Source organism: Scomber japonicus, chromosome 17, assembly GCF_027409825.1.
Source record: "Scomber japonicus isolate fScoJap1 chromosome 17, fScoJap1.pri, whole genome shotgun sequence".
Taxonomy (NCBI): domain Eukaryota; kingdom Metazoa; phylum Chordata; class Actinopteri; order Scombriformes; family Scombridae; genus Scomber; species Scomber japonicus.
Window position 1 is genome coordinate 5,005,341 of NC_070594.1, and position 72,089 is coordinate 5,077,429.

A 72,089-nucleotide genomic window follows, 5' to 3' on the forward strand; every position below is an offset into this window, starting at 1 on the left:
GAAGAAGCACTAATACTGAGAGGAGCTTTCTGTGCAGACTGCTGCGTCCCACAGTTCAGCACTGTGCAGCGCGGAGCCCTCACCATCCACAGATGATGTGTGTTTCATTAAGTTTCTTATATTCAGTTAGATATGCTGAAAATCTGAATAAATGTACTCTATCAGACTGAGTAGGCTGTTGAAATCACCGGTGCCCGTCTTCAACACTTTCCCTGGCCACGCCCTCTAAGTCATTCATTCATTCACAGAGAGAGAGACAGAGATAAAGACAGAGATAGAGATAGAGACAGAGACAGAGATAGTGCCACCGTATGGATCAAATTATATGACTCTTATATAACTTATATGTACCTGCCTGAACTACTGTAAGTCTCTACTCAGTTTATACTAATGTTCAATTAAGAGAGTGACCCCAAACATGTAGGCATGAGCTCAAAGAGCAACTGTTTCTCTTATGTGTTCATAAAGTGTTTGTTTCCAGGAGCTTTATGATGCAAACTTGATCATCATTAGAGGATAAAACCTCCACAGTTCAACTGATGTTGTAACCACATGTAGGTGTAAACACTTCTGTCTTAGTTCTTTAGAAAAGCATATTTAGCTGGAATAAGGAACCACTAAAATATTACTACATCATTTTGTTCTCAGTAACTTTATGTTGCCCCACATCAGATTCTGGTAGGAGGAGTTTAACTCACTTCTGTGTTCATGTGTGGCGTCAAACAGGATTTAACCAGCTGTAATTTAGTGTCTTCAAAAGAATAACATAAATATAGCTTCTGATTATAGGAAGTACCTTGACACTTAAACACCACAGCGGAGAGGAGGAGTGTTGTGGTTTTGGTTTGTAGGTTAGCAGAGACATTCACTGTCAACTGCATCAACCCTCTTGTATTTAACATTGAGTTTATTTACATTTACATTTATGAATGTCTCATATTTGCAAAAACACAACATAAACTAGTTTATGCTCATCAGATGTTGCAGTCATGTCTTGTGCACAATGTTTTCACATTTTAAAAGTATTACATGAAATACTTTGATATGCAGCAGTGGAAAGGAAGTATGTTGTGGTCTTGGTGGTGAGTCTCTGGAAACATTGACCCTGAACTCCTCTGATATCTAATCCTGTATGTTTATAGATATTATATTGATATATAAGATTATACAAGATATCACAGATGCTTGCTTGTAAAATGCATAAACTGTGAATATAAATAAAAGGGAAGCTAATATGCTCCACCTACAAAAAGTTACAAGTTTGATAACTTAAGAAAGATGGGAGGAGACACTTTGCTCATTACAGGAAGTAGATAGTGTGTTTCTGCATTTTGGGAGCTGAGAGCGTGAGAAGAAGACAGAGAGAAAGACAGAGAAGCACGATGGTTGAACTCAGATGGATTAAAATGTTTTCATTTCTGATTCTGGGGCTTCAGTTTAGAGGTAAGATACAAAAATCTTATTTAATAATCTTTATTTTACTGAGACAGTGAAATAAGCTGTTTGTTTTTTATCACATTTGTAAAAAGTGGAGAGGTTGTGATATGTAGCTCAACAAGCTAACAACGTCCTGTCAACACAACTGCATTTCTGCACATGCTCAGTGGCCTCACACACAACTACTGTCCAAAGACTAGAGACAAGGTCTAAGTAACCACTAAGTAGGTTATTAGTGATGACTGATTCATGTACACACTTCTGGGACAAACACAGAGCAGCAAGCACACCAGTTATCATCAGAAACATACTGCTGGGGTCTCACTGGTGATTTTCAGAGATGAAAGTATTCTCTTTGTCTGGTGCCTTGATAAAGTTTGGCCTGTCTGTGACTGTGAGCTTCGTGTGGTTGTAGTGTTCATGTCGTCATATCAGAGCTCTGCTGCTGTTGTACCCACATTCTCACCAAAACACTTCCCCTCAGTTCTCAGAATAACTGACCTCAAAGGTATAAAGAGAAACTAACAGGTCTCAGACCACTAATACACCATCTGATCTGTGTTCTTTCCAGCTGCTGCAGTATCACCATGCTGCAACACTAGAGTCCAATTCTGTCTTTACGCTATTTTGTCTGTTTTCTCGATGATGTCTTAAAAAAAGACTAGTTCTCTCTTCATAATCAATAATCTTCACACATTTAACGCCCTCAGTCCTTCTCTGTGACTGTGAGCCTCGTGTGGTTTTGGTGTTGAGGCTAAAACTAGCAGACCTCTGCTGCTGTTGTTTCCACATTCTCATCGAAACACTTCCACCTCAGTTCTTAGAAACTGACTTCAAAGATACAATGAGGAACTAACAGGTCAAACCCCTAGTCACCATCTTTCTTTCCAGCTGCTGCAGTATCACCACTTTGCACCGCGAGACTCCAATTCTGTCTGTTTTCTACTCAATGATGTCTTTAAAAAAAAAAAGACTAGTTCCTTTTTTGTAATCAACAATCTTCACACATTCATTGTCCTCAGTCCTTTTCTGTGACTGTGAGCCTCGTGTGGTTTTGGTGTTTATTGGGCCATCTTAGAGGCTAAAACCAGCAGACCTCTGCTGCTGTTGTTCCCACGATCTCATCGAAACACTTCCACTTCAGTTCTTAGAAACTGACTTCAAAGATACAATGAGGAACTAACAGGTCTCAGCCCTCTGATAAACCATCTTATCTGATTGACTCTTCGTCTGTCTGTTCATGTGTGTCAAACATCATCATGAATCCTGTCACTACTGAATCCTAATTCTGTTTCAACACATATTTTATACTTTTTAATAATCAGACATTACAGTGGGAAACACAGAAAAAGTCATTTTTAATGGGGAATCATTTGTCTTACTGGTCATACTGGTCCTGTGCACAGAGAAGTGTCACATGATGAGGTCATGGTTATAAACATGAAGCACTTTGAAATGCAGCAGTAGAAAGGAAGTGTGTTGTGGTCTTGGTGGTGAGTGGGTGGAGACATTCAACATTAACTACTACAATATCTAATCCTTTATGTACTTACTCTTAGCTGATTATAATATAAGATCTTATATAAATATGTGAGATTATATAAAGATACTGCAGATGTGAGCTAGCTTTCTCATAAAATACAAAAATGTATACTAAGTGAATTATATTATAATAATAATAATAATAATTTTAACATTCACACTACAGTCATATTCTTATTTTTAGTTCATTTATCACATTTCTGTCTCAAATTCTCAACAGCAATAACTGGACAAACTTCCCTCTACATCACTGTCAGAGATGGAGATGAAGCCACTTTGTCCTGTGAAAATGTGATGACTGATCAGGATAAATGTGACAGCACTGACTGGTTCTTCAGTGATTCAAGGAACACACCAGTAGTAGAGCTGATTAGACTTGGGCAGATTGGTGAAAATGCCAAAGCTAAATCAGACAGACTGAGTGTTACAGCGGACTGTTCTCTGGTTATAAAGAAGGTCACAGTTAAGGATGCTGGTCATTACACCTGCAGACAGTTCGACAGATCAGGACAACAATATGAAGACTCTCACGTTGATCTGTCTGTTGTTAGCAGTGAGTATTTACATCATAATGTTTTTCAGATCAAACTGTCTTGTTAGAACAATATACTGAAACATTACAATAATTATGATTACAGTGATGAAGTTAATTTTACTCTTGTTGTCTTTCTCTCACAATATCTCCATCTTCACCAGTGACTGAACATAAGGACAATGATAACGTGACGTTAAGCTGCTCTGTGTCGATATATGATACGTGCAGACACACAGTGAGGTGGCTGTTTAACGGAGTAGACTGGAATATAAATACCAGAAACACACAGACATCACGCTCTACCTGCTCAGTCACTGCAGTCTTGCCAACTTCTAATTTTATTTACACATCAAATTATCAGTATTTGCAGTGTAAAGTCACAGATCTCAACAGTAATGAAGTGCAGCTGTATAACTTCAGTTCTCAGTTATCAGGAAAGAAACCAGGTGAGAAGATGACCAGCTGTTTAAAATCACTTTATTCTAATAAGAAATATAACAAACTACATTTGTTTATTTGATGTACTTTAAATGTAGAACGATGTGTTTTTATTTCATTATTTTAAAGTTTGTTGGTTTTAATTTAATGTGTCAGGTGTGGTTGCAACAACATCAAAACCTGAAACAACACGATCAACAGAAACATCAGAAGGTAAGCAGTAAAGTCATTTATATGTATTCAACATTTGATTTAATGTATTTAACCACTGCTGGCCTCAAAACATGTGTAAACAGCTGTGTTTCTATCCCTCCACTGCTGACCAGCTGCTGCTCACATCACATTCAGATTCCTGACACTTACTTACAGAAACTCAAACAGCTTGATGGACTGAAACAAAACAAACTTCCTCTAAACTCTCTATTCATTGTGTTCATGTCTGTTGGTACCAACGTCCTACTGGACTCAAACTTAGCTTCATGGCACTTACTAGTTGTTCTCTCTTGACTAGATCTCTGCTTGTGTTGTATCAGATCTCAGATGTACGTCACTTTAGATAAAAGTGTCTGCTAAATTAAATTGATGAATTGTGATGAACTGAAAACCGAAGATGAGACCCATTTAAAAAGTTCTGATGTATCTTAAATGATCCTCACACTGACTATTAACACAACCATCATATTTCTATTTAATTCAGTTCTATTTATTCAACATTCCTCCTTTAAGGTTAGAGATGGAGATAAAGTCACTTTGCTTTGTGAAAATGTGTGAACGGATCAGGATTAATGTAACAGCCATGTTTTTGAATAATATGAGACAAAAATGATATATAAAAGGATTCTTTTTCATTTAGACTCTAACTCAATTCTTTACAAGCACCAGCATGGTTTCTGGAAACATCACTCCACGTATATGTTTCTGCTTCACCTGACAGACAAAGTGACCTCTGCACTTGATGATAATTAATTTATTTGTAGCATTTTTATAGATATTTTGGAAGCATTTGATACAGTCAGCCATCATATTTTACTGGAAAAGCTGCATAAATATGGTTTTTGTTCAGATTTAGGGGAACCAAGTTATGGAATAGCACCTGAAAAAAAACTGTTCATCTTTGAAAAGTTATTGATTTTTCTTCATGCACTTTGTCTGATTTGTTTGTTCCATTCAGTTTTTATGTATCGATGCACAGATGCTGAGGCCAACGTCCCCCTCACACACACACACACACACACAAACACACACACACACACACACACACACACACACACACACACACACACACACACACACACACACATACATTTACTCTCATTTTCCTGTTTTTATTTCTTATTGTTGTAACTAAACAGTACTCCCTGACTCTTCAGTGCTTCAGGAAACATAGCAGCACTGTTTGGAAATGAGCAGATTTATAAATATGTAGAAACTAAATCAGACGAACTGAGACAGTGTTTTGTCAGGTGGAAAGAAAAATATTTTTTGGAAGGTTTTTCTCATATGTGAAAATATGTGAAGTAAAATTTTGGCCAAAAAAAACACAGACCTGCTCCTTAAAATATTTTAAATTTGCCAAAAGCTGTTGAATGTTTATTGGAAAAGAGAAAAAAAGTTTCAGCTCATTTCTTCTAAAACTCTTCTATACTCCACAGTTCATACAGATTGTTCTGCTCTGATCTACACAATGTTGGTGATGCGTGTGGTTGAATTCGTCCTCATCACTGTTGTTGCTGTTCTCATCACTGTTGTTGCTATTCGTCACTTCAGAGCTGGAGGTGAGAAAATGTTCACCAACCTTTGTTCAGTCTGATTAACACAAACTGTAAGTTTAGAGCTGAAATGTTCCTCTGATTTGTTTAGCAGGGAACCAGAGACCACCTGATGACCACACTGTGAGTTGATGTATAAAATCAACTAATTACGTCCATGTTACTGTAATGCAGGACTGTGAATGTCTCACTGTTTGTGTTTGTGCAGGTTTCTTACTCGGTAAGAAGCAGAACAGCGAGGCGTTCAGGTCCAGCAGCCAGTCAGGTAAATATCTGATGGTGCTTTCAGGGTCTGCTGACTCCACTGTGACCTGTGTTCAGTTTTAAAACTTCAACAGTCAGCTGGGAGGAAAATCCGGGAGTTTGAGGCTCTTTCAAATTCATTTATTTGTATATGTGAGATGATTTCTGATGGTGTTGAATGTAGAAACCTAAAGGTGAAAGAAGTGGGGTTGTGATTTGTTAGTTTTCAGTGTGAGTGTGTCAGACTTTGTGTTTCTTTGTGTTGTTTTTCACAGGAGATGAATGATGAAGATGATGGTGCGGTGAACTATGAAAACTGATCAACCACTTCCACATCAACATCAGCTCACCAGAGAAACGGCTCCCTGACTGTTATATCATTAATATCCTCTCAGTTTTAACATGAGTAGTTGAATTCTTTACATAAAGAAAGAATCATAACATCACTTTGAGATTTTGACTGTTTTTATGATGATTTTCAGGATTTATTGTTGTAATATCTTTATTTGTCCAGCAGGGGGTGTAGTGAGTTAACTAGTAGCACCGTGTTCAAAGGAGGCTGTCTGGAGTGTAAATAAGAAATGTTCATATGTTTTGTGTCCTGAGACACTTTTTTAGTTTGACAAGAATATTAACATCTGGATTTTATCTCTAGTTAAGAAGCACAGTGTGAGTTTTATTAAATGTGTTTTGCGGCATTATGTCTTGAACTTTTCTCATGTTTTCACTCATTTAACTCCCTTAAATCTGCTTCAAGTGGAAGAACTTAGACTTTAATGTAGACTTTTAAGACTTTCTTAGCTATTTGCAGTAGCTGCAGCTCAGTTGCATGTTTAATTATACAGAACAAATCATTTTAACTTTCATTTATCTTTGTTGTTAACATGTTTATCAGGAGTCCATCATGTGTTTGGTTTGAATGTCAGTAACAGTCTTCTCTTTGTTACATCCGTTAATAACATAGTATGCGAATAAAGAAATATTTACCATTTAATTTAATGTGTTTTGTGATTATTTCATGTACAAACAGTGTCATGCTGCTGTTGTTTCCACATTCTCACCAAAACACTTCACACATCTCTCATTTCTCAGAACATTTAACTGCAAAGATAAAATGAGGAACTAAAAGGTGTCAGATCAACAAAACATCATCTCATCTGTTCTTTCCAGCAGCTACAGCATCACCATGTTGCATCAAAGTTTGACTCTTCATCAGTCTGTTCATGTGTGTCAAACATCACCATGAATCCTAACTGTTTTCTAATAAACACTATATACAGAAAAGAAGAGTTGCATCATTACAAACATTTATCTTAAATAACAATCTTCACATGTTCAACTTCCTCAGTTCTCATCTCCTTCCTTTCAGGAGGTCAAACATTGACAGAAATGCATCATGGGACTGGAGTGTGCACAGTATGAGTCTTAATATTCAGTTGTTTGCTTGTTACAGCATTAGATTGACTCAGTTTGTGTTTTAAAGGCAGAAACATATTGCTGACACATAATCAGGTCTCCATCCTACATGTTCAGTGTGTTCAGTCTTTGTCAGGCTGCTGTGACCTCTGACCTCTGACTGTCTGTAGCTTCTGTTATTGCTGATCAAAAAGGTTTTGACAGTTTGGATGAAAATGGGATGAACTCTGTCAACTTACAGTGAATTCACCACCTGACAGAAAACAGAATAAAACAGACTAAATGTCTCTACAACACAAACTACTGTAAAGGCTCTGCCAGTTGAGAGCATCGATCTTCACACGCTCAACTTCCTCTTCTTATTTTTAGGACATCAAACACGTCATTGTGACAAACTTACCCTGGTACCAAACACAGTGTGTACTTGTTGAATCTTAATATGGGTTAATATGGCTGCTCTGAATGCAGACACATATTTCTTTACCTTGTGATCCATGATTACATCCCAGCTTCACAGGATCTATAAACCTATATACATATATTGGGTTGCAACAGTAAATATCCTCTTACTTAGAAGGAAATCATGAAATATAAATAGTGTCCTGTGCACAGGATGTGAGAAAAGATGAAGTACTTTGAAATGCAGCAGTAGAAAGGATGTGTGTTGTGGTTTCAGTGGTGAGTAGGTGGACACATTCACCTTTAACTTCAACAATGTCTAATCCTTTATGCATTCACTCTAGGCTGATTATAATATAAGATCTTATATAGATATAAGATACTGCAGATGTGAGAGCTAGCTTTCTCGTAAAACACGAAAATGTGCACATTTAGAGTCAATATGCTGCATCTAAACAAGTTAACTTACAAGTGAGGGAAATAGTCTGAAGCCACAAAGAGGAGGAGACACTTTGTTCATTACAGGAAGTAGATAGTGTATTTCTGCATTTTGAGAGCTGAGAGCGCGAGAAGAAGACAGAGAGAAAGACAGAGAAGCACGATGGTTGAACTCAGATGGATTAAAATGTTTTTATTTCTGATTCTGGGGCTTCAGTTTACAGGTAAGATACAAAAATATTATTAAATAAGCTTTATTTTACTGAGACAGTCAAAGAAACTCTTTGTTTTTTATCACATTTGTAAAAAGTGGAGAGTTTGTGATATGTAGCCCAACAAGCTAACAACGTCCTGTCAACACAACTGCATTTCTGCACATGCTCAGTGGCCTCACACACAACTACTGTCCAAAGACTAGAGACAAGGTCTAAGTAACCACTAAGTAGGTTATTAGTGATGACTGATTCATGTACACACTTCTGGGACAAACACAGAGCAGCAAGCACACCAGTTATCATCAGAAACATACTGCTGGGGTCTCACTGGTGATTTTCAGAGATGAAAGTATTCTCTTTGTCTGGTGCCTTGATAAAGTTTGGCCTGTCTGTGACTGTGAGCCTCGTGTGGTTGTAGTGTTCATGTCGTCATATCAGAGCTCTGCTGCTGTTGTACCCACATTCTCAGCAAAACACTTCCCCATTCAGTTCTTAGAAACTGACTTCAAAGATACAATGAGGAACTAACAGGTCAAACCCCAAGTCACCATCTTTCTTTCCAGCTGCTGCAGTATCACCACTTTGCACCATGAGACTCCAATTATGTCCGTTTTCTACTCCATGCTATCTTAAAAAGAAGACTAGTTGCTTTTTCATGATCAATAATCTTCACACATTCAGCCTCCTCAGTCCTTTTCTGTGACTGTGAGCCTCGTGTGGTTTTGGTGTTTATTAGGCCATCGTTAGAGGTTAAAACCAGCAGACGTCTGCTGCTGTTGTTTCCACATTCTCATCGAAACACTTCCACCTCAGTTCTTAGGAACTGACTTCAAAGATACAATGAGGAACTAACAGGTCTCAGACCTCTGATACGCCATCTTATCTGATTGACTCTTCATCTGTCTGTTCATGTGTGTCAAACATCACCATGAATCCTGTCACTACTGAATCCTAATTCTGTTTCAACACATATTTTACACTTTTTACTTATCAGACATTACAGTTATGTGTCTTAACCAATATCGGGGCTCCACAAAAAAAGTAATTTTTAAAGGGGAATCATTTGTCTTACTGGTCATACTGGTCCTGTGCACAGAGAAGTGTCACATGATGAGGTCATGGTTATAAACATGAAGTACTTTGAAATACAGCAGTGGAAAGGAAGTGTGTTGTGGTCTTGGTGGTGAGTGGGTGGACACATTCACCCTTAACTACTACAATATCTAATCCTTTATGTATTTACTCTTAGCTGATTATAAGATCTTATATGAATATGTGAGATTATATAAAGGTACTGCAGGTGTGAGTGCTAGCTTTCTCATAAAATACAAAAATGTTCAAATTTAAAGTGAATATGCTCCATGTACAAGAAAGTTGAAAAAAGAAATAGAAAAACTAAAGAAGTTAGAAAGATGGGAGGAGACACTTTGCTCATTACAGGAAGTAGATAATGTATTTCTGCATTTTGAGAGCTGAGAGTGTGAGAAGAAGACAGAGAGAAAGACAGAGAAGCACGATGGTTGAACTCAGATGGATTAAAATGTTTTTATTTCTAATTCTGGGGCTTCAGTTTACAGGTAAGATACAAAAATATTATTGATATTATATTATAATCATTCATTTTACTGAGAGTGAAAAAAGCTGTTTCTTTCTAACATCCACACTACAGTCATATTCTTATTTCAGTTCATTTATCACATTTCTGTCTCAAATTCTCAACAGCAGTAACTGGACAAACGTTCCTCTTCATCACTGTCAGAGATGGAGATGAAGCCACTTTGTCCTGTAAAAATGTGATGACTGATCAGGATAAATGTGACAGTACTAACTGGCTCTTTCAACGTTCAACAAACACAGCAGCAGTAGATCTGATTAGGCTTGGACAGGCTGGTGAAAAAGCCAAAGCTAAATCAGACAGACTGAGTGTTACAGCGAACTGTTCTCTGGTTATAAAGAAGGTCACAGTTCAGGATGCTGGTCAGTACACCTGCCAACAGTTCAGATCAGGACGACAACAAGGTCCAGACTCCGTGGTTGTTCTGTCTGTTGTTAACAGTGAGTATTTACATCATAATGTTTTCAGCTCAAACTGTCTCGTTAGAACAATATACTGAAACATTACAATAATTATGATTACAGTGATGAAGTTGATTTTACTCTTGTTGTCTTTCTCTCACAATATCTCCATCTTCACCAGTGACTGAAGATAAGGACGCTGATAAGGTGAAGTTAAGCTGCTCTGCGTCGATATATGATGTGTGCAGATACACAGTGAAGTGGCTGTATAACGGTGGAGACTGGAACATAAATACCAGAGACATAAGAACATCACAGTCTACCTGCTCAGCCACTGCCGTCTTGCCTACTTCTAACTTTATTTACGAATCCAATTATAAGGCTTTGCAGTGTGAATTCACAAGTCGTAACAATGGAAAAGTGCAGCTGTATAACTTCAGTCCTCAGTTATCAGGTAAGAAACCAGGTGAGAAGTTGACCAGCTGTTTAAAATCACTTTATTCTAATAAGAAATATAACAAACTACATTTGTTTATTTGATGTATTTTAGATCTTGTCTTGTTTCATGATTTAGTCACAGCAGTTAGTAAACTGTATTTCTTCTCATCTTCAAGTTTGTTGATTTTAATTTCATCTGTCAGGTGAAGCTGCAACAACAGGACCTGAAACAACAAAATCAACAGCAGCAGAAGAAGGTGAGCAGCAAGCGAGCTGTTTAAAATCACTTTATTCTAATATGAAAAAATGACAAACTGCATTTGTCTATTTGAGGCACTTGAACTTTAAATATTTCAGTATTCATTCTTTGGTTGCTGCAGATGTTAACATGATGCATGCTTTTACTAAAACAGTTGTGTTGTTTAGGTCCAGATGGGAAAGGAAAAGCACCAACAACTACGTCACCAACAAAGATAACAAATGATAAAAAGATTGAAGGTAGGACAAATACAGATACGGACACACCGAGGCTTGATACACATGATGATTCAGTTGGTATAAAAATGTTAAATAGATGCCACAAATGTTTTCCACAAAGCTCTACCAAAGTGTTTTTTAATGTTTTCACTCTTTTCTCAGACATGTGGTGGTTGTTCATCCTCATCCCCATGGCTTTAGTGGCACTGTTGATCATTTTTGTGGTACTCATCAGATGGAAGAGAGCTAAAGGTGTGAGTTTAGATTGACTTCTGATTTTCACCAGAAGTTAAAGCTGACTCTCTCTTTTCTCTTTTTCAGGGAAAAAAGCACAGATGGATGATAACATTGTGAGTTTAAAATATGATTCACTTTAATTGTGTTTTATAGCTGAAAGAGAATAAGATGAGAATAAGAATACACATCCAGCAACAAGTGAACATTATAAGCTTCATAAATTCGATTTATCCACTCGAAAGGTTCATCTATCACCCTACCTGTACCTGAAACCTGCACAAGATGTATTTTATATAGACTGCACAGGTGTTGCTTGTATTGTGTCCTGACAACATCTGTATTAACTGAACTGTGAGATGTTTTTTTTCACCACTATATTAAACCTTATTTGTGCAGGGACTGGACTCAAACCCTGCAGTGACTCAGCCTGCTCCAGAGACCAGTCAGGACTCGGTGAGATCACACATGACACTTCTAGTATCTAGAGGCGTTTTTTTCACAGTCTTGAGAGTGTGCAATAAAAATAGAAAAGAGAAGTTAGATGATGCAACTGGACTACACCAGAAAGGAAGATGAGTGCTAAGCAGTAGGCTGTTAAACCAGAATGCTTTGCGACATCACATGACCTCTTCTGCAGAAGTAACAGAAGCGTTTACTGTAATGAAATAGAAGTGAGACCACATTAATCTACATGTTACTCATCAGTATGTTGTCTTCACTGTGTAGGTTGATCATGAAGATGGGGTTTCCTACGCCTCCATCAGCTACACCAAGAAGACCAACAGTAAAGCCCGGGTAAGCTGTCTGACTGGTTAGGATACCCATGTCAACAATGTGTCCACTTCATTGCATGTTTTAATACACTGAAATGCATTCTACACACTTACTTCTCATGCTGTTGCAGTGCGTTGTAGTGTTGTTGTGTTTCCCACGGCAGGGTGCCATGATGCTTCCTGTAATCTTTCAACATGTGCCAATGTGTGTGTACTGGGTGTTACACACACAGCCATATCCCGTTGTGAAATTTATGTTGTGCTGTTTCTCAGGTTCCGAGGAAAGATGAAGGTGATGCAGTGACCTACAGCACTGTGAAAGCTTCCTACTCTTCTGCTGGAGCCTCCACTGATCCCAACAACCTCTACGCTACTGTCAACTACCCCAAAAAATAAGAGACCACAGTATAGTTACAGCTCCTCTCATAGGATTCATTATTGTTGTAAGCGCTTCATTTGTCCAGCAGGGGGAGTAGTAAGTTAACTAGTAGCACTGTGTGTAAAGGATGCTGCCTGGAGTGTAAATGAGCAAAATACATTATATGATACATGTTGGTTGATAAACTTGCTGTCAGGCACTTTAATGTGTTAGAGTTGTAGTTAAAGATGTTTTAGTTTTAACTTTTTGCTTGTTTTTGTATCATTTGTTAAAGTATTACATGTTATTGTTTTATATGAAGTATTTTTTACATCTATATCTGTATATCTATTAAAGCAAACTTAGAAGTGGAACAATCATTATTCTTGTGAGTTAAGTTAAACCTCTGAATGAGAAGAAACTGTGGAAACTCAACAGCTGTTAAAATATGATCCTTTTAACTCCAGATATATCAGGTCAGAGTGAACTTCATGTCAGCCATAAACAACATAGGAACATAAAAGATGCCATCATCTGAATACAGAAAAGCAACAAATGACATAAGACATAAAGAAGGTATAAAAGTCACCATGAGGAAGTGACACCTTACTAATTACAGCAAGTAGATACCACATATCTCTTTAATTATTTATATCTTTAATATAACTGCAGCAGAATGAAGATAGTATATTCCTCTCTGGTTTATTTATGTCTGTGTTGCTGCGTGTCTTTAATGATTTGTCCATCATTTCAAACATTATAAAAGCAGAAAGGCGTTTCAGGGCTCTCCCTTGTTCCTGCTCACCTGACTTCCATGAATGTAGTAGTTTAATTTATTCTGATTGATGCTCCTTTAAATCCTCCATTCTCTGCTCCACCTCCACTCTCTCAGATGCTCTCCTCTTGCAGATTATTACAGTATGTTTATTCTTTCCCTTGAACGTAATTGTGCTACACTGCACTGGTAAATGCTGGTAGTAGCCTCATGAGGCCCACAAAGGCTCTCTCTCTCCCCCTGGTGGCAAAAGACGTCACTCCAGTTTAACTCTGAGTTGCTGAACTTGTGTTGCTGTATTTTGGTTTGTTTTCCTGATGCCTGCAGCCAATGTTGCCCCCCTAACGTGATGGGAGTTAGGAGGAGTAGCTGGAAACCCGGCTGCCGCTGAAGCTATGGCGGTCGCTGTATATATTAACACAGAGGCAGACAACATTAGCTTCCTTTCCACTCGGCTGCAGGATTTATTCTGCTTCACAAAAGTATAGTGAACAAGTATACAACTTTACAGTGCATAACTACTTATTTCTTAACTATTCATTACACAAATGTATACTCTTTAGGGGAATATTAACCCACCTGTATATATTAACACAGAGGCAGACAACATTAGCTTCCTTTCCACTCGGCTGCAGGATTTATTCTGCAGCACTGCCTCTATGTGGGTTTTAGGTTCTTCCTGACCGCTATGCGCCCTCTGCTGACATCTTTTAGTATTACACAAACCCAGCCGGGGTTGAGTTAAGTATTTTAAACCTGTTTGTTTGTGTCTCGTGTATTAATGTATATTTAGTTTGCTATTTGTGTGTCTTGTGTGTTCTCTCGTTTAGAGGAAATAGAGGGAGGGGGGGTCAATCTGGTAGACCAGTCGCCCGGGAGTGAGGTATGCTCTACTGCCCATAATTTGTAGTGTTAACCCTGGTGTGGAGCCTGTGTGGGCCTTAGTGTGAGTGTATTCGCATCTAACTGGTGTGTACCCTTTTATGTGTGTGTATTTTTTATATTGCCGTGCATATAGACCGTGTGTCCTGAAGGTTGGGAGCAGTCCCCTCCGCGTCGAAGAGATAACCCTGTTGATAACCTCCTCCAATTTTAGATTGTGTAAATGAATTAATAAAGTGCCATTCTTTGTAACTGTCTGGTTATGCGTGTGTGTTAACTGGCCTCCGACAAGGCCCGCTTGGGCAGGTTTATTACAGTATGATGATTATCAGGATTTATTGTTGTTGCTTTATTTGTCCAGCAGGGGGTGTAGTGAGTTAACTAGTAGCACCGTGTTCACAGGAGGCTGTCTGGAGTGTAAATAAGAAATGTTCATATGTTTTGTGTCCTGAGACACTTTTTAGTTTGACAACAATATTAACATCTGGATTTTATCTCTAGTTAAGAAGCACTGTGTGAGTTTTATTAAAATGTGTTTTGCTGCATTATGTCTCTAACGTTTCTCATGTTTTCACTCATTTAACTCCCTTAAATCTGATACAAGTGGAAGAATTTAGACTTTAATTTAGACTTTTAAGACTTTCGCGGCTTCTTGCAGTAGCTGCTGCTCAGTTTCATGTTTAATTATACAGAATAAATCATTTTAACTTTCATTTATCATTGTTGTTAACATGTTTATCAGGAGTCCATCATGTGTTTGGTTTGAATGAGTCTTCCTGCAGTCAGTAACAATCTTCTCTTTGTTACATCTGTTAATAATATAATATGCAAATAAAGAAATGTTTAGCATTTAATTTAATGTGTTTTGTGATTATCTCATACAAACAGTGTCATGCTGCTGCTGTTTCCACATTCTCACCAAAACACTTCACACATCTCTCATTTCTCAGAACATTTACCTGCAAAGATAAAATGAGGAACTAAAAGGTGTTAGATCAACAAAACATCATCTCATCTGTTCTTTCCAGCAGCTTCAGCATCACCATGTTGCATCAAAGTTTGACTCTTCATCAGTCTGTTCATGTGTGCTGTCAAACATCTTTCAGGAGGTCAAACATTGACAGAAATGCATCATGGGACTGGAGTGTGCACAGTATGAGTCTTTGTATTCAGTTGTTTGCTTCTTACAGCATTAGATTGACTCAGTTTGTGTTTTAAAGGCAGAAATATATTGCTGACACATAATCAGGTCTCCATCCTACATGTTCAGTGTGTTCAGTCTTTGTCAGGCTGCTGTGACCTCTGACCTCTGACTGTCTGTAGCTTCTGTTATTGCTGATCAAAAAGCTTTTGACAGTTTGGATGAAAATGGGATGATCTCTGTCAATTTACAGTGAATTCAAAGCCTGACAGAAAACAGAATAAAACAGACTAAATGTCTCTACAACACAAACTACTGTACAGACTCTGCCAGTTGAGAGCATCGATCTTCACACGTTCAACTTCCTCTTCTTATTTTTAGGACATCAAACACGTCAATGTGACAAACACACCCTGGTACCAAACACAGTGTGCACTTGTTGAATCTTAATATGGTTTAATATGGCTGCTCTGAATGCAGAAACATATTTCTTTACCTTGTGATCCATGATTACATCCCAGTTTCACAGGATCTGTATATCTATACACATATATTGGGTTGCAACACTAAATATCCTCTTACTTAGAAGGAAATCATGAAATATAAATAATGTCCTGTGCACAGGATGTGAGAAATGCTGACATACTTTGAAATGCAGCAGTAGAAAGGATGTGTGTTGTGGTTTCAGTGGCGAGTAGGTGGACACATTCACCTTTAACTTCAACAATGTCTAATCCTTTATGTATTTACTCTTGGCTGATTATAATATAAGATCTTATCTAGATATGAGATACTGCAGATGTGAGAGCTAGCTTTCTCACAAAATACAAAAATGTTCAAATTTAGAGTCAATATGCATCATCTAAAAAAGTTAACTTACAAGTGAGGAAAATAGACTGAAGCCACAAAGAGGAGGAGACACTTTGTTCATTACAGGAAGTAGATAGTGTATTTCTGCATTTTGAGAGCTGAGAGTGTGAGAAGAAGACAGAGAGAAAGACAGAGAAGCACGATGGTTGAACTAAGATGGATTAAAATGTTTTTATTTCTGATTCTGGGGCTTCAGTTTACAGGTAAGATACAAAAATATTATTTAATAACCTTCATTTTACTGAGACAGTCAAATAAGCTGTTTGTTTTTTGTCACATTTGTAAAAAGTGGAGAGGTTGTGATATGTAGCTCAACAAGCTAACAACGTCCTGTCAACACAATTGCATTTCTGCACATGCTCAGTGGCCTCACACACAACTACTGTCCAAAGACTAGAGACAAGGTCTAAGTAACCACTAAGTAGGTTATTAGTGATGACTGATTCATGTACACACTTCTGGGACAAACACAGAGCAGCAAGCACACCAGTTATCATCAGAAACATACTGCTGGGGTCTCACTGGTGATTTTCAGAGATGAAAGTATTCTCTTTGTCTGGTGTCTTGATAAAGTTTGGCCTGTCTGTGACTGTGAGCCTCGTGTGGTTTTAGTGTTCATGTCGTCATATCAGAGCTCTGCTGCTGTTGTACCCACATTCTCACCAAAACACTTCCCCTCAGCTCTCAGAATAACTGACCTCAAAAGTATAATGAGAAACTAACAGGTCTCAGACCACTAATACACCATCTGATCTGTGTTCTTTCCAGCTGCTGCAGTATCACCATGCTGCACCACTAGAGTCCAATTATGTCTTTACGCTATTCTGTCTGTTTTCTACTCCATGCTGTCTTTAAAAAAAAGACTAGTTCCTTTTTCGTAATCAACAATCTCCACACATTCAACGTCCTCAGTCCTTCTCTGTAACTGTGAGCCTCGTGTGGTTTTGGTGTTTATTAGGTCATCATGAGAGGTTAAAACCAGCAGACCTCTGCTGCTGTTGTTCTCACGTTCTCTTCAAAACACTTCCACCTCAGTTCTTAGAAACGGACTTCAAAGATACAATGAGGAACTAACAGGTCTCAGACCTCTGATACACCATCTTATCTGATTGACTCTTCATCTGTCTGTTCATGTGTGTCCAACATCACCACGAATCCTGTCACTACTGAATCCTAATTCTGTTTCAACACATATTTTACACATTTTACTTATCAGACATTACAGTGGGAAACACAGAAAAAGTCATTTTAAAGGGAATCATTTGTCTTACTGGTCATACTGGTCCTGTGCACAGAGAAGTGTCACATGATGAGGTCATGGTTATAAACATGAAGTACTTTGAAATGCAGCAGTGGAAAGGAAGTGTGTTGTGGTCTTGGTGGTGAGTGGGTGGGCACATTCAACATTAACTACTACAATATCTAATCCTTTATGTATTTACTCTTAGCTGATTATAAGATCTTACATAAATATGTGCAGATAAAGGTACTGCAGTTGTGAGTGCTAACTTTCTCATGAAATACAAAAATGTTCAAATCTACAAGAAAGTTGAGAAAAAATAAAAACTAAAAGAGTTAGAAAGATGGGAAGAGACACTTTGCTCATTACAGGACGTATATAGTGTATATCTGCATTTTGAGAGCTGAGAGTGTGAGAAGAAGACAGAGAGAAAGACAGAGAAGCACGATGGTTGAACTCAGATGGATTAAAATGTTTTTATTTCTGATTCTGGGGCTTCAGTTTACAGGTTAAATATAAAAATCGTATTAAATGGACTCATTTTATTAAGACAGTGAAATAAGCAGTTTCTTTCTGACATTAACACTACAGTCATATTCTTATTCACATTTCTGTCTCAAATTCTCAACAGCAGTAACTGGACAAACTTCCCTCTACATCACTGTCAGAGATGGAGATGAAGCCACATTGTCCTGTAAAAATGTGATGACTGATCAGGATAAATGTAACAGTACTTCCTGGATCTTCAGTCGTTCAACAAACACAGCAGCAGTAGCGCTGATTGAACTTGGACAGATTGGTGAAAATGCCAAAGCTAAATCAGACAGACTGAGTGTTACAGCGGACTGTTCTCTGGTTATAAAGAAGGTCACAGTTGAGGATGCTGGTCGTTACGGCTGCCAACAGTTCGACAGATCAGGACAACAAGGTCGAGGCTCTGAGGTTTATCTGTCTGTTGTTATCAGTGAGTATTTACATCATAATGTTTTCAGATCAAACTGTCTTGTTAGAACAATATACTGAAACATTACAATAATTATGATTACAGTGATGAAGTTAATTTTACTCTTGTTGTCTTTCTCTCACAATATCTCCATCTTCACCAGTGACTGAACTTAAGGACGCTGATAAGGTGACGTTAAGCTGCTCTGTGTCGACAGATGAACAGTGCAGACACACAGTGAAGTGGCTGTATGAAGGACGAGACTTGGACATAAATAACAGAAACACACAGACATCACACTCTACCTGCTCAGTCACTGCATTGTTGTTGACTCCTCATTATATTTACGAATCAAATTATAAGTATTTGCAGTGTGAAGTCACAGATCTCAACAGTGATGAAGAGCAGCTGTATGACTTCAGTTCTCAGTTATCAGGTAAGAAACCAGGTGAGAAGATGACGAGCTGTTTGATATCACTTTATTCTTTTATGACAAATAAACTGTATTTGATGTATTGTAAGGATTAATTTATTAAAATTATTTTCTTCTTTGTTCATTCCTCCAGGAAATGATGCAACACCAACACCAACGACACAAATGACTGAAGTGATGAAACCATCAACTTTAAACACAACAGAACAAACAGGTAAGAAGCAAGTTCAAAAACTTTACAGATTGTCCGTAACAGAAATAAAACAGAAAAAGAAATGTTTTATTTGTTAGTATGTGTAAATGTTTAAAGTGGCTTTATTTATTTATATTTATTAACACTGGTTCATTAACTCATCAACAGGAGTTGTGAATGTAAATTATACACCTGTATAAGTAGATTTGTTCAAAAATAATTATTCAAGTGACAGCTGCTGTGTTTGTTAGTGTCATCTGTTAAATCTTTTATTTCATGGGCTCTGTTTCCACAGCTCACTTGAACCTGCTTCTTAAATATGACAACCTGCCAAAATATTTCATATGTAGAAAAATCTTTTTTCTCCACAGCTTGTGCAGATTGTTCTGCTCTGATCTACACAATGTTGGTGATGCGTGTGGCTGAACTCGTCCTCATCACTGTTGTTACTGTTCTCATCACTGTTGTTGCTGTTCGTCTCTTCAGAGCTGGAGGTGAGAAAATGTTCACCAACCTTTGTTCAGTCTGATTAACACAAACTGTAAGTTTAGAGCTGAAATGTTCCTCTGATTTGTTTAGCAGGGAACCAGAGACCACCTGATGACCACACTGTGAGTTGATGTATAAAATCAACTAATAACGTCCATGTTACTGTAATGTAGGACTGTGAATGTCTCACTGTTTGTGTTTGTGCAGGTTTCTTACTCAGTAAGAAGCAGAACAGCGAGGCGTTCAGGTGCAGCAGCCAGTCAGGTAAATATCTTATGGTGCGTTCAGGGTCTGCTGACTCCACTGTGACCTGTGTTCAGTTTTAAAACTTCAACAGTCAGCTGGGAGGAAAATCTGGTAGTTTGAGACTCTTTCAAATTCATTTATTTGTATATGTGAGATGATTTCTGATTGTGTTGAATGTAGAAACCTAAAGGTGAAAGAAGTGGGGTTGTGATTTGTTAGTTTTCAGTGTGAGTGTGTCAGACTTTGTGTTTCTTTGTGTTGTTTTTCACAGGAGATGAATGATGAAGATGATGGTGCGGTGAACTATGAAAACTGATCAACCACTTCCACACCAACATCAGCTCACCAGAGAAACGACTCCCTGACTGTTATATCATTAATATCCTCTCAGTTTTAACATGAGTAGTTGAATTATTTACATAAAGAAAGAATCATAACATCACTTTGAGATTTTGACTGTTTTTATGATGATTTTCAGGATTTATGGTTGTAATAGCTTTATTTGTCCAGCAGGGGGTGTAGTGACTTAACTAGTAGCACCGTGTTCACAGGAGGCTGTCTGGAGTGTAAATAAGAAATGTTCATATGTTTTGTGTCCTGAGACACTTTTTAGTTTGACAAGAATATTAATATCTGGATTTTATCTCTAGTCATTAAGATTTTCACCACTTAATTTTACTGTTTTGTAATTAATGCATTAATGCATGTACACTTTTCTGACTGATAATGAAAGAGGGATATTTTTTGCTATTTGATCACACTTCTAAATCATCTTTCAATCTTTAAAATGTGTCTAAATACAAATAGAAATACAGTCAAAGTTACCTGACAGTTCACAGAAATGAAATAACTCAATATACATTCAGCAGTGTTAAAGCATGTGACGATGCATCGTGATCACAGGGTGCATATAAAGGTGGATGTATCGAGGTGTGACGTCACCCATCAGTTTGTACTGGAGCCAGTTTGAAGCATCAGACTGTGGTAGTTGCAGTTTGATTGTAATGAGTGTAAATACATTTCATGCAGCTTCAATGACCAAAGTCACCTCTGTAATGTGCATACAGCATGAAAAACCTCCAAATCAACCTGGACTGAAGCTCAGCTAAATTAATTTAACCTCAGTATGTATGATCGTGCAGGAAACCAGATATTAAAGTAGATTTCAGCAGAATTTGATGAACACATCTTTGCGTTGGCGTCTGTTCCTGTGAACTTCTTGTGTTTCTGATTCTTATCTGGTCATCATTAGACTTGCAGAGCTCTGCTGCTGTTGTTTCCACGTTCTCACCAAAACACTTCACCCATCTTTCATTTATCAAATAAATAAATGGGATAAAATCAGCAACTAAAAGACTCAGACCAATAAAAAAAGGTTATTTTATTTTATTTTTTCCCCAGCAGCTATGCTAACACCATAAGTGCAGAGAGTTGCATAATTACAAACATTTATCTTAGATAACAATCTTCATACATTCAACTTCCTCAGTTCTCGTCTTCTTCCTTTCAGAAGGTCAAACATTGACAGTAGTGCATCATGAGACTGTAGTGTGCACAGTATGAGTCTTAATATGACAAAACATATGAGCCTGAAAACTGTTCTGCCATTCTGAAAAAAAGAACAACACTTCACTAATGAGTAATTATAGGCCCATATCAAACATTTAATTTTAAAGTTATATCATGAAAAAAGCAGTTTTTGAACAGCTGAACAACTTCTTGGCACTAAACAACTTCCTTATGAACCTTCAAATATAAATATAAGGAATGCTAATATACTCCACCTAAAAAAGTTACAAGTTTGATAACTTTCAAGAGAGAAAGATGGGAGGAGACACTTTGCTCATTACAGGAAGTAGATAGTGTGTTTCTGCATTTTGAGAGCTGAGAGCGTGAGAAGAAGACAGAGAGAAAGACAGAAGCACGATGGTTGAATTCAGAAGGATTAAAAAGTTTTTATTTCTGATTCTGGGGCTTCAGTTTACAGGTAAGATACAAAAATCTTGCTGAATAACCTTCATTTTACTGATACAGTCTAATAAGCTGTTTGTATTTTAACAGATGTCATATTATTATTTCAGCTCATTTATCACATTTCTCACTTAAATTCTCAACAGCAGTAACTGGACAAATTTCCCCATACATCACTGTCAGAGATGGAGATGAAGTTACTTTGACATGTGAAAATGTGATGACTGATCAGGATAAATGTAACAGTACTACCTGGGTCTTCAGTCGTACAAAAAACCATGGACAAGAGCTGATTCAATCAGGACAGACAAAAGGTGCAAAAATTGCATCCGGCAGACTGAGTGTTACAGCGGACTGTTCTCTGGTTATAAAGAAGGTCTCAGTTGAGGATGTTGGTCTTTACCGCTGCCAACAGTTCGACAGATCAAGACGACATCAAGGTCAAGACTCTCTGGTTCATCTGTCTGTTGTTAGCAGTGAGTATTTACACCATAATGTTTTCAGATCAAACTGTTTTGTTAGAACAATATACTGAAACATTACAATAATTATGATTACAGTGATGAAGTTAATTTTACTCTTGTTGTCTTTCTCTCACAATATCTCCATCTTCACCAGTGACTGAACATAAGGACGCTGATAAGGTGACGTTAAGCTGCTCTGTGTCGACAGATGGGCGGTGCTCACACACAGTGAAGTGGGTGTATGAAGGAAGAGACTGGGACATAAATAGCAGAGGAGCATGGACATTGGCTCCTACCTGCTCAGCCAATGCGCTGCTGTTGACTTCTAATTTTATTTACACATCAATTTATAAGTCTTTGCAGTGTAAAGTCAGAGATCTCAACTGGAGAGAAGATAAGCTGTATAACTTCAGCTCTCAGTTATCAGGTAAGAAACCAGGTGAGAAGATGACGAGCTGTTTAAAATCACTTTATTATTGTATAAAAATTCAACTATATTTGAAGTATTTTGAGGTTTAAATTTTTAAAAAATCATCCTTGTTTAGCCAATATGAGGTTTCTTTATTAATTTCTTCTTTGTTCATTCCTCCAGGAAATGATACAACCCCAACACCAACGACGCAAACGACTGAAGTGATGAAAACATCAACTTTAAACACAACAGAACAAACAGGTAAGAAACAAGTTCAAATACTTTACAGATTGTCCCGAACAGAAATATAACAGTAAAAAAATAGTTTTATTTGTTAGTATGTGTAAATGTTTAAAGTGGCTTTATTTATTTATATTTATTAACACTGTGAATGTAAATTATACACCTGTATAAGTAGATTTGTTCAAAAAAAGTGACAGCTGCTGTGTTTGTTAGTGTCATTTGTTAAATCTTTTAATTCCATGGCCTCTGTTTCCACAGCTCACATGAACCTGCTTCTTAAATATGACAACCTGCCAAAATATTTCATATGTAGAAACATTAATTTACTTTCATCTTTTTTCTCAACAGTTTGTGCAGATTGTTCTGCTCTGAGCTACATAATGTTGGTGATGCGTGTGGCTGAACTCGTCCTCATCACTGTTGTTACTGTTCTTCTCTTCAGAGCTCGAGGTGAGAAAATGTTCACCAACCTTTGTTCAGTCTGATTAACACAAACTGTAAGTTTAGAGCTGAAATGTTCCTCTGATTTGTTTAGCAGGGAACCAGAGACCACCTGATGACCACACTGTGAGTTGATGTATAAAATCAACTAATAACGTCCATGTTACTGTAATGCAGGACTGTGAATGTCTCACTGTTTGTGTTTGTGCAGGTTTCTCAGTAAGAAGCAGAACAGCGAGGCGTTCAGGTGCAGCAGCCAGTCAGGTAAATATCTGATGATGTGTTCAGAGTCTGCTGAGTCCACTGTGACCTGTATTCAGTTTTAAAACTTCAACAGTCAGCTGGGAGGAAAATATGGGAGTTTGAGACTCTTTCAAATTCATTTATTTGTATATGTGAGATTATTTCTGATTGTGTTGAATGTAGAAACCTAAAGGTGAAAGAAGTGGGGTTGTGATTTGTTAGTTTTCAGTGTGAGTGTGTCAGACTTTGTGTTTCTTTGTGTTGTTTTTCACAGGAGATGAATGATGAAGATGATGGTGTGGTGAACTATGAAAACTGATCAACCACTTCCACACCAACATCAGCTCACCAGAGAAACGACTCCCTGACTGTTATATCATTAATATCCTCTCAGTTTTAACATGAGTAGCTGAATTATTTACATAAAGAAAGAATCATAACATCACTTTGAGATTTTGACTGTTTTTATGATGATTTTCAGGATTTATTATTGTAAAAGCTTTATTTGTCCAGCAGGGGGTGTAGTGAGTTAACTAGTAGCACCGTGTTCAAAGGAGGCTGTCTGGAGTGTAAATAAGAAATGTTCATATGTTTTGTGTCCTGAGATACTTTTTAGTTTGACAAGAATATTAACATGTGGATTTTATCTCTAGTTAAGAAGCACAGTGTGAGTTTTATTAAATGTGTTTTGCTGCATTATGTCTCTAACTTTTCTCATGTTTTCACTCATTTAACTCCCTTAAATCTGATTCAAGTGGAAGAATTTAGACTTTAATTCAGACTTTTAAGACTTTCTTGGCTACTTGCAGCAGCTGCAGCTCAGTTTCATGTTTAATTATACAGAAGAAATCATTTTAACTTTCATTTATCATTGTTGTTAACATGTTTATCAGGAGTCCATCATGTGTTTGGTTTGAATGAGTCTTCCTGCCGTCAGTAACAGTCTTCTCTTTGTTACATCTGTTAATAATATAATATGCAAATAAAGAAATGTTTACCATTTAATTTACTGTGTTTTGTGATTATTTCATGTACAAACAGTGTCATGCTGCTGTTGTTTCCACATTCTCACCAAAACACTTCACACATATCATTTCTCAGACCATTTACCTGCAAAGATAAAATGAGGAAGTAAAAGGTGTCAGATCAACAAAACATCATCTCATCTGTTCTTTCCAGCAGCTTCAGCATCACCATGTTGCATCAAAGTTTGACTCTTCATCAGTCTGTTCATGTGTGTCAAACATCACCATGAATCCTGACTGTTTTCTAATAAACACTATATACAGAAAAGAAGAGTTGCATCATTACAAACATTTATCTTAAATAACAATCTTCACACGTTCAACTTCCTCAGTTCTCGTCTTCTTCCTTTCAGGAGGTCAAACATTGACAGAAATGCATCATGGGACTGGAGTGTGCACAGTATGAGTCTTAATATTCAGTTGTTTGCTTGTTACAGCATTAGATTGACTCAGTTTGTGTTTTAAAGGCAGAAACATATTGCTGACACATAATCAGGTCTCCATCCTACATGTTCAGTGTGTTCAGTCTTTGTCAGGCTGCTGTGACCTCTGACCTCTGACTGTCTGTAGCTTCTGTTATTGCTGATCAAAAAGGTTTTGACAGTTTGGATGAAAATGGGATGAACTCTGTCAACTTACAGTGAATTCACCACCTGACAGAAAACAGAATAAAACAGACTAAATGTCTCTACAACACAAACTACTGTACAGACTCTGCCAGTTGAGAGCATCGATCTTCACACGTTCGACTTCCTCTTCTTATTTTTAGGACATCAAACACGTCATTGTGACAAACACACCCTGGTACCAAACACAGAGTGCACTTGTTGAATCTTAATATGGTTTAATATGGCTGCTCTGAATGCAGAAACATATTTCTTTATCTTGTGATCCATGATTGCATCCCAACTTCACAGGATCTATAAATCTATATACATATATTGGGTTGCAACAGTAAATATCCTCTTACTTAGAAGGAAATAATAAAATATAAATAATGTCCTGTGCACAGGATGTGAGAAATGATGAAGTACTTTGAAATGCAGCAGTAGAAAGGATGTGTGTTGTGGTTTCGGTGGTGAGTAGGTGGACACATTCACCTTTAACTTCAACAATGTCTAATCCTTTATGCATTTACTCTTGGCTGATTATAATATAAGATCTTATCTAGATATGAGATACTGCAGATGTGAGTGCTAACTTTCTCGTAAAATACAAAAATGTGCAAATTTAGAGTCAATATGCTCCATCTAAACAAGTTAACTTACAAGTGAGGAAAATAGACTGAAGCCACAAAGAGGAGGAGACACTTTGTTCATTACAGGAAGTAGATAGTGTATTTCTGCATTTAGAGAGCTGAGAGCGTGAAAAGAAGACAGAGAGAAAGACAGAGAAGCACGATGGTTGAACTCAGATGGATTAAAATGTTTTTATTTCTGATTCTGGGGCTTCAGTTTACAGGTAGGATACAAAAATATTATTTAATAACCTTCATTTTACTGAGACAGTCAAATAAGCTGTTTGTTTTTAACATTCACACTACAGTCATATTCTCATTTCACATCATTTATCACATTTTTCAACATAGTAAAAAGTGGAGAGGTTGTGATATGTAGCTCAACAAGCTAACAACGTCCTGTCAACACAACTGCATTTCTGCACATGCTCAGTGGCCTCACACACAACTACTGTCCAAAGACTAGAGACAAGGTCTAAGTAACCACTAAGTAGGTTATTAGTGATGATGACTGATTCATGTACACACTTCTGGGACAAACACAGAGCAGCAAGCACACAAGTTATCATCAGAAACATACTGCTGGGGTCTCACTGGTGATTTTCAGAGATGAAAGTATTCTCTTTGTCTGGTGCCTTGTTAAAGTTTGGCCTATCTGTGACTGTGAGCCTCGTGTGGTTGTAGTGTTCATGTCGTCATATCAGAGCTCTGCTGCTGTTGTACCCACATTCTCACCAAAACACTTCCCCTCAGCTCTCAGAATAACTGACCTCAAAAGTATAAAGAGAATCTAACAGGTCTCAGACCACTAATACACCATCTGATCTGTGTTCTTTCCAGCTGCTGCAGTATCACCATGCTGCACCACTAGAGTCCAATTCTGTATTGACGCTATTCTGTCTGTTTTCTACTCAATGCTATCTTTAAAAAAAGACTAGCTCCTTTCATAATCAATAATCTCACACATGCAACGTCCTCAGTCCTTTTCTGTGACTGTGAGCCTCGTGTGGTTTTGGTGTTTATTAGGTCATCGTTAGAGGTTAAAACCAGCAGACCTCTGCTGCTGTTGTTCTCACGTTCTCTTCAAAACACTTCCACCTCAGTTCTTAGAAACAGACTTCAAAGATACAATGAGGAACTAACAGGTCTCAGACCTCTGATACACCATCTTATCTGATTGAGTCTTCATCTGTCTGTTCATGTGTGTCAAACATCACCATGAATCCTGTCACTACTGAATCCTAATTCTGTTTCAACACATATTTTATACTTTTTACTTATCAGACATTACAGTGGGAAACACAGAAAATGTCATTTTTAAAGGGGAATCATTTGTCTTACTGGTCATACTGGTCCTGTGCACAGAGAAGTGTCACATGATGAGGTCATGGTTACAAACATGAAGTACTTTGAAATGCAGCAGTGGAAAGGAAGTGTGTTGTGGTCTTGGTGGTGAGTGGATGGATACACTCGCCCTTAACTACTACAATATCTAATCCTTTATGTATTTACTCTTAGCTGATTATAAGATGTTATATAAATATGTGAGATTATATAAAGGTACTGTGAGTGCTAGCTTCCTCATTAAATACAAAAATGTATGTAAGTGAATATGCTCCATCTACAATAAGTCGAGAACTCACAATAGAGAAAAAAAACTAAAGACGTTAGATAGATGGGAGGAGACATTTTGCTCATTAGAGGAAGTAGATAGTGTATTTCTGCATTTTGAGAGCTGAGAGTGTGAGAAGAAGACAGAGAGAAAGACAGAGAAGCACGATGGTTGAACTCAGATGGATTAAAATGTTTTTATCTAATTCTGGGGCTTCAGTTTACAGGTAAGATACAAAAATGTTATTACATAACCTTCATTTTATTAATAAATAATAATATTAAATTGTATTCATGATGAGCTTTTACAAGTTAAAAATGCATGAAATGAAAAGAGGATAAAAAACAACTTACAGGTTAAAAAACAGCTTAAAAAGATGTTTTTAAGAGTGATTTTAAGGTATGGGGGTCTGTACAGTCTCTGATGTGTTTGGGGAGTGAATTCCAGAGGGTGGGGGCGGCATTAGAGAAGGCTCTGTCCCCCCATTAAGACAGTGAAATAAACTGTTTGTTTGTAACATTCACACTACAGTCATATTCTCATTTCAGTTCATTATCACATTTCTCTCTCAAATTCTCAACAGCAGTAACTGGACAACCTGTCCTCGACATCACTGTCAGAGATGGAGATGAAGCCACTTTGTCCTGTAAAAATGTGATGACTGATCAGGATAAATGTGACAGAACTACCTGGCTCTTCAGTCGTTCAACAAACACAGTAGAGTTGATTAAACTTGGGCAGATTGGTGAAAATGCCAAAGCTAAATCAGATAGACTGAGTGTTACAGCGGACTGTTCTCTGGTTATAAAGAAGGTCACAGTTGAGGATGTTGGTTATTACACCTGCAGACAGTTCGACAGATCAGGACGACAACAAGGTCGAGACTCTGTGGTTCTTCTGTCTGTTGTTAGCAGTGAGTATTTACATCATAATGTTTTCAGCTCAAACTGTCTTGTTAGAACAATATACTGAAACATTACAATAATTATGATTACAGTGATGAAGTTAATTTTACTCTTGTTGTCTTTCTCTCACAATATCTCCATCTTCACCAGTGACTGAACATAAGGACGCTGATAAGGTGACATTAAACTGCTCTGTGTCGACATATGATGTGTGTAGATACACAGTGAAGTGGCTGTATAACGGAGGAGACTGGGACGTAAATACCAGAAACAGAAAGGCATCACAGTCTACCTGCTCAGTCACTGCAGTCTTGCCAACTTCTAATTTTATTTACACATCAAATTATAAGTATTTGCAGTGTAAAGTCACAGATCTCAACAGTAATGAAGTGCAGCTGTATAACTTTAGTCCTCAGTCATCAGGTAAGAAACCAGGTGAGAAGATGACGAGCTGTTTGAAATCACTTTATTCTGTTATGACAAATAAACTGTATTTGATGTATTGTAAGGGTTAATTTATTAAAATTAATTTCTTCTTTGTTCTTTCCTCCAGGAAATGATGCAACACCAACACCAACGACACAAACGACTGAAGTGATGAAACCATCAACTTTAAACACAACAGAACAAACAGGTAAGAAGCAGGTTCGAAAACTTTACAGATTGTCCATAAGAGAAATAAAACAGAAAAAGAAATGTTTTATTTGTTAGTATGTGTAAAAGTTTAAAGTGGCTTTATTTATTTATATTTATTAACACTGGTTCATGTGAATGTAAATGATACACCTGTATAAGTAGATTTGTTCAAAAATAATTATTCAAGTGACCGCTGCTGTGTTTGTTGGTGTCATTTGTTAAATCTTTTATTTCCATGGCCTCTGTTTCCACAGCGCACATGAACCTGCATCTTAAATATGACAACCTGCCAAAATATTTCATATGTAGAAAAATCTTTTTTTTCAACAGTTTGTGCAGATTGTTCTGCTCTAAGCTACATAATGTTGGTGATGCGTGTGGCTGAACTCGTCCTCATCACTGTTGTTACTGTTCTTCTCTTCAGAGCTCGAGGTGAGAAAATGTTCACCAACCTTTGTTCAGTCTGATTAACACAAACTGTAAGTTTAGAGCTGAAATGTTCCTCTGATTTGTTTAGCAGGGAACCAGAGACCACCTGATGACCACACTGTGAGTTGATGTATAAAATCAACTAATAACGTCCATGTTACTGTAATGCAGGACTGTGAATGTCTCACTGTTTGTGTTTGTGCAGGTTTCTTACTCAGTAAGAAGCAGAACAGCGAGGCATTCAGGTCCAGCAGCCAGTCAGGTAAATATCTGATGGTGTGTTCAGAGTCTGCTGACTCCACTGTGACCTGTGTTCAGTTTTAAAACTTCAACAGTCAGCTGGGAGGAAAATATGGGACTTTGAGACTCTTTCAAATTCATTTATTTGTATATGTGAGATTATTTCTGATGGTGTTGAATGTAGAAACCTAAAGGTGAAAGAAGTGGGGTTGTGATTTGTTAGTTTTCAGTGTGAGTGTGTCAGACTTTGTGTTTCTTTGTGTTGTTTTTCACAGGAGATGAATGATGAAGATGATGGTGCAGTGAACTATGAAAACTGATCAACCACTTCCACACCAACATCAGCTCACCAGAGAAACGACTCCCTGACTGTTATATCATTAATATCCTCTCAGTTTTAACATGAGTAGTTGAATTATTTACATAAAGAAAGAATCATAACATCACTTTGAGATTTTGACTGTTTTTATGATGATTTTCAGGATTTATTGTTGTAATAGCTTTATTTGTCCAGCAGGGGGTGTAGTGAGTTAACTAGTAGCACCATGTTCACAGGAGGCTGTCTGGAGTGTAAATAAGAAATGTTCATATGTTTTGTGTCCTGAGACACTTTTTAGTTTGACAAGAATATTAATATCTGGATTTTATCTCTAGTCATTACGATTTTCACCACTTAATTTTACTGTGTTTTGTAATTAATGCATGTACACTTTTCTGACTGATAATGAAAGAGGGATATTTTTTGCTATTTGATCACACTTCTAAATCATCTTTCAATCTTTAAAATGTGTCTAAATACAAATAGAAATACAGTCAAAGTTACCTGACAGTGCACAGAAATGAAATAACTCAACATACATTCAGCAGGGTTAAAGCATGTGACGATGCATCGTGATCACAGGGTGCATATAAAGGTGGATGTATCGAGGTGTGACGTCACCCATCAGTTTGTACTGGAGCCAGTTTGAAGCATCAGACTGTGGTAGTTGCAGTTTGATTGTAATGAGTGTAAATACATTTCATGCAGCTTCAATGACCAAAGTCACCTCTGTAATGTGCATACAGCATGAAAAACCTCCAAATCAACCTGGACTGAAGCTCAGCTAAATTAATTTAACCTCAGTATGTATGATCGTGCAGGAAACCAGATATTAAAGTAGATTTCAGCAGAATTTGATGAACACATCTTTGCGTTGGCGTCTGTTCCTGTGAACTTCTTGTGTTTCTGATTCTTATCTGGTCATCATTAGACTTGCAGAGCTCTGCTGCTGTTGTTTCCACGTTCTCACCAAAACACTTCACCCATCTTTCATTTATCAAATAAATAAATGAGATAAAATCAGCAACTAAAAGACTCAGACCAATAAAAAAAGGTTATTTTATTTTATTTTTTCCCCAGCAGCTATGCTAACACCATAAGTGCAGAGAGTTGCATAATTACAAACATTTATCTTAGATAACAATCTTCATACATCCAACTTCCTCAGTTCTCGTCTTCTTCCTTTCAGAAGGTCAAACATTGACAGTAGTGCATCATGAGACTGTAGTGTGCACAGTATGAGTCTTAATATGACAAAACATATGAGCCTGAAAACTGTTCTGCCATTCTGAAAAAAAGAACAACACTTCACTAATGAGTAATTATAGGCCCATATCAAACATTCAATTTTAAAGTTATATCATGAAAAAAGCAGTTTTCCAACAGCTGAACAACTTCTTGGCACTAAACAACTTCCTTATAAACCTTCAAATATAAATATAAGGAATGCTAATATACTCCACCTAAAAAAGTTACAAGTTTGATAACTTTCAAGAGAGAAAGATGGGAGGAGACACTTTGCTCATTACAGGAAGTAGATAGTGTGTTTCTGCATGTTGAGAGCTGAGAGCGTGAGAAGAAGACAGAGAGAAAGACAGAGAAGCACGATGGTTGAACTCAGATGGATTAAAATGTTTTTATTTCTGATTCTGGGGCTTCAGTTTACAGGTAAGATACAAAACTCTTATTAAATAATTTAATGACAGTCAAATATACTGTTTGTATTTTAACAGATGTCATATTATTATTTCAGTTCATTTATCACATTTCTCACTTAAATTCTCAACAGCAGTAACTGGACAAATTCCCCCATACATCACTGTCAGAGATGGAGATGAAGCCACTTTGTCCTGTAAAAATGTGATAACTGATCAGGATAAATGTAACCGTACTGCCTGGGTCTTCCGTCGTACAAAAAACCATGGACAAGAGCTGATTCAATCAGGACAGACAAAAGGTGCAAAAATTGCATCCGGCAGACTGAGTGTTACAGCAAACTGTTCTCTGGTTATAAAGAAGGTCTCAGTTGAGGATGCTGGTCGTTACTTCTGCCAACAGTACAACAGATCAGGACGACAACAAGGTCCAGACTCTCAGGTTGATCTGTCTGTTGTTAGCAGTGAGTATTTACATCATCATGTTTTCAGATCAAACTGTCTTGTTAGAACAATATACTGAAACATTACAATAATTATGATTACAGTGATGAAGTTAATTTTACTCTTGTTGTCTTTCTCTAACAATATCTCCATCTTCACCAGTGACTGAACATAAGGACGCTGATAAGGTGAAGTTAAGCTGCTATGTGTCACCATATGGATGGTGCACATACACAGTGAAGTGGGTGTATGAAGGAAGAGACTGGGACATGAATGCCACAGACATAAAGATATCACAGCCTACCTGCTCAACCACTGTGTTGTTGTTAACTTCTAATTTTATTTACACATCAATTTATAAGTCTTTGCAGTGTAAAGTCACAGATCTCATCAGGAGAGAAGATAAGCTGTATAACTTCAGCTCTCAGTTATCAGGTAAGAAACCAGGTGAGAAGATGACGAGCTGTTTAAAATCACTTTATTATTGTATAAAAATTCAACTATATTTGAAGTATTTTGAGGTTTAAATTTTCAAAAAATCATCCTTGTTTAGCCAATATGAGGTTTCTTTATTAATTTCTTCTTTGTTCATTCCTCCAGGAAATGATACAACCCCAACACCAACGACACAAACGACTGAAGTGATGAAAACATCAACTTTAAACACAACAGAACAAACAGGTAAGAAACAAGTTCAAATACTTTACAGATTGTCCATAAGAGAAATAAAACAGGAAAAAAATAGTTTTATTTGTTAGTATGTGTAAATGTTTAAAATGGCTTTATTTATTTATATTTATTAACACTGTGAATGTAAATTATACACCTGTATAAGTAGATTTGTTCAAAAATAATTATTCAAGTGACAGCCGCTGTGTTTGTTAGTGTCATTTGTTAACTCTTTTATTTCCATGGGCTCTGTTTCCACAGCTCACATGAACCTGCTTCTTAAATATGACAACCTGCCAAAATATTTCACATTTATAAACTTCCTTTACTTTCATGTTTTTTCTCCACAGCTTGTGCAGATTGTTCTGCTCTAAGCTACATAATGTTGGTGATACGTGTGGCTGAACTCGTCCTCATCACTGTTGTTACTGTTCTTCTCTTCAGAGCTCGAGGTGAGAAAATGTTCACCAACCTTTGTTCAGTCTGATTAACACAAACTGTAAGTTTAGAGCTGAAATGTTCCTCTGATTTGTTTAGCAGGGAACCAGAGACCACCTGATGACCTCACTGTGAGTTGATGTATAAAATCAACTAATAACGTCCATGTTACTGTAATGCAGGACTGTGAATGTCTCACTGTTTGTGTTTGTGCAGGTTTCTTACTCAGTAAGAAGCAGAACAGCGAGGCGTTCAGGTGCAGCAGCCAGTCAGGTAAATATCTGATGGTGCGTTCAGAGTCTGCTGAGTCCAATGTGACCTGTATTCAGTTTTAAAACTTCAACAGTCAGCTGGGAGGAAAATCTGGGAGTTTGAGACTCTTTCAAATTCATTTATTTGTATATGTGAGATGATTTCTGATGGTGTTGAATGTAGAAACCTAAAGGTGAAAGAAGTGTGGTTGTGATTTGTTAGTTTTCAGTGTGAGTGTGTCAGACTTTGTGTTTCTTTGTGTTGTTTTTCACAGGAGATGAATGATGAAGATGATGGTGCGCTGAACTATGAAAACTGATCAACCACTTCCACACCAACATCAGCTCACCAGAGAAACGACTCCCTGACTGGTATATCATTAATATCCTCTCAGTTTTAACATGAGTAGTTGAATTCTTTACATAAAGAAAGAATCATAACATCACTTTGAGATTTTGACTGTTTTTATGATTTTCAGGATTTATGGTTGTAAGAGCTTTATTTGTCCAGCAGGGGATGTAGTGAGTTAACTAGTAGCACCGTGTTCAAAGGAGGCTGTCTGGAGTGTAAATAAGAAATGTTCATATGTTTTGTGTCCTGAGACACTTTTTAGTTTGACAAGAATATTAACATCTGGATTTTATCTCTAGTTAAGAAGCACAGTGTGAGTTTTATTAAATGTGTTTTGCTGCATTATGTCTCTAACTTTTCTCATGTTTTCATTCATTTAACTCCCTTAAATCTGCTACAAGTGGACGAATTTAGACTTTAATTTGGACTTTTAAGACTTTCTTGGCTACTTGCAGCAGCTGCAGCTCAGTTTCATGTTTAATTATACAGAATAAATCATTTTAACTTTCATTTATCATTGTTGTTGACATGTTTATAAGGAGTCCATCATGTGTTTGGTTTGAATGAGTCTTCCTGCAGTCAGTAACAATCTTTTCTTTATTACATATAATAATAGTATAATATGCAAATAAAGAAGATAAAAGATTTTTACCACTTAATTTTACTGTGTTTTGTAATCAATGCATGTACACTTTTCTGACTGATAATGAAAGAGGGATAGTTTTAGCTATTTGATCACACTTCTAAATCATCTTTCAATGTTTAAAATGTGTCTAAATACAAATAGAAATACAGTCAAAGTTACCTGACAGTTCACAGAAATGAAATAACTCAATATACATTCAGCAGTGTTAAAGCATGTGACGATGCATCGTGATCACAGGGTGCATATAAAGGTGGATGTATCGAGGTGTGACGTCACCCATCAGTTTGTACTGGAGCCAGTTTGAAGCATCAGACTGTGGTAGTTGCAGTTTGATTGTAATGAGTGAAAAATACATTTCATGCAGCTTCAATGACCAAAGTCACCTCTGTAATGTGCATACAGCATGAAAAACCTCCAAATCAACCTGGACTGAAGCTCAGCTAAATTAATTTAACCTCAGTATGTATGATCGTGCAGGAAACCAGATATTAAAGTAGATTTCAGCAGAATTTGATGAACACATCTTTGCGTTGGCGTCTGTTCCTGTGAACTTCTTGTGTTTCTGATTCTTATCTGGTCATCATTAGACTTGCAGAGCTCTGCTGCTGTTGTTTCCACGTTCTCACCAAAACACTTCACCCATCTTTTATTCATCAGATAAATAAATGAGATAAAGTCAGCAACTAAAAGACTCAGACCAATAAAAAAAGGTTATTTTATTTTATTTTTTCCCCAGCAGCTATGCTAACACCATAAGTGCAGAGAGTTGCATAATTACAAACATTTATCTTAGATAACAATCTTCATACATTCAACTTCCTCAGTTCTCGTCTTCTTCCTTTCAGAAGGTCAAACATTGACAGTAGTGCATCATGAGACTGTAGTGTGCACAGTATGAGTCTTAATATGACAAAACATATGAGCCTGAAAACTGTTCTGCCATTCTGAAAAAAAGAACAACACTTCACTAATGAGTAATTATAGGCCCATATCAAACATTCAATTTTAAAGTTAAATCATGAACAAAGCAGTTTTCCAACAGCTGAACAACTTCTTGGCACTAAACAACTTCCTTATGAACCTTCAAATATAAATATAAGGAATGCTAATATACTCCACCTAAAAAAGTTACAAGTTTGATAACTTTCAAGAGAGAAAGATGGGAGGAGACACTTTGCTCATTACAGGAAGTAGATAGTGTGTTTCTGCATTTTGAGAGCTGAGAGCGTGAGAAGAAGACAGAGAGAAAGACAGAGAAGCACGATGGTTGAATTCAGAAGGATTCAAAAGTTTTTATTTCTGATTCTGGGGCTTCAGTTTACAGGTAAGATACAAAAATCTTGCTGAATAACCTTCATTTTACTGATACAGTCTAATAAGCTGTTTGTATTTTAACAGATGTCATATTATTATTTCAGCTCATTTATCACATTTCTCACTTAAATTCTCAACAGCAGTAACTGGACAAATTTCCCCATACATCACTGTCAGAGATGGAGATGAAGCCACTTTGTCCTGTAAAAATGTGATGACTGATCAGGATAAATGTAACAGTACTGCCTGGGTCTTCAGTCGTACAAAAAACCATGGACAAGAGCTGATTCAATCAGGACAGACAAAAGGTGCAAAAATTGCATCCGGCAGACTGAGTGTTACAGCGGACTGTTCTCTGGTTATAAAGAATGTCTCAGTTGAGGATGTTGGTCTTTACCGCTGCCAACAGTTCGACAGATCAAGACGACATCAAGGTCAAGACTCTCTGGTTCATCTGTCTGTTGTTAGCAGTGAGTATTTACACCATAATGTTTTCAGATCAAACTGTTTTGTTAGAACAATATACTGAAACATTATAATAATTATGATTACAGTGATGAAGTTAATTTTACTCTTGTTGTCTTTCTCTCACAATATCTCCATCTTCACCAGTGACTGAACATAAGGACGCTGATAAGGTGACGTTAAGCTGCTCTGTGTCGACAGATGGGCGGTGCTCACACACAGTGAAGTGGGTGTATGAAGGAAGAGACTGGGACATAAATAGCAGAGGAGCATGGACATTGGCTCCTACCTGCTCAGCCAATGCGCTGCTGTTGACTTCTAATTTTATTTACACATCAATTTATAAGTCTTTGCAGTGTAAAGTCAGAGATCTCAACTGGAGAGAAGATAAGCTGTATAACTTCAGCTCTCAGTTATCAGGTAAGAAACCAGGTGAGAAGATGACGAGCTGTTTAAAATCACTTTATTATTGTATAAAAATTCAACTATATTTGAAGTATTTTGAGGTTTAAATTTTTAAAAAATCATCCTTGTTTAGCCAATATGAGGTTTCTTTATTAATTTCTTCTTTGTTCATTCCTCCAGGAAATGATACAACCCCAACACCAACGACGCAAACGACTGAAGTGATGAAAACATCAACTTTAAACACAACAGAACAAACAGGTAAGAAACAAGTTCAAATACTTTACAGATTGTCCCGAACAGAAATATAACAGTAAAAAAATAGTTTTATTTGTTAGTATGTGTAAATGTTTAAAGTGGCTTTATTTATTTATATTTATTAACACTGTGAATGTAAATTATACACCTGTATAAGTAGATTTGTTCAAAAAAAGTGACAGCTGCTGTGTTTGTTAGTGTCATTTGTTAAATCTTTTAATTCCATGGGCTCTGTTTCCACAGCTCACATGAACCTGCTTCTTAAATATGACAACCTGCCAAAATATTTCATATGTAGAAACATTAATTTACTTTCATCTTTTTTCTCAACAGTTTGTGCAGATTGTTCTGCTCTGAGCTACATAATGTTGGTGATACGTGTGGCTGAACTCGTCCTCATCACTGTTGTTACTGTTCTTCTCTTCAGAGCTGGAGGTGAGAAAATGTTCACCAACCTTTGTTCAGTCTGATTAACACAAACTGTAAGTTTAGAGCTGAAATGTTCCTCTGATTTGTTTAGCAGGGAACCAGAGACCACCTGATGACCACACTGTGAGTTGATGTATAAAATCAACTAATAACGTCCATGTTACTGTAATGCAGGACTGTGAATGTCTCACTGTTTGTGTTTGTGCAGGTTTCTCAGTAAGAAGCAGAACAGCGAGGCGTTCAGGTGCAGCAGCCAGTCAGGTAAATATCTGATGATGTGTTCAGAGTCTGCTGAGTCCACTGTGACCTGTATTCAGTTTTAAAACTTCAACAGTCAGCTGGGAGGAAAATCTGGGAGTTTGAGACTCTTTCAAATTCATTTATTTGTATATGTGAGATTATTTCTGATTGTGTTGAATGTAGAAACCTAAAGGTGAAAGAAGTGGGGTTGTGATTTGTTAGTTTTCAGTGTGAGTGTGTCAGACTTTGTGTTTCTTTGTGTTGTTTTTCACAGGAGATGAATGATGAAGATGATGGTGTGGTGAACTATGAAAACTGATCAACCACTTCCACACCAACATCAGCTCACCAGAGAAACGACTCCCTGACTGTTATATCATTAATATCCTCTCAGTTTTAACATGAGTAGCTGAATTATTTACATAAAGAAAGAATCATAACATCACTTTGAGATTTTGACTGTTTTTATGATGATTTTCAGGATTTATTGTTGTAATAGCTTTATTTGTCCAGCAGGGGGTGTAGTGAGTTAACTAGTAGCACCGTGTTCAAAGGAGGCTGTCTGGAGTGTAAATAAGAAATGTTCATATGTTTTGTGTCCTGAGACACTTTTTAGTTTGACAAGAATATTAACATCTGGATTTTATCTCTAGTTAAGAAGCACAGTGTGAGTTTTATTAAATGTGTTTTGCGGCATTATGTCTCTAACTTTTCTCATGTTTTCACTCATTTAACTCCCTTAAATCTGCTTCAAGTGGAAGAATTTAGACTTTAATTTGGACTTTTAAGACTTTCTTGGCTACTTGCAGCAGCTGCAGCTCAGTTTCATGTTTCATTATACAGAATAAATCATTTTAACTTTCATTTATCATTGTTGTTAACATGTTTATCAGGAGTCCATCATGTGTTTGGTTTGAATGAGTCTTCCTGCAGTCAGTAACAGTCTTCTCTTTGTTACATCTGTTAATAATATAATATGCAAATAAAGAAGTGTTTACCATTTAATTTAATGTGTTTTGTGATTATTTAATGTACAAACAGTGTCATGCTGCTGTTGTTTCCACATTCTCACCAAAACACTTCACACATCTCTCATTTCTCAGAACATTTAACTGCAAAGATAAAATGAGGAACTAAAAGGTGTCAGATCAACAAAACATCATCTCATCTGTTCTTTCCAGCAGCTTCAGCATCACCATGTTGCATCAAAGTTTGACTCTTCATCAGTCTGTTCATGTGTGTCAAACATCACCATGAATCCTGACTGTTTTCTAATAAACACTATATACAGAAAAGAAGAGTTGCATCATTACAAACATTTATCTTAAATAACAATCTTCACACATTCAACTTCCTCAGTTCTCGTCTTCTTCCTTTCAGGAGGTCAAACATTGACAGAAATGCATCATGGGACTGGAGTGTGCACAGTATGAGTCTTAATATTCAGTTGTTTGCTTGTTACAGCATTAGATTGACTCACTTTGTGTTTTAAAGGCAGAAATATATTGTTGACACATAATCAGGTCTCCATCCTACATGTTCAGTGTGTTCAGTCTTTGTCACGCTGCTGTGACCTCTGACCTCCGACTGTCTGTAGCTTCTGTTATTGCTGATCAAACAGTTTTTGACAGTTTGGATGAAAATGGGATGAACTCTGTCAACTTACAGTGAATTCAACAGCTGACAGAAAACAGAATAAAAGAGACTAAATGTCTCTAGAACACAAACTACTGTACAGACTCTGACAGTTGAGAGCAACGATCTTCACACGTTCAACTTCCTCTTCTTATTTTTAGGAGATCAAACACGTCATTGTGACAAACACACCCTGGTACCAAACACAATGTGCACTTGTTGAATCTTAATATGGTTTAATATAGCTGCTATGAATGCAGAAACATATTTCTTGACCTTGTGATCCATGATTACATCCCAGCTTCACAGGATCTATATATCTATATACATATATTGGGTTGCAACAGTAAATATCCTCTTACTTAGAAGGAAATCATGAAATATAAATAATGTCCTGTGCACAGGATGTGAGAAAAGATGAAGTATTTGGAAATGCAGCAGTAGAAAGGATGTGTGTTGCGGTTTCAGTGGTGAGTAGGTGGACACATTCAACTTTAACTTCTACAATGTCTAATCCTTTATGCATTTACTCTTAGCTGATTATAATATAAGATCTTATATAGATATAAGATACTGCAGATGTGAGTGCTAGCTTTCTCGTAAAATACAAAAATGTGCAAATTTAGAGTCAATATGCTCCATCTAAACAAGTTAACTTACAAGTGAGGGAAATAGACTGAAGCCACAAAGAGGAGGAGACACGTTGTTCATTACAGGAAGTAGATAGTGTATTTCTGCATTTTGAGAGCTGAGAGCGTGAGAAGAAGACAGAGAGAAAGACAGAGAAGCACGATGGTTGAACTCAGATGGATTAAAATGTTTTTATTTCTGATTGTGGGGCTTCAGTTTACAGGTAAGATACACAAATATTATTGATTAACTTTCATGTTACTGAGACAGTGACATAAGCTGTTTGTTTTTTACAGTCACACTACTCATTTAAGTTTATTTATCACATTTTAAAACATAGTAAAAAGTGGAGAGGTATGTAGCTCAACAAGCTAACAACGTCCTGTCAACACAACTGCATTTCTGCACATGCTCAGTGGTCTCACACACAACTACTGTCCAAAGACTAGAGACAAGGTCTAAGTAACCACTAAGTAGGTTATTAGTGATGACTGATTCATGTACACACTTCTGGGACAAACACAGGGCAGCAAGCACACCAGTTGTCATCAGAAACATACTGCTGGGGTCTCACTGGTGATTTTCAGAGATGAAAGTATTCTCTTTGTCTGGTGCCTTGATAAAGTTTGGCCTGTCTGTGACTGTGAGCCTCGTGTGGTTGTAGTGTTCATGTCGTCATATCTGAGCTCTGCTGCTGTTGTACCCACATTCTCACCAAAACACTTCCCCTCAGCTCTCAGAATAACCGACCTTAAAGGTATAAAGAGAAACTAACAGGTCTCAGACCACTAATACACCATCTGATCTGTGTTCTTTCCAGCTGCTGCAGTATCACCATGCTGCACCACTAGAGTCCAATTCTGTCTTTACGCCATTTTGTCTGTTTTCTCAATGATGTCTTAAAAAAAGGCTAGTTCTCTTTTCGTAATCAATAATCTTCACACATTCAACTTCCTCAGTCCTTTTCTGTGACTGTGGGCCTTGTGTGGTTTTGGTGTTGAGGCTAAAACTAGCAGACCTCTGCTGCTGTTCTTTCCACGTTCTCATCGAAACACTTCCACCTCAGTTCTTAGAAACTGACTTCAAAGATACAATGAGGAACTAACAGGTCTCAGCCCTCTGATACACCATCTTATCTGATTGACTCTTCATCTGCCAAATCCTAATTCTGTTTCAACACATATTTTATACTTTTTACTTATCAGACATTACAGTTATGTGTCTTCACCAATATCAGGGCTCTACAGAAAAAGTAATTTTTAAAGGGGAATCATTTGTCTTACTGGTCATACTGGTCCTGTGCACAGAGAAGTGTCACATGATGAGGTCATGGTTATAAACAGGAAGTACTTTGAAATGCAGCAGTGGAAAGGAAGCGTGTTGTGGTTTCAGTGGCGAGTGGACGGACACATTCAACATTAACGTCTACATTCCTGTATGCATTTACTCTTGGCTGATTATAATATAATATCTTATATAGATATGAGATACTGCATGCCACAAAGAGGAGGAGACACTTTGCTCATAATAGGAAGTGGATAGTGTGTTTCTGCATTTTGAGAGCTGAGAGTGAAATGCATCATGGGACTGGAGTGTGCACAGTATGAGTCTTAATATTCAGTTGTTTGCTTGTTACAGCATTAGATTGACTCAGTTTGTGTTTTAAAGGCAGAAACATATTGCTGACACATAATCAGGTCTCCATCCTACATGTTCAGTGTGTTCAGTCTTTGTCAGGCTGCTGTGACCTCTGACCTCTGACTGTCTGTAGCTTCTGTTATTGCTGATCAAAAAGTTTTTGACTGTTTGGATGAAAATGGGATGAACTCTGTCAACTTACAGTGAATTCAACACCTGACAGAAAACAGAATAAAACACACTAAATGTCTTTATAACATGTTGTAGAGACATTTAGTCTGTTTGATTGGTGGGAAAGGTCGCTTTACGCCTCATATACTCCCCACATCAAAATTCCCATTCACGAGTTTCTTTCTTCACAACGTTGTGTCCTTGTTTGGATGTTAACGTCTTAGACGAAGAAGCTCTAATACTGAGAGGAGCTTTCTGTGCAGAGTGCTGGGTCCCAAAGTTCAGCACTGTGCAGCGCGGAGCCCTCACCATCCACAGGTGATGTGTGTTTAACTAAGTTTCTTATATTCAGTTAGATATGCTGAAAATCTGAATAAAGGTACCCTATCAGACTGAGTAGGCTGTTGAAATCACTGGTGCCCGTCTTCAACACCTTCCCTGGCCACGCCCTCTAAGTCATTCATTCATTCACAGAGAGACAGAGACAGAGACAGAGACAGAGACAGAGACACAGACAGAGACAGAGATAGAGACAGAGAGAGACAGAGACAAAGATAGATCCACCGTATGGATCAAATTATATGACTCTTATATAACTCATATGTACCTGCCTGAACTACTGTAAGTCTCTACTCAGTTTATATTAAAGTTCAATTAAGAGAGTGACCCCAAAAATGTAGCCATGACTTCAAAGAGCAACTGTTTCTTTTATGCATCCATAAAGTGTTTGTTTCCAGGAGCTTTATGATGCAAACTTGATCATCATTAGAGGATAAAACCTCCACAGTTCAGCTGATGTTGTAACCACATGTAGGTGTAAACACTTCTGTCTTAGTTCTTTAGAAAAGCATTTTTAGCTGGAATAAGGAACCACTAAAATATTACTACATCATTTTGTTCTCCGTAACTTTATGTTGCCCCACATCAGATTCTGGTAGGAGGAGTTTAACTCACTTCTGTGTTCATGTGTGACATCAAACAGGATTTAATCAGCTGTATTTTAGTGTCTTCAAAAGAATAATATAAATATAGCTTCTGATTATAGGAAGTACCTTGACACTTAAACACCACAGCAGAGAGGAGGAGTGTTGTGGTTTTGGTTTGTAGGTTAGCAGAGACATTCACTGTCAACTGCATCAACCCTCTTGTATTTAACATTGAGAGTTTATTTACATTTACATTCATGAATGTCTTATATTTGCAAAAACACAACATAAACTAGTTTATGCTCATCAGATGTTGCAGTCATGTCTTGTGCACAATGTTTTCACATTTTAAAAGTATTACATGAAATACTTTGATATGCAGCAGTGGAAAGGAAGTGTGTTGTGGTCTTGGTGGTGAGTCTCTGGAAACATTGACCCTGAACTCCTCTGATATCTAATCCTGTATGTATATAGATATTATATTGATATATAAGATTATACAAGATATCACAGATGCTTGCTTGTAAAATGCAAAAAACTGTGAATAGAAATAAAAGGGAAGCTGATATGCTCCACCTACAAAAGTTACAAGTTTGATAACTTAAGAAAGATGGGAGGAGACACTTTGCTCATTACAGGAAGTAGATAGTGTGTTTCTGCATTTTGAGAGCTGAGAGCGTGAGAAGAAGACAGAGAGAAAGACAGAGAAGCACGATGGTTGAACTCAGATGGATTAAAATGTTTTTATTTCTGATTCTGGGGCTTCAGTTTACAGGTAAGATACAAAAATCTGATTGAATAACCTTCATTTCATTAAGACAGTGAAATAAGCTGTTTGTTTTTAACATTCACACTACAGTCATATTCTTATTTCAGTTCATTTATCACATTTCTCTCTCAAATTCTCAACAGCAGTAACTGGACAAACTTCCCTCTTCATCGCTGTCAGAGATGGAGATGAAGCCACTTTGTCCTGTAAAAATGTGATGACTGATCAGGATAAATGTGACAGCACTGACTGGATCTTCAGTGGTTCAAGAAACGCAGCATCAGTAGATCTGATTAGACTTGGGCAGATTGGTAAAAATGCCAAAGCTAAATCAGACAGACTGAGTGTTACAGCGGACTGTTCTCTGGTTATAAAGAAGGTCACAGTTGAGGATGCTGGTATTTACACCTGCAGACAGAACGACAGACCAGGACGACAACAAGGTCCAGACTCTGTGGATTTTCTGGCTGTTGTTAGCAGTGAGTATTTACATCATAATGTTTTCAGATCAAACTCTCTTGTTAGAACAATATACTGAAACATGACAATAATTATGATTACAGTGATGAAGTTAATTTGACTCTTGTTGTCTTTCTCTCACAATATCTCCATCTTCACCAGTGACAGAACATAAGGACACTGATAAGGTGACGTTAAGCTGCTCTGTGTCGATATATGAACAGTGCAGATACACAGTGAAGTGGCTGTATAACGGAGTAGATTGGGACAAAAATACTGGAGACACAGAGACATCACAACCTACCTGCTCAGCCAATGTGTTGTTGCCAACTTCTCATTTTATTTACACATCAAATTATAAGTATTTGCAGTGTAAAGTCAAAGATCTCATCAGTAATGAAGAGCAGCTGTATAACTTCAGTTCTCAGTTATCAGGAAAGAAACCAGGTGAGAAGATGACCAGCTGTTTAAAATCACTTTATTCTAATAAGAAATATAACAAACTACATTTGTTTATTTGATGTATTTAAAATTTTAAAACAGTGTCTTGTTTCATGATTTAGTCACAGCAGTTAGTAAACTGCGTTTTAACTGATTTTAATTTCATCTGTCAGGTGAAGCTGCAACAACAGGACCTGAAACAACAAAATCAACAGCAGCAGAAGAAGGTGAGCAGCAAGCGAGCTGTTTAAAATCACTTTATTCTAATATGAAAAAATGACAAACTGCATTTATTTATTTGATGCATTTTAACTTTAAATATTTCAGTATTCATTCTTTTCTGCTGCAGATGCTAAACATGATGCATGCTTTTACTAAAACAGTTGTGTTGTTTAGGTCCAGATGGGAAAGGAAAAGCACCAACAACTACGTCACCAACAAAGATGACAAATGATAAAAAGACTGAAGGTAGGAGAAATACAGATACGGACACACCGAGGCCTGATAGACATGATGATTCAGTTGGTATAAAAAAGTTAAATAGATGCCACAAATGAGCCGTTTAAAATCGCTGTATTCTAATAAGAAATATAACAAACTACATTTGTTTATTTGATGTATTTTAAATGTAGAACGATGTGTTTTTGTTTAATAATTTTAAAGTTTGTTGGTTTTAATTTAATGTATCTCGTGTGGTTGCAACAACATCAAACCCTGAAACAACACGATCAACAGAAACATCAGAAGGTAAGCAGTAAAGTCATTTATATGTATTCAACATTTTATTTAATGTATTTAACCACTGCTGGCCTCAGAACATGTGTAAACAGCTGTGTTTCTATCCCTCCACTGCTGACCAGCTGCTGCTCACATCACATTCAGATTCCTGACACTTACTTACAGAAACTCAAACAGCTTGATGGACTGAAACAAAACAAACTTCCTCTAAACTCTCTATTCATTGTGTTTATGTCTGTTGGTACCAACGTCCTACTGGACTCAAACTTAGCTTCATGGCACTTACTAGTTGTTCTCTCTTGACTCAACCCATCTCACAGCTACGTTGGTCCACAGTGTAAAACGTAGCCATCTCACAATTTGAGCTCATAAATAGTGAGATGGCTACGTTTTTTCTGCCCTATTCTTTTCTATAGGACTGTGTTCACGAGAAAAAAAGTTTCAGCTCATTTCTTCTAAAACTCTTCTATACTCCACAGTTCATACAGATTGTTCTGCTCTGATCTACACAATGTTGGTGATGCGTGTGGTTGAATTCGTCCTCATCACTGTTGTTACTGTTCTCATCACTGTTGTTGCTGTTCGTCACTTCAGAGCTGGAGGTGAGAAAATGTTCACCAACCTTTGTTCAGTCTGATTAACACAAACTGTAAGTTTAGAGCTGAAATGTTCCTCTGATTGGTTTAGCAGGGAACCAGAGACCACCTGATGACCACACTGTGAGTAGATGTATAAGATCAACTAATAACGTCCATGTGACTGTAATGCAGGACTGTGAATGTCTCACTGTTTGTGTTTGTGCAGGTTTCTTACTCAGTAAGAAGCAGAACAGCGAGGCGTTCAGGTGCAGCAGCCAGTCAGGTAAATATCTTATGGTGCGTTCAGGGTCTGCTGACTCCACTGTGACCTGTATTCAGTTTTAAAACTTCAACAGTCAGCTGGGAGGAACATTCTGGTAGTTTGGGGTGATATAATAAAATGTAAGGGACTGCTCAGCGTCTCAATTTTATTTTATTTTTCTGTTTTTCACAGATGCATCATGGTGAAGATGACAATGTTACGGTGAACTATGAAAACCTCAGAGAAAATTAGGCTTCTGTCTGACTCCACAACTAAAAACAAACAGCTTCCACACCAACATCACCTAACTAAAATAAATACAGACTGTAATTACAGATTATCCCATCACAAAGTTAATTATCTAGAATCATTTTGAGTCGTTTTTAGGTGTTGAAAAGCTTAAAATTAGCTTCCAGCTTAACAATTTAGAGTCCATTTCAACATTTGACTCATTGCTTTTGTAGTTGTAGCTTTGCCTGAGTTTTTTATTTTTATTTTATCTCTTTGCAAACATAAGAAATATTTAGTTTCATTTATAGTATTGCTGTAAACATGTTTGTTTGTAGTCTAATATATTCTTATAGACTTTGTAATGTTTGGTTGAATGAGCTTTAAGCCTTAACAGAGTCTATTTTCCTTAACTGAGAATCATATAATGTGAAAATAAGAACTTCTTGATAATCACCTGAACTATATGCTATATTTTGTAACAGTATTATGGCTTTACTGTAAAATGTGAATTTTCAATAAATATTGATATAAAGTTTAGAAGAAACATTTTCTCTTGTATTCCTTCTGATGTTGTTGTAATTCATTCAGTTTGGTTCAAATTATGACTCTTATATAACTCATATGTACCTGCCTGAACTACTGTAAGTCTCTACTCAGTTTATATTAACGTTCAATTAAGAGAGTGACCCCAAAAAAACTTGATCATCATTAGAGGATAAAACCTCCACAGTTCAGCTGATGTTGTAACCACATGTAGGTGTAAACACTTCTGTCTTAGTTCTTAGGAAACTATATTTAGCTGAAAGAAGGAACCACTAAAATATTACTACATCATTTTGTTCTCAGTAACTTTAAGTTGCACCACATCAGATTCTGGTAGGAGGAGTTTAACTCACTTCTGTGTTCATGTGTGACGTCAAACAGGATTTAACCAGCTGTAATTTAGTGTCTTAACAGTTCACACCTCCTCAGTCCTCCTCCAACCAAACCAAGTCTGAAATGATGAAACCTGTAACAGACTTTCTTAAATCTACTGACTTCTTTCTTCTTCTACTTCTTTAGCAGTAAAATAACTGCTAAAACTTTGCATCAGCTCACATCAGTGGTTTTAATGTGTTAAACTGCAAAGTAAGAAGGAAAGTCGTGATAATGTAACAGAAGTGTTTACTGTAATGCAGTGGCGTGCACAAATAGACACTAGGTGGTGCTATTTCACCTGCCCTTTGCCCTTTGGACTACGGAAGTGCCCTTTTGAAAGGTCTTTTTTTGTAGTTTTTTTTAACAGTGTGGCCCATCTATAAATCATCTATAATGCTCGACGATTAAAAGCGTGTGCTAATGTAACTCTACATTAGCACACGCGTGTGCTCTCTTCCTTTGTCAACGTGAACGCGCAGAGCGGACACAAACGGAGGCGCGTTGCAGCAGTAGTGCACATCTGCAACCCCCACACACCTCCTCCCAAGCCCCACCAGCCAGGTAACACATACATGGATCGAGTCGAGTGTATTATTTGCCCCCTAAGCCTCAGTTGCCAAGCTCTAGCGACGCTAGCCCAAATCAATAATAGATATGACGTTATGACCACCACACAACTAATGTCTAATGTAGAGTTTGCATTAGTACAGCATGTGAATCTATCAGTATTCTTAAGCTGAATATTTAGTATTGTGTAGGTTTACATTAGGCTGCACAATTAATATTTGCAGTAATTTATTTGCTAAATGACAAACAGGCAATTCCCAATTGCCTGCAGAAAAAGTAGTCTCCTGCCTTGTAATGTCACCAAGCAGTCTTATTCATACTTTTGGTCTCTTTTTATTTACTAATTGCAGCATAATGCCTAGAAAGGAGAGGGTAAGAAAGGAAAAAGAAAGGGAGCTACAGCAGGCAGCCCAGGAAAGCAGCTCTCTGCTCTCCTGGATAAAAGCATCCACCAGCAGCAAGGAGGAAGAGGAAGATGAAGATGAAAGGTCAGGGTCATGACCAGAGTCATGTTAACTGTTTAGGGCCTTTTAAAGCTCAGATTTTAAAGTTAAACTGTTCCTCTAATTCTATTGAAATATCTTAAAAGCTGTCCACATTTTATTTTAACTACACAAGTGTAGTTTGGCGGTACTAAATCAAGCTGTATTAGCTAATTATATTATTTTGTACCAACCATAAGTTATTTCAATGTTACAAGACTTGCAGTAATCTTGTATCTACCTTAATAGGCTATTATTGAAACTTAAAAAATAGGCTAGTATTAAAACTATTATTATTCTATTCTAGGCAGCTACAGCAGGGAAGCAGCTCTGTGCTGTCCTGCAATAGGCCATCTACTAGCATGGAAGATGAGGGAGATGAATCCCCAGAATATATAACAGACACAGATAAAGCAGAGTCCATGACAGCTACATTTCAATGTGCTGCAGTGTAGGCCCATGTCAACCAGATAATAAGGCAGCCAGCAGTTCCACATGCCGCACAAAGAGCAATTGTTTTTCTCTGAGCACCTACCCCCCAAAATGTCTGTGCACGCCACTGCTGTAATGAAATAGAAGTGAGACCACATTAATCTACATGTTACTCATCAGTATGTTGTCTTCACTGTGTAGGTTGATGCTGAAGATGGGGTTTCCTACGCCTCCATCAGCTACACCAAGAAGACCAACTGTTTCTGCACCACTATATTAAACCTTATTCGTGCAGGGACTGGACTCAAACCCTGCAGTCAGGACACGGTGAGATCACACATGACACTTCTGGTTCTTCTCTGAGTTGCATAAGTATCTAGAGGCGTTTTTTTCACAGTCTTGAGAGTATGCAATAAACATAGCAAAGAGAAGTTAGATGAGGCAACTGGACTCCACCAAAAAGGGAGATGAGTGTTAAGCAGTAGGCTGTTAAACCAGAATGCTTTGAGACATCACATGACCTCATCTGCAACTTTACTGCATGTTTTAATACACTGAAATGCATTCCACACACTTGCTTCTCATGCTGTTGCAGTGCATTGTACTGTTGTTGTGTTTTCCACGGCAGGGTGCCATGATGCTTCCTGTAATCTTTCAACATGTGCCAATGTATTACTGGGTATTACACACACAGCCATATCCCGTTGTGTAATTTATGTTGTGCTGTTTCTCAGGTTCCGAGGAAAGATGAAGGTGATGCAGTGACCTACAGCACTGTGAAAGCTTCCTCCTCTTCTGCTGGAGCCTCCACTGATCCCAGCAACCTCTACGCTACTGTCAACTAACCTAAAAAATAAGAGACCACAGTATAGTTACAGCTCCTCTCATGACTGTTTGTTTTTCTGATGATTTTCAGGATTCATTATTGTTGTAAGCGCTCTATTTGTCCAGCAGGGGGAGTAGTAAGTTAACTAGTAGCACTGTGTGTAAAGGATGCTGCCTGGAGTGTAAATGAGAAAAATACATTATATGATACATGTTGGTTTAATGTGTTAGTGTTGTAGTTAAAGATGTTTTAGTTTGAACTTTTTACTTTTTTATATCATTTTTAAAGTATTAGGCTACATGTTATTGTTTTATATGCAGTATTTTTTAAACATGTATATATCTGTAGTTTATTTTAATGTTCCAATATGAAAGTAATTAAAGCAAACTTAGAAGTGGGACAATCCTTATTCTTGTGAGTTAAGTTAAACCTCTGAATGAGAACAAACTGCAATGTCAACAGCTGTACAAAAAAACAACATTTTAACTCCAGATACATCAGGTCAGAGTGAACTTCATGCCAGCCATAAACAACATAGAAACATAAAAGAGGACACAATCTGTATAAGGAATAGCAACCGCTGCCATAAGACAGAGAGGAGGAGTAAAAGTCATTATGAGGAAGTGACACCTTACTAATGACAGGAAGTAGAAGCCACACTTGTCTACAAGAAACACTCGTTTAGAGACTTAAAAGAAAGAAGAAGTCAGAGGAGAGAAACGGGGGATCATGATCGTTCACTTCAGATGGAATAAAATGCTTTTATTTCTGACACTGCTGCTTCAGTTTACTGGTAAGAAACATGTTACATGTACAGAAAGATGAATTCTTAACATCTGTAATGCTACTTTATCACTTTATTATCAACACAGTCAAGTAGTTTTCTAGCAAGATGAATGTTGAGTTTAATGAAGTCTTTCAAGCTAAATATGAAGCACATTTGTACAAGTTTGTTTTATCTAAAATTATGTTCACACTGACATTATTAATTATATTTTTTACCTCTTTTAATGTGTCTTATTTCTCTCGCTCATCTCCTCCACAGCAGTAACCAAAGGGAAGTTCCTCTTCATCACCTTCAGAGAGGGAGATGAAGTTACTGTTCCTTGTGAAAGTTTGATAGCAGATCAGGATAAATGTGACAGAACTAACTGGCTCTTCAGTCCTTCATTAAAAACACCAGCAGATGTGTTGGTTAGACGGGGACAGATTGGTGAAAGTGCCAAAGCTAAATCAGACAGACTGAGTGTTACAGCGGACTGTTCTCTGGTTATAAAGAAGGTCACAGTTCAGGATGCTGGTCGTTACGGCTGCAGACAGTTCGACAGATCAGGACAACAACAAGGTCGAGACTCTGTGGTTGATCTGTCTGTTGTTAGCAGTGAGTATTTACATCATAATGTTTTCAGATCAAACTGTCTTGTTAGAACAATATACTGAAACATTACAATAATTATGATTACAGTGATGAAGTTAATTTTACTCTTGTTGTCTTTCTCTCACAATATCTCCATCTCCACCAGTGACTGAACATAAGGACACTGATACGGTGAAGTTAAGCTGCTCTGTGTCGATATATGATGAGTGCAGACACACAGTGAAGTGGCTGTATAACGGAGGAGACTGGGACATATATACCAGAAACACAAAGACATCACACTCTACCTGCTCAGTCACTGCATTGTTGTTGACTCCTCATTATATTTACGAATCAAATTATAAGTTTCTGCAGTGTGAAGTCACAAGTCGTAACAGTAGAGAAGTGCAGCTGTATAACTTCAGTCCTCAGTTATCAGGTAAGAAACCAGGTGAGAAGATGACGAGCTGTTTAAAATCACTGTATTCTGATAAGAAATATAAGAAACTACATTTGTTTATTTGATGTGTTTAAGTTTTTGAACAATGTAATTTTCTCTCATTAAGTCACAATAGTTGGTTTTAATCTAATCTCTCAGGTGAAGCTGCAACAACAACAAGAGAACCTGAAACAACAGCAGCAGAAAAAGGTGAGCAGCAAGCGAGCTGTTTAAAATCATTCATCAGTGTTCATTCTTTGGTTGCTGCAGATGCTAAACGTGAAGCATGCTCTTACTGAAACACTTTGTGATGTTGTTTAGGTCCAGATGGGAAAGGAAAAGCACCAACAACTACGTCACCAACAAAGATAACAAATGATAGAAAGACTGAAAGCAGAAGAAATACAGATACGGACACACCGAGGCCTGATACACATGATGGTTCAACTGGATTTAAAGGTAGAAACTCTGTGGAATTATTATGTCTCTATGAACTGCTGACAGACACTTCATTGTTTTAAAAGGGTTAGGGTTTGATTTACTTTTAGCTCAAAGTGGCGTTGGACACAGGGACAGAAGAAAAGTATACTATATGTATTACCAAAGGGTAGAATGGTATAAGAGAGATAAATAGATGCCACAAATGTTTTCCACAAAGCACTACCAAAGTGTTTTTTAATGTTTTTACTGTTTTTTCAGACATGTGGTGGTTGTTCATCCTCGTCCCCGTGGCTTTAGTGGCACTGTTGATCATTTTTGTGGTACTCATCAGATGGAAGAGAGCTAAAGGTGTGAGGACGTTTACAGATTAAACTTTCATCAACAAAAAGTTTAGATTGACTTCTGATTTTCACCAGAAGTTAAAACTCACTTTCTCTTTTCTCTTTTTAGGGAAAAAAGCACAGATGGATGATAACATTGTGAGTTTAAAATATGATTCACTTTAATTGTGTTTTATAGCTGAAAGAGAATAAGACGAGAATAATGAATACACATCCAGCACTAAGTGAACATTATAAGCTTCATAAATTCAGTTTATCCACTCGAAAAGTTCATCTATCACCCTACCTGTACCTAAAACCTGCACAAGATGTATTTTATATAGACTGCACAGGTGTTGCTTGTATTGTGTCCTGACAACATCTGTATTAACTGAACTGTGAGATGTTTTTTTTTCACCACTATATTAAACCTTATTCGTGCAGGGACTGGACTCAAACCCTGCAGTGACGCAGCCTGCTCCAGAGACCAGTCAGGACACGGTGAGATCACACATGACACTTCTAGTATCTAGAGGTGTTTTTTTCACAGTCTTGAGAGTGTGCAATAAAAATAGAAAAGAGAAGTTAGATGATGCAACTGGACTACTCCAAAAAGGAAGATGAGTGCTAAGCAGTAGGCTGTTAAACCAGAATGCTTTGCGACATCACATGACCTCCTCTGCAGAAGTACCAGAAGCGTTTACTGTAATGAAATAGAAGTGAGACCACATTAATCTACATGTTACTCATCAGTATGTTGTCTTCACTGTGTAGGTTGATCCTGAAGATGGGATTTCCTACGCCTCCATCAGCTACACCGAGAAGACCAACAGCAAAGCCCGGGTAAGCTGTCTGACTGGTTAGGATACTCATGTCAACAATGTGTCCACTTCATTGCATGTTTTTAATACACTGAAATGCATTCCACACACTTGCTTCTCATGCTGTTGCAGTGCGTTGTACTCTTGTTGTGTTTTCCACGGCAGGGTGCCATGATGCTTCCTGTAATCTTTCAACATGTGCCAATGTGTGTGTACTGGGTATTACACACACAGCCATATCCCGTTGTGTAATTTATGTTGTGCTGTTTCTCAGGTTCCGAGGAAAGATGAAGGTGATGCAGTGACCTACAGTACTGTGAAAGCTTCCTTTTCCTCTTCTGCTGGAGCCTCCACTGATCCCAACAACCTCTACGCTACTGTCAACTAACCCAACCAGACTTACATCAGATGATTCCTCTTTTTGTGATTATTTTCAGAACGTTTTGCTATAAAAAGCTATATTTCCAGATGGGGTGTCGTAAGTTAAGTAATAGCACGATGTAAAAAGGAGAAGTAATGATGCAACGTTCATGTGGGTGGTATCTTGAAATGTAAATTAGCATAAGATCAATTTTACTTGCTGAATGTGCTATCAAATCCTTTTTGTGCTCAGTGATGGATGTGGTAGCATTGCGTCACAGTTTAAGCTTTAAAATGTTGTTTTCATTTTTTAAACATGTTGCTTGTAATGATTAGTTTTAAATAATTTATCAAAGTTAATCAATTTCAATACTTTAAAAAATGCTTTTATTCAAATTTTACAGCTATATTTTTAAGTTTAGTGGTTTTATATTTGAAGATGTATGTCTTTGTTAAGTGAAAGTGTTTAAAGCAAAGTGAAAAAAGGTGGAATGTGATATTATATGATATTATTAATCAATAAATGATGGCATGATTGAAAGTTGTGTTGTATTTGTAAAGTTATGAGCAAGTTAGGAAGCACATAAAGTAAAAGAATAAATAATGATTTTAAGTGATGTAAGTGATGGAGGAGAAAATCCATAGTGTGTCCACACAGTCATTTAAAAGTAGATGTGAAGCTTTTACTCAGCTTCAGCAGTCTGAGTTAGTCATATTAAGTGATATCTGACACATTTACAATCTTATAGCATCACATTTCCCTCTTAGTGTTTCCCTGTTGAGCTGTGGTGGAAGTATAGTAACAAAAAGAGGGACTTAAAGGGGCACTAAAAACACTCACGTTGAAACGAGTCATATTTTTGAGGTACTAGGACATGGTACTAGGTCATTTTGAGATACTCAGTCATCATTTTGAGATACTAAGTCATCATTTGAGATACTGAATCATTATTATGAGATACTAAGACATCATTTTGAGATACTCAGTCATTATTTTGAGATACTAAGTCATTATTATGCGATACTAAGTCATAATTTGAGACACTAAGTCATTATTATGCAATACTAAGTCATTATTATGAGATACTAAGATATCATTTTGAGATACTAAGTCATAATTTGAGATTCTAAGTCATTATTATGCGATACTAAGTCATAATTTGAGACACTAAGTCATTATTGTGAGATACTAAGTCATTATTTGAGATACTCAGTCATTATTATGCGATACTAAGTCATTATTATGCGATACTAAGTCATAATTTGAGACACTAAGTCATTATTATGCGATACTAAGTCATTATTATGAGATACTAAGTCATTATTTGAGATACTGAGTCATTATTTTGAGATACTAAGTCATTACTTGAGATACTGAACCATTGGGTTTACACCTTTAAAAAAAACAACAACAAAACAAGCCGTCTCGAACCGGAAGTGACTGCCGCTGACCTCGCTCGGCTTCCGTCGGGATGTTGGAGGAATCGTGACTTTGGTGCTGAATATTTTTTCTACTCATTTGGAAAGACAAGCGACGCCTTTTAAATTGTTTTAGAAAACCCCGCTTTCCTTTGTTCCTACAGAGGCACACGGAGTGGACGGAAGCTGCTTGGTGAGTAGGAAACGCGTTAGAGTAAACAAACCAGAAGCTATATAATGTTCAGGTGTCAAATATCCGGACTGATCGATAACTCAGCTGATCAGCTTCACCTGATAGAGGATCGATAACCTGTTGTGGTGAAGCGCAGACAGTGTGATGAGTGCTACGTTTACAGTCAAGCCGGTTGTTGCTCGTTGTATTCTAGTTAGCATTTAGCATTTAGCATTAGCAGTGAGCCGCCGGTGTTATGGTGTAAAGAGCGACCGTGTTATCTTGTGACAGCAGAAGCTTCTTCTTCCTGTTTCACCAGACGCCGGTTCAGTGCTCTTCTGCCTCCTACTGGTGGAAGAACGTCACTGCTGCTTTTTACCCCTCTGAGACTATTGACTGTATAGATCAGGAGGGTCAAACTCATCTTCATTCAAGGGGCATAAACAGAACAATATGATCTGAAGTGGGCAGGTCCTTTAAAAAGATAGAAGGAAGGAAGAAAGGAAGAGAAGACAAGAAAGAAAGGACACACGGAAGGAAGGAAAGATGGAAAGATAGGACACATGGAAGGTAGAAAGGGATGAAGGAAGGAAGGGAAGATGAGAAGGAAAGACAGATGGAAGTAAGGAAGAGAAGACAAGAAAGAAAGAAAAGACAGATGGTAGGAGGAAGGAAGAAAAGATGGAACCAAGGAAGAGAAGACAAGAAAGAAAGAGAAGGGAAACCCCTGCTATTAGAAAAAATGTTTTCCAGGCCTTGACATGGTTTGGATTTAGGTGAATGTTTTCGAAAAGTTTTGAATTAGGGAAGACCCGCTCTCTCTAGCAAAGATAATGGATATAAGACTGGCTGCATGAACTTGGACCCCCCCCCCCCTCTTTTTTTTTACCATGTCAAAAATCAGTAGTTTCATTTAATAAGAATATACAAATCATCAATTTCTATTTTTAGCTTTTTAATATCTTCTAATATGTGATCTGGGGCCAAACGCTTGCTCTGTATGTAATTATAAAATGCAAATCAAAGTGTCAAAACACCTGTTAAAAGGCTCCAGCATACAGGAAATGACATCTATGATCTGGGGGGGAGGACCCTTTGTTAAACTATTTAAATTCAAAATCATGGAAATTGGGTAAAATATTATGGAATAGTTGTAGAAAAGTTTTGAAAATTCATTGGTAAAAATGTGTGGGAACCCTGCTCCTTCTTCTTCTTCCTGTTACACCAGGTGCCTGTTCAGTGCTCTGCTGCCACCTACTGGTGGAATAACGTCACTGCTACTTTTACCCCTCTGAGACTATTGACTGTATAGAGCAGGAGGGTCAAACATCATCTTCATTCAAGGGCCACAAACAGAACAATATGATCTGATGTGGGCTGGTCCTTTAAAAAGATTAAAGGAAGGAAAGACAGGTGGAAGCAAGGAAGAGAAGACAGGAAGGAATGAAAGAAAGAAATGACAGATCCTAAAAGTCTTTATTTATTATATGAATGGAGGTTCATATTATCACTCCACAACATTATTATTTATTTACTTTTGTACATAATGTTACTATTATTATTATTATTATTATTATTATTATTATTACTATAGGCAGTATAGGTCACCAGTCTCACCCACTCCAGTGTTATAAGATGAGACATGAGGCAAACAAAAAAAATGTAATGTTTCAAATACACCTTCGTATGCTTGTGATCCCACCAGCTGCTCTTCTCCACTACAACACACTCACCTAACAAACATACATACCCACCAAGTCTATTTCTGACAGAAACCGAAGTCAAAGCCGCGTTGAGCTGCACAGAGCAGATCGAACTGGACAGGGAGTGAGAAACTGCATGGAGTCAGTTTTCAACATAAAACACCCGTGCACAGACTAAGGATGTGTCATTAAGACTGAATAATCTTATAGTCGCTTGCGGGGTCTAAAGTCAACCTTTGTGCTGTGGTCGTTTGGTTTTTTTTTTTCATTGAAAATATTTAATGTTGGGTTTATTGACTACTACAGAGCAATTCTCACTTTCAGCCACTAGGGGGATGTCTAAGTTGTCGTAAAGCACTTCCACCTTATTTTGAAGTAGAGTATGACACAGACATAATAACATATAACAATATTAATGATAATAAAAGTATCCAAAATGAAGCACAATATAGTAGAACATGGCATGAAAAAATACCATGGAGCAAGACCTACTTTTGAGTTTTAAAATTGCACTTGTGATAAAATACCTCTTAAAATTAGGGATGTGTCATTAAAACCGATTAATCTAATAGTTGTTCGCGAAATCTAAAGTCGACCTTTGTGCTGTGGTCGTTTGTTTGAAAAACTTGAATCAAGAGTGTGTCAAGTTCATTAACTACTACTACAGAGCAATTCTCACTTTCAGCCACTAGGGGGAGCACCGTCTGACACAGAGTGAATTTGTACTGCTGCACTCAGCTACTTTGACTCGGTAGTAAATTAGCTTGCTAGCAGACGAAGCCACACAAAAGTCCAGCGTGTAAAACCTTCCAGAAAGTAAAGGATAATGTTGTCGGGAGAGTGAAATATGTGGAGCCGAGTTGAGCTATCGTGGTTTCACACGGACAAAAAGCTGCTGTCTGCTGAGACGGTTACTAAGGGAGACGGTTGCTAAGGGAGACGGACCTGACGCTAATCACCAAGCTAGCCCGACAACATCTGGAACAAAAGTCTCAGAGAGAAAACTAACGATATGTCTCTCATTGCTAACATGATTATAAAGGATATACTCAGTGTTGTTTATGACGGGGAGAAAAAAAATCCACGCTGTTATATTTTTATGAGTCTGTAAAAGTGACATATTTTCTTTTAATTAATGTGCTTGTGTAAAGAAATGCAGGCTGATTATCATTTAAATTAATACAAGTTTGTGCAGTTAAAGCTTGTGGAAAGTTATTTTTGACACATTATCTATTTAGCCCCTGTTAATGTTGGCATGCAGCAAATATTCGACTAGTCGACCCTGGAAAAATGGGCCCATGCGTATCCCTAGTAGAGACTGCTGGTTGTATATCAACAAGAAACACAATTAAAACACACAAATAATGAAACCATTTAATTATATAGCTGACTCACCCATATAAAAAGCACAAAAATCAAGGACAAAATACCGTATTAACAAAATCTGTCTTAGTTTGGCTGATACTACAGTAATTATGTAGAACTAACCAGTAGTTACTAAGCCTCTGATATAAACTTTACACCTTGACTTAAGGAGACATTTTAGGACATTCAGTTCCAACTTTATGACTATCTGGTTTACTCTGGGTATGTCTTGTCTGTTCCTGTGTCAGATGTGACCTTGGCAGCCGTCCACCATGAGTAACAGCCACCCTCTGCGTCCACTGGCCTCCGTGTCTGAGATCGACCACATCCACCTGCTGTCGGAGCAGCTGGGAGCCCTGGTGCCCGGCGAGGAGTACAGCGATGTCACCTTCATCGTGGAGGGGAAACGCTTCCCAGCGCACCGGGTCATCCTGGCAGCTCGCTGTCACTACTTCAGGTAACAGTTAAAGGACGAGGTCGCAGTTTTTCTACAGTCAGGAGTTTAAATGAACATTAAAGCTGTTTTCTTGCTGCAATCATTCCTCTTGTTCATACTGACTATTAGAGGATCCCTTTATCATGCACTTACAATGTAAGGTGACATCCTATAATGTCTCGTTTTCTCCACAACCCCAACAATTACTCAGTTTACTAATAGAAGACTAAATAAACCATTAAAATATTCACATTTAAGAAGCTGTAAGCAAAGAATTATGACTTATTTTCATATAAAATGTTTCAAAATGACTAAAGAATTATCAAAATAGTGCGATTAATAATTGGCAACTAATAGATTAAGCGTTTCCGCTGTTAGAACATGAAATACTACATATACTTATAACTTAAACTATCTTGATATACGCTTTTGAAACATTACCATCACTCATGACATTAAGTGACGACTTGTAATCAGATCTCACTGCTCTGCTCTATATGAAAATAAACAAAGATCACATTTATTGTTGTTTGTAACCCGCGGTAAAGCTGTGTTCAACTTGTTATATAGCGGGATGCATCGTGTGACCCGTCAATCAAATGTCTGTCCTATTGATTTGGTCGAGTGCTGCATCTGGACATATATGTAACTACTAATATGAGAGTTATATACATTGATGTCTCTCTGCTGCTGTGTCTTCCCATTGAGAGACGCTGCACACATTTACACACGAGGCACAGCAGCTGAACTTCATTGATTATTTAAATCTCCCGACATGCTAACAAGATCCGTCCGGTCAGGATCTGATGTTAATTAATGTTCTGTGTTCTTCTACACATCTAATGAGAGTCAGTAGTTACACACAAACACAGATAGTGAAACTGTCTGGAGGGAAGATGAATCCAGACCTTCATCATGTCGAGCAGCGCAACAAAACTAAAAACTGTACTGGACAGAGGAAACAGAGTTAAATGTTGACAAGTAAAAAGAAGTTATTTTTCATATAAACCCTCATCTAGTCTGTGAGGAAAGAGAAGATGTCAGTTGGGTAGGCGGTCCTTCAGTGTGACCCAGGACTAATTACTTTCACACTGCTAAAAGAATGCGGTCTGAGTGATTGGATCTCAATGTGTTGGGTGCATTCGGACTTGTACTTAGAGCTGTCTGCTTATGATCAGCCCATCTGAAAAACAAGTTAGTTCCAGGTGCAAATGGCTCCTTTTTACGCCAGATGTTTGTGAGACTGCAGACAGTTGCTGGTCGACACAGTCTAACTTCCTGTGGAGAGAATGAATCAGAAAACGTTTAGTGTCTGAAAACGTATAAACTCTCAAATCATTTTATTTCTGGCTCCTTTAGGGCCCTTTTGTACGGCGGGATGAAAGAGTCTCAGCCCCAGGCGGAGGTCTCTCTAGAGGAGACGCGGGCTGAAGCTTTCTCCATGCTGCTACACTATCTGTACACGGGACGGGCCAGTCTCAGCTCAGCCCGGGAAGAGGTGCTACTGGACTTCCTGGGCTTGGCTCACCGATATGGCCTCCAACCGCTGGAAGACTCCACCTCCGAGTTCCTGCGCACCATCCTGCACACCAACAACGTCTGCCTGGTTTTCGACGTGGCCAGTCTCTACTCCCTGAGCACGCTCAGTGCAGCCTGCTGTGCCTACATGGATAGACACGCACCTGAAGTGTTGAATTCTGACGGCTTCCTCATGCTGTCCAAGGTAAGAGGCAGGATGATGGTTTTATTTAATACTGCACTTGACTCACACTCACATTAGGGGCCCTTTATTTATCCTGACTCTGTGAAATGATCTCTTCAGTGTCTCCTGTGTCTCATAAACCTGAGCTACAGAGTCAGGTGAGTGATTTTTATAAGACCGAGCAACAGAGTGAGACATTAAAGGAACGGCTCACAGCAGTCAGGTAAAGAGGTTTTCCTCTCTGTAATCATAACTCCTGTTCATACTGACTATTAAAAGATCTCCTTCAAATGTGCTTTCAATGTAAAGTGATGGAGGACAAAATCCACAGTGTGTCCACACAGAAGCTTCTGTTCAGCTTCATCAGTGTGAGTTATTATAGTTATTATAGTTACTATGGTAACAGTGTGAGTTAGTCATATCAAGTGATATCTGACACATTTACAGTCTTTTTAGCATCAGATTCCCTCTTAGTGTTTCCTGTTGAGCTGTGGTGGAAGTATAGTAACAAAAAGACTTTGATACTAAAAACACTGTAACGTTGAAACATAGAAGATGAATGAAGACTCATTTGAACGCTGAAGCTTCATATTAGCTTCATATTTTAACCTTTTTAAATCCATGTTTACACAGAAGGAGGACTGTGGATTTAGTCCTCCATCACTTCCATTGTAAACATTATGAAGGATCTTCTAATGATCAGCTGCAAGAATCATTACAGCAAGAAAAACAAGTTTAATGTTTAATTTGGGCTCTTTACTGTTGTTTTAAGACACATTTGAAAAACTGTGACCCTGTCCTTTAACTGCAGGCTTGAAACAGGGTTTTATGACAGAGCATGTGTTACTTGACCTGACTGCAGCTAAAGGCCTAACCCAAACTTTGCAGGGCCAGATAATGATATTTATCTGATGTGCTTATCTGCAAATATCGAGTTCCATTACCCGTATGTCTGTAACGGCTACTTTCAATTAATCAATTATCATTTAGCCTGCAAATAGTAAAAAGATTAATTCTCATCTTGAATTTTCAGGTCCACAAGTCTTAAAAATCTTATTTATCTGGTCAACAGTCAAAAGAACCCTAAAATATTAGATTTATAGTGATATGAAATGCAGGAAGACAAACAAATACTCATGATTTAGAGGCTGTAATGACCACATTTGCTATATCTTGTACGTGTGTGGTGTGTGGTGTGTGGTGTGTGTGTGTGTGTGTGTGTGTGTGTGTGTGTGTGTGTGTGTGTGTGTGTAGCCTGCTCTGCTGACCGTGGTCAGACGGGACTCGTTCGCTGCCACTGAGAAGGAGATCTTTCAGGCTTTGTGCCGCTGGTGCCGGCAGCACGGGGAAGGAGCAGAAACCAAGGAGGTGATGGCGGCCGTGCGGCTGCCGCTCATGACGCTGACGGAGATGCTGAACACCGTGCGACCGTCGGGCCTTCTGAGCCCCGACGACCTGCTGGACGCCATCAAGATGCGCTCCGAGAGCAGAAACATGGACCTCAACTACCGGGGAATGCTCAGTGAGTGTATATTATTATAGAGTTTATCTACATTTCATTTCTTTTATTCATCCGCATATAACATCCGTGTCTTCTTCTTCTTCTTCTTCTTCTTCTTCTTCTTCTTCTTCTTCTTCTTCGTATCCTCCTCTTTCTTCTTCTTCTTCTTCTTCTTCTTCTTCTTCTTCTTCTTCTTTTTTGTATCGTCCTCTTTCTTCTTTTTCTTCTTCCTATCCTCCTCTTTCTTCTTCTTCTTCTTCTTCTTCTTCTTCGTATCCTCCTCTTTCTTCTTCTTTTTCTTCTTCTTCTTCTTCTTCTTCTTCTTCTTCGTGGGTTTCAGTCCCGGAGGAGAACATTGCCACCATGAAACACGGAGCTCAGGTGGTGAAAGGAGAGCTGAAGTCGGCGCTGCTGGACGGAGACACCCAGAACTACGACCTGGACCACGGCTTCTCCAGACACCCCATCGAGGAGGATGGCCGGGCGGGGATCCAGGTCAAACTGGGCCAGTCGTCCATTATCAACCACATCCGCCTCCTGCTGTGGGACAGAGACAGCCGGTGAGACATTTAGTATATTTTACAGTGTTTTTAACTTTTGTGTCGTCCTCCTGGGTCAAATTGACCCCGTCTGTTTTGACTGTTCCTTCCTTCCTCCCTTCCTTCTCTCTTTCTTTCCTTCCTCTCTCTTTCCTCCCTTCCTTCTTTCCTTCCTCCATCCCCCTTTCTTCCTTCCTTCCTTCCTCCCTCCTTTCTTTCTTCCTCTTTACCTTCCTCCCTTCCTTCTTTTTCTCTGTCCTTATTTCCTTTCCTCCCTTCCATCCTCCCTTCCATCCTTCCTTCCTCCCTCCCTCCTTCCTTCATTCCTTCTTTCCTCTGTCCTTCATTCTTTCCTCCCTTCCTTCTTTCCTTTCCTCCCTTTCTTCCTCCCTCCTGTCCTTCCTTCCTTCCTCCCTCCTTTCCTTCCTTCTTCCTCCCTTGCATCCTTCCTTCCTCCCTTCTTCCCTCTCTCCCTCCCTCCCTCAATCCTTTCCTTCCTTCCTTCTTCCTCCCTTCCGTCCTTCCTTCTTCTTTCCTTCCTCCCTTCCTCCCTTCCTTCTTCCTCCCTTCCTTCCTTGACTCGAGGACAACAGGAGGGTTAAAGGAATATCAAACCACATACTAGAGTTTATTAGTGTTATGTTGCGTTGTCAAGGTGACGGGAGGGCTCATGTGAAGGTTTTTGTGTTAGTTTTGGTTCACTGAGGTTTTTATTCATCTTGTATTGAAACAAGCTTCAAACCTGCCAGTTACAAAAAGAAAGAAGTTAAGATTTGTATAAAATTGCTGCTGATTGAACTCATTTTGTTTTCTGAGCCTCATTATTCTCACTTTCTTTGTTATTTAAGGTCGTACTCGTACTACATCGAGGTGTCCATGGACGAGCTGGACTGGGTGCGGGTCGTGGACCACTCCAAGTACCTCTGTCGCTCCTGGCAGAATCTGTACTTCACACCGCGAGTTTGCAGGTAAACCCAAACTAAACTCAGGCTTCAGTTAGTAGAATTAGCACCGAGCACATTGTGGAAACGTAGACTATGGTTCTGTTAGAAACCTCATCCTTTCCTACTACTCGTACTAACTCTGATGTCATGTGAAGTATGTAGTGTGTTTAACTGCGTAGTATGTGATTTAGAGTATGTGAGAAGTTCCTGGATGGTTTACTAGATTCTCCAGAAATGCAGAGTATGCATCAAGAGCTGACTACTCACACTCACATTACCCAAGATGCAATGCAACTTCTGAAAAAAATCAGTGGTTTCAAGTTAGCTACAGCGAGGGTATATTCTCTGCCTGTTTTCAAAATAAAAGCACCAATTCTATCATTATGGTTTTCTTAATAATAAAAGGTAACAGGTGTTTTATTTTGTGAAAACGACAGGAAGTGCGTTACTCGCTACGGCTAACTTGTTATTTGGACAAATTAGCGTCACATTGTGGATCTAAAGGGCTACTTTACTTTCTTCCTAAAAAGGTTAGAAATGTGGATAAAGTGGTTTATTTACAGAGTTAGAGCTAAAATGAAATCAGCTTCAGCCTGATGATTTCAGCTCGGGTAGGAACCAAATGCATTGTGGGTAATCGTGTAGTTTACTACAGTGTAAACGGTCTGCTTACTATCTGGTCCTTTAGTATGTAGTATAGAAGTATGTAGTATGTAGTATAGAAGTATGTAGTATAGAAGTATAGAAGTATGTAGTATGTAGTATGTAGTATGTAGTACGGAAGTATGTAGTATAGATGTATGTAGTATAGAAGTATATAGTATGTAGTATAGAAGTATGTAGTATGTAGTATGCGGTTTCGAACACAGCCCCTGTGGCATTTTTGAGCGTTCCCCCTTACACGGGAAAGAAAACCAAACTCATAAATAAGAAACACGGATACTCTGAACTCTGAAGCAGCTCAGGATCTTTTTTTGTGTCCAGTCGTCGTACCAGACTGGAACCTTTGGCATCAGGACGAGTCAAAACAACTCCAGACTCGATCTCTATAATCACTGCCGAGCTCGTCTCTGCTCCGTGCCGTAACTTTCTTTAACCTGGTGTACTCACCAATTTAGAGCGTGTTTTGAGGTTGTTGGCTGTACTTAGGGTGGATTATATTCTCAGTGTTTACAGACCGCACTGCTGTTCCTCTGGCTGGAGACAGAGAAGCGTATTTTCTAACATTTCAGTCCCAAACGAACGTCCTTGTTCTTACCTGTTCAAACACACCAACATAAACTTGGACACACTCCAGATTCAGAGTAAAGCGCTGTGGCCGAGCCTGCTTTGAGATAACGGTGTGTAAACATCTAAACGGATGTCAGAAGATATGAGCCGAGCCTTCCCTAAAGGAATGCAGTACTGGTGTTTTACCATCATACAGCAGCACCATCATTACTGTCACTGTTATTTTCATAGTTTACAGAAACACAGTCGGATGTTTGGAAATGACCAGAACTGCTGAATCCGTCTGTTCAGCTGATATTTTCAGATATCTACTATATTTGATTTCTACTGTAATTTTCTAGTTTTCCTGCTCAGCTTTAAATATTCAATCAATCTATCAGTCTTTATTCATATAGCAGCTTTCATACAGGTTATTAATGTCGTTCAAAGTGCTTCACAGTTGATTGACAAGCTGATAATAAGACAGAACAAGTGACAACATGAAGAAAAGGAATAAAAATAAAGAACAAATTGAGATCAGTGCACACAAGAGAAAATAAGGATTTTAAAAATGTAGAAATGTATAATTAAAATCTAAAATAAATACGAGAAAATGAAAAATAAGAGGGCATAAGAGAACAAGTTAGACTAAAACTAGGTTAAAATAGATTAAAAAGCCAAAAAACAAATAAAATAAAAATAGAATAAATAATAAAATAACATAAAATAAAGTAGAGTAAGATTTTAAAACATTTAAACAAATAAAATAAAAATAGAATAAAGAGACTATAAAGCCATCTTTTGTCTTTTATGAAAATATTGGACTCTTGTATTGTTTTGTTTGTTCGCTTGTATGTGACGCGGCTCTTTGTGTCTCAGGTACGTTCGCATCGTGGGAACTCACAACACGGTTAACAAGGTCTTCCACCTCGTCGCCTTCGAATGCATGTTCACCCACCGCTCGTACACGCTGGAGAACGGCCTTCTGGGTAAGGAACAGAGTCATTAAAGTGATTTAAGAGACAGGAAACGCAGCATTTTGATTCATCTTCTGTCTCTGATCTGTCATTTAGGATTTTAATTAACTCCATAATGAATTTAAAGTGTTAAAACAAAGCTTGTGATGTGTCTGCAGTGCCTAACGAGAACATGGCGACCATCGCGTCGTGTGCCAGCGTGATCGAGGGAGTCAGCCGGAGCAGGAACGCCTTGCTCAATGGAGACACACGCAACTACGACTGGGACTCGGGCTACACCTGCCATCAGCTGGGCTCCGGAGCCATCGTCATCCAGCTGGCTCAGCCCTACTCCATCGGATCCTTGAGGTTAGAACCAACAACATTCATACTTTATATTGTTGTTTCTACCACATGAACATGAGAATAAAAATGGATGAAGAACATGAGTATAAACCTCTTTCTCACTACTCCTCCAATGTATTTACAACCAGAATATTCACTAATGTCAAAATATATATAAAACCATCTCTTTAAGGGCCCATTTATGCTCAACGGACTAACGAAAACGATGTTACCGCCACTGCTCACATACTTCCATGCGTCCTTTACGTTGGCATGGATGTTAACCAATACACCCACCAGGGGGCAGCACCGAGTCAATACATCCACCAGGGGGCAGCACAGAGTCAATACATCCACCAGGGGGCAGCACAGAGTCAATACATCCACCAGGGGGCAGCGCTGAGTCAATACATCCACCAGGGGGCAGCACAGAGTCAATACATCCACCAGGGGGCAGCACCGAGTCAAAAACAAACATGGCGACTGTGGAGGAGATATTGATAATGTTCCTCTTTCATGAAAGACAAAAACCATATGTTTAAAGTTTCTAACCAACTCACACAACCTTTCCTCAAAAAGCTCCTCCATTGTTATTTCTTCTTCGTGTCTCACTAGAGCTACGTATCGAGTAGTGACAGCAACACTGCCCCCCCCCCCCATGGTTTCCGGTGGTACTGCACCGTTTGGTCCGTATCCGTAAGCTTTATGGAAACGTGCAAAAATACGGATTTAACATTGAGCATAAATGGGCCTTAACACAGCTCCTCCTCAACGATATTCCTCTTAAAGATAACTCCATAACCACAAATTCACCCCACACATTTAGATAGACTGAGATTAAACTTAAACACAGTATGCTACGTTACATTACACACTATCCTCATTGCTCTTTTTTTGTATTATGCACAATGGTTGTAAATTGCTTTTATAGGTGTTACCTCACACTTCCACACAGTAATAGTTGCTGTTCAGGGTCAAATTTAACCCATTTTTACATTTGAGAGCTGTTAAAACACCTCATATATATTTCTTTTAGCAAGACTTTTCCCTATTCTATAAACTGGACTATAAAATAGTGATTGTGAATGTCTTTTTTCCATAGATAATCACTCTGTCTGATCTCTCACAGCTTCATTAAGGATTAATCAAACATTTATTAATGACTGATGAGTCAGAATATGAACAGTATGTAAAGGGTTAACATCTTCAGCTACAAATATAAAACAATGTTGATAGAAGATGCTTAATTTGACTTTGTGTATTTTATACAGTATGAAGCAGCATTAAAACCTCATGTACAGTCATTATTATGAGCACCATTAACATGTTTAAATCCACTTCCTGTTCAGGTTGCTGCTGTGGGACTGTGACGAGCGCTCCTACAGTTACTACATCGAAGTCTCCAGCAATCAGCAGCAGTGGACGAAGGTGATCGACCGCACCAGGGTGGCGTGTCGGTGAGGCTCCTGCTTTAACCCCCATTCAACCCCCATTTAACCTCCATTCAACCCTGATGAAAGCCTGTGCAGCATTACTGTACATCACATCTTATAAACAGCTTTTTATTCTGTGCTCAAGGTTCTCCTTTTTTTCATAATCACCCAAGATTGTTTAACTTCAGTGAATCTTTTAGTGGATTTTCTGACAAAGTCTCACAACTTAGAAACAGCAGAGGAACTTTAACGTGGTTCCTCCTCTGAAAATTATTTTGTTAATGAGGAAAACTTTAAAAAAGTCTCATTTCCCCCCCAGATATTGCTTACTTTTGCCTACATCTGGTCTTGATAGGACTGAATTCTTCTTTTTTATTAATTTAGTACATGTTTCTACTCATATGATCTTACCCTAGATATTAGGGCTGCAGCAATTAATCAAATAATAAAGTAGGTGTCAGCTATTTTGATGATGGATTTACCATTTCAAGTCAAAACAAAAAGTCCACATTTTCTGATTCAAGCTTCTTAAATGTGAATATTTTCTGGTTTCTTTAGTTTTCTGTGGCAGTAAACTGAACATGTTTGAGTTGTGGACATAACTAGACATTTGAGGAAGCTGCTCTGGGCTTCAGGAAACAGTAGTCGCCCATTTTTCACTCGTTTTCAACATCTTATCGATTTTAATTGGAAAGAAATAATCTGCAGGTTAAAGTAGAAGTTAGTTGCAGCCATGTAAAAAGAGTCTTACTTACAAATGTGTTGGATATAAATAAAATAAGCAGTCAGTCTTATCATGTTGTCATTTTCATATTTTCTCCATCCTTGTCTTTCAGATCTTGGCAGACCTTGAAGTTTGACAAGCAGCCAGCCTCCTTCATACGGATCGTGGGGACTCATAACACCGCTAATGAGGTGAAGACGCTGTTTACTGTGTCTGGATACCACATCATGACTTTCTGACTGACTCTGTGTGTTCACATATCGTTATAGAATATTTATATGTTGATGGTTTCTGGTGTTTAACGTCAGTGTTCATCTCGACTCTCCCTGCAGGTGTTCCACTGCGTTCACTTTGAGTGTCCGGCCCAGCTGGACACCGAGGTGAACGAAGGCAGTCCTGGTCTGGACTCCTCCGACTCAGCGGCCGCCACCCAGCAGCCTCGACCTCAGCGACCGTCACGCACACACAGCCTGCTGCCCTCCCAGCCTTCTCCACCTTCATCATCATCCTCATAGTCACATCATTCAACCTCCCTCCTCCTCATCCTCCTCATCCTCCTCCTCGTCTTCCTCCACCCCCTTACCCTCCTCCCCCTCTTTGTTGAAAGGTGTAGAGAGAGATGAAGGGAGACCTCAGAATGCCATTTTGCACAGCCTTCATTACCCAGACTGCACTGCTACAACGCTGCTAACGGCGATCGTCTCATTGTCATAGAAACCACGGTCCTTCTGTCATAAGTGCAACATTAGAGACTGGTTTAACTGTAACAGCATCGTTTAAAAAGCTCCAGTCTTCCCAGTTTTTGAAGCTGAATGTTAGGTAATAACATCCACTGGCTCATACATTTTTTTGTGAAGGTACTTTTTTAGCTACTAAGACTCAAGTTTTATCCCTTTTTTTGAAGCCCAAATCATCAAAGCGGGAATCTTTACTTCTCCAAAGATGAGGCACACACACTGAAATCTGGTTATACTGTACCACCAAAGAGCAGTAAGACCAGTGGTGGGGGGATTGGGTGGGTGGGGGGGGTTCCTATCTGAATTTTACCCGTTGATATTTCCAAAAAAAACAGGTAGATTTTATCCTTGAACAAACTATTTTTTTAAACAGAACTCTGCCTTTACAAAAAAAAAGTCTCTACTCACTTTTCATACCATCGAGCAGAGCAGAGGAGCAAAGTGGAGTATTTTTCAAAAGTTTGGAAAATTTAAATTCTTCTTCTTCTTCCTTCAATATAAAAAACTAAAAGGTTTTGCCAAAGCCACAGAGCTAAATGCATCCTGTGACATTTATATGCAAATAGCACTTAATCCAATTATCGCATTTGCATATATTAAGTTAATAGCCGTCGATTATTTGTCGACAGGCGTTCACACCTGAAACCAAAAAAACCTGCAAAACCTGTGATCCTCATCTGGTGTGACTTCTTTTTCTTTTTTTCTTTTCTTTTTTTTTTTTGATAGTGGAAATTCATACCTCAAGAAAAAAAAACTTTGCTAAAACTGAACTTAGATTGATTTAATTTAAGTATTTGAAGCACTTGAATAGCGTAGCACAAATGAATGACGGGGCGGAGGAGGGGGAGGAGGGGGGCGGAGGAGGGGGCGGAGGAATCAAATTAGGTTGTGAAAAATCGGGGCTGACAGACTCGGACCAAATCGTGTGATCATGTATGCACTCAGGCTGCGAGAAGAAAAAGTTTATAATATAATGTAATACACGAGCAGCTGCTATTGGCACTTTATTGAACTCATGTAATACGGAAATAAAGGTTGCAGCTTGGGTCTTCTGACTGAAGTACAGTACTGGAGTGTGCTGGATGTGGTTCTCTTTGTATGTTAAGTTAATTTAAACAGTTCCTCACTCATGGATCTGTCAGGTTTGACTTGTTTGAGCTGTCTTTTGTTGTTGATGTGTGTTGTGTTCTTTTTTGTTTTTTTTAATGAAGCTATCAGTGCTGTGGTTCCTGTTTTGTTTTCTCTGTGTCCTGATGTTGCACTTTGTCTTTTTAAAAAAAACTCCTCTCTCTTTATTTGAATCCTTTTTGTTTGTTTTTGCTGATGTTAAATAACCTGAACTATGTAATAATGACCCTCTGATGTGTTTCTATAAACCTACTTTTAGTCACCCCCCCCCCCCTTCCCCCCTCCCTCCCCCATCCCCCCCTCCTCTCCATCTACATTGTAGGAGATTACCCATTAGTTGGATAAAGTCTTCCTTAATAACTAACCAGACAACTGAAATAGGGCTTCGTTAAGGTTTCATAGTAATGTAGAGAACACACTCCCAACCCTCATCTAACTTTGTGTATGTGTATAGTTTTTCTTAATATATATATTAGTTTTGACCATTGATGTGTGATTGCATTTCACTGCCTCTTGTTCAATACATTGCCTGTCAAAAATGTGATTATGGAAACAACTGACATTGTTTATTAATGCTCATTGCTGTGAGGGGGTCAGCCCCGTGTGCTTTGCTGTATCGCTGCTGTTAAACACACAGTGGAGATCTTTGATACAAGCAATACAGTGATCTCATCTTCTGTAACTCCTCTGAGCTTCTGTGTCGTTCCTAACAGTGCCGATTGATCAGCGGTCATGTCGTCTTCTTGCTTGACGCCCGGCCGAGGAGCCGTTTAGTCGTCCAGAAAAACATCTGAGAGAACTTTTAATCATGAGTCTCAGTCAGATAATGTTTATCGCAGGAGAGGAGTCTTGTCTGTGTTGGTTAAATAAATATGTAGATTATCCTCTCCTGTGTTTCAACACAACAGAGAGAGAGAGAGAGATGTGAGGGGCAGAGATGAAACGTGACTATTGAAGTCCCTTAAATCAAGTTTTTTTTTTACCTTGGTGGGTTTTTTCTTTTTCATTTTATTGCATCCACATCTGATCAAAGGCGTAATGCTAACTAGGATTACACCCATCTTTAGGTTTACCATTATCTGGGAGCGTTTCATTAGTTTTAAATTTGGTTGGTAATACTCAATTAACAGAAAAGCAATCTCCAAATTTGATGTTGAGTTTTAGTTCAGGGCAAATATTTTTTCACAGACAAATTGATAATTCAAGATTAATCAAGAAACTAATTAGCAGATTAATCAATGGTGAAAATGATCACTACCTGCATTATAACCTTGAGGATCTGTGTGGTAGTCAGGCTAAATCACTTTTAAAGTCCTTATTCTGTGTATGTGGGACTTATTTTTAAGGGTGTTTGCTTAAATCTGCTGTACCTAATATTTGTACAGTAACTGGCTCATCAGCCTTTACGGAGCTTTATTTAGCATCTTTCAGCTTGTTTTAGCAAATCTACAGTTTTGGTTGATTCTTACTGCTCTCATCAGCATCACGCTGATATCTCAAACCAACATGACTATTGAAGTCCCTTAAATCAAGTTTTTCTTTACCTTGATGGGTTTTTTCATTTTATTGCATCAACATCTGATCAAAGGCGTAATGCTAACTAGAATTACACCCATCTTTAGGTTTACCGTTATCTGGGAGCGTTTCATTAGTTCTAAATTTGGTTGGTAGTACTCAATTGACAGAAAAGCAATCTCCAAATTTGATGTTGAGTTTTAGTTCAGGGCAAATATTTTTTCACAGACAAATTGATAATTAAAGATTAATCAAGAAACTAATTAGCAGATTAATCGATGGTGAAAATATAATCTAATCTAATAATCACTACGTGCATTATAACCTCTTGAGGCTCTGCATGGTCGTAGGGTTAAATCACTTTTAAAGTCCTTATTCTGTGTATGTGGGACTTACTTTTAAGGGTGTTTGCTTAAATCTGCTGTACCTGATATTTGTACAGTAACTGGCTCATCAGCCTTTACGGAGCTTTGTTTAGCATCTTTCAGCTTGTTTTAGCAAATCTACAGTTTTGGTTGATTCTTACTGCTCTCATCAGCATCACACTGATATCTCAAACCAAGTTGGCGTCTGGCTGGTGGAGCAGATATTTGCTGCAGGAGTTGGTAGATCAAAGCAGCAGGGAGATTAAATGTGGACTTTGACTCATCAGGTCATTTAAACACCACCCCAGCTAAATGATGCTGCTGTTGTGCAAAGTGACCAAAAATCAAAGTTATGCAGGTTTTTATTTAAACTAAAACTACAAATTATATACACAAAGATCAGAGTGAAGGCCAGAGGTGCCTGTAGTTTATTTTTTACCCCAGACCAATGAGGACAGTTAATTCAGCCCTGATTGCCCCCCATTAATCATCTCACGACCCCTCAGATATATCTGCTGACCCTTTGGAGGGCCCCCACCCCTAGGTTGGGAACCACTGGACTAAACTAGCTAACTGTATATAAAGTAGTGTAAACTAGCTAACTGTATATAAAGTAGTATAAACTAGCTAACTGTATATAAAGTAGTGTAAACTAGCTAACTGTATATTAAGTAGTATAAACTAGCTAACTGTATATAAAGTAGTATAAACTAGCTAACTGTATATAAAGTAGTATAAACTAGCTAACTGTATATAAAGTAGTATAAAC

General features: G+C 38.0%; 1 protein-coding gene and 4 long non-coding RNA genes across 5 annotated transcripts; all 5 read left to right on the top strand.

The window, feature by feature from the left end:
• Positions 1 to 5,653: 5,653 nt before the first annotated feature.
• On the top strand, positions 5,654 to 6,351 carry LOC128377616 (uncharacterized). The gene is made up of 4 exons (XR_008323328.1): positions 5,654 to 5,727; positions 5,813 to 5,844; positions 5,930 to 5,986; positions 6,240 to 6,351. It is a non-coding gene; the product is annotated as an uncharacterized LOC128377616 (long non-coding RNA).
• Positions 6,352 to 19,712: 13,361 nt separating this feature from the next.
• On the top strand, positions 19,713 to 20,461 carry LOC128377613 (uncharacterized). Its single transcript, XR_008323325.1, has 3 exons — positions 19,713 to 19,819; positions 19,905 to 19,961; positions 20,215 to 20,461. It is a non-coding gene; the product is annotated as an uncharacterized LOC128377613 (long non-coding RNA).
• Positions 20,462 to 22,985: 2,524 nt separating this feature from the next.
• Positions 22,986 to 23,679, top strand: LOC128377610 (uncharacterized). Its single transcript, XR_008323322.1, has 3 exons — positions 22,986 to 23,051; positions 23,382 to 23,483; positions 23,569 to 23,679. It is a non-coding gene; the product is annotated as an uncharacterized LOC128377610 (long non-coding RNA).
• A 9,621-nt stretch (positions 23,680 to 33,300) lies between these two features.
• Positions 33,301 to 33,570, top strand: LOC128377622 (uncharacterized). The gene is made up of 3 exons (XR_008323335.1): positions 33,301 to 33,340; positions 33,426 to 33,457; positions 33,543 to 33,570. It is a non-coding gene; the product is annotated as an uncharacterized LOC128377622 (long non-coding RNA).
• Positions 33,571 to 54,589: 21,019 nt separating this feature from the next.
• On the top strand, positions 54,590 to 69,142 carry btbd9 (BTB (POZ) domain containing 9). Its single transcript, XM_053337551.1, has 11 exons — positions 54,590 to 54,739; positions 58,035 to 58,243; positions 59,582 to 59,945; positions 61,179 to 61,446; positions 61,766 to 61,985; positions 62,813 to 62,932; positions 64,997 to 65,106; positions 65,253 to 65,442; positions 66,768 to 66,875; positions 67,688 to 67,766; positions 67,908 to 69,142. Exons 2-11 carry the CDS (start codon positions 58,059 to 58,061, stop codon positions 68,088 to 68,090), a joined length of 1,827 nt encoding a protein of 608 aa, XP_053193526.1. The 5' UTR covers positions 54,590 to 54,739; positions 58,035 to 58,058; the 3' UTR covers positions 68,091 to 69,142.
• Positions 69,143 to 72,089: the final 2,947 nt, after the last annotated feature.

Excerpts from the sequence above, each read along its gene's own strand:
- btbd9 (XM_053337551.1), top strand. The coding sequence starts at position 58,059 with ATGAGTAACAGCCACCCTCTGCGTCCACTGGCCTCCGTGTCTGAGATC. Across the intron at positions 61,986-62,812 it reads CTGTGGGACAGAGACAGCCG|GTCGTACTCGTACTACATCG; the intron begins GTGAGACATTTA and ends TTGTTATTTAAG. Across the intron at positions 66,876-67,687 it reads CGCACCAGGGTGGCGTGTCG|ATCTTGGCAGACCTTGAAGT; the intron begins GTGAGGCTCCTG and ends CTTGTCTTTCAG.